Genomic DNA, 71,378 nt, shown 5'->3' on the forward strand with positions numbered 1-71,378 from the left:
TACATATATATGATCCTGAGTGGTGTGTATACACACACATTCGTGTCAGTTATTAGGATGAGGCAAGGCCCTTTCTCACCAATTTCCTCTGCACTTGGTCATCACTAAATTAAATCCTGGCTTGTCTGGAAGATCTACCGTCACTTAGTGATCTTTTTAGCTACAATGGCTCTCAGCATATGTAAGCCTACACCTCAAAGTTATGACTCAAATAAGGAGTGGCTCAGGGTGCCCAAGCTTTCTGTGTAAACACTGTGGTTTATACCAAACACCTGCTGTCCTTCTAGAACTTGCTATGTGCTAATAAGAGTGCCCCCTAAAATCCTAGGGCACCATCTCTAATGAGCTTCCCTAGTAGACATTTCAGTTGGTTGTCCTAACTCCTTAATGGAGCTTCAACTAAGCACGTCCTTCTGTGACTTCTGAGACAGGACTATTGAAAACTGTCCCTGGGTTCCTCTGGACTTCAGTCCTTGTGCCTTTTCCCTTGGCTGAGTTTGCTTTGATCCCTTTTGCAGTAATAAACACAGCCGTCTTCCTAGCAAGTCATCACACCTGGAATAGTCTTGAGGACCTCTGACAATCATCTTTGTGACTTCTAAAATCTTATAGGAATAAATAAATTTAAAAAACCTGATAGATCGGTCCATAAAAGCCCATGCAGACTCTTTTGGAGGTCAACACACACACAGTTATCTGTAAACACTCTGGGAGGGACCCAACATGAGAATAAAAATACACTGCTATGTGCGCCCATTCACTCAAAGACACAATTTGTCTACTGAGGAAAATGAAAAGGTAACATGAACAAAGCGAGACAGTGACTGGATGCAGGATGATTAAAGAAAAATGGCTGTGAGGTGTCTGGCTTGAACGACAGAAGATAGTGGGATTCACTGAGATGTTCTTCAGGGACCTCAAAACCACCACATAAAAATAGACACCTGTCTTATCCCTTCCCTAACCTCCCTACATCCAACCCAGACACTGTCTGTATTTTCTTTCACATTGTGCAGCACCCTGACCAGTGTGGCTCAGTTGGTTGGAGCATCATCCCATAAACTGTGAGGCTGAGGGTTCAACTCCCGGTCAGGGCACATACCCAGGCCGCGGTTTCATGCATATGAGAAACCACCAATGTTTCTCTTTCACATCGATGTTTCTCTCCCTCTCTTTCTACCTCCCTTCCCTTCTCCCTAAAATGTCAATGAGCATGTCCTCAAGTGAGGATTAAAAAAGGGGAGGGGGCAACTTTGGTTCACCTCACTCAACCTATAGGGATGTCCAAGATGCACTGTGAAATGAGAAAGTAATTAGCGGATAAACTAGCATGATTTAATCTATTTTAGTAAAATGAATAGTGAGTTTTGTGAAAAGCATTTGACAGTTGAGGCAAAATTATAACAATATCCACTATGGCGCTCAGTGTACGAGGGAACATTTAGAACAATTATACTACTGAAGATAAGAATAGGGAATGTAAAGGAACCTAATGGAATTAAGGTTTCTACACATCAAAGGGCTACACTGACAATAAAGTTAGACTGTAGTATTATGGTGTACAATATAGTACCTAATCATTAAAAATAAGACGCCAACTCAAAAAACATTATAGTTATGTCAAATGGAGTTCTAAAATGTGTTTAAGAAAACCACAGGAAGGCAAAAGTAAAAAACAAACAAACAAAAAGCAACATTCAGAAAACAGGAGCAATACACAAGAAACACCAAAAAAGTGAAATCATAAAATAGCACACTTAATCCCTAACATATTAATAATCACTTTAAATTTAAATGATCTAAATCTACACCAGTTAAAAGACAGAAAGCAGCCAGGTGAATACAAAGCATGCCCTAACTGTAAGTTATAAGAAACTTCAAGTTAATAATACAGATAAAAGTGAAAAGAAAATTATAAAAAAATATAAACCATGCAAGCATTAATCAAAACATACAGACCTGCCTATATCAATACCAGATAAAGCATGCTTCAAAGGCAAGGAAATGAACAGAAGTAAAATGAGGTATTACATAATGATAAGAGGGTCATTACACCAAGATGATATAGTGATCCTGAATGTGCATGCACTGAACAACAGAGCTTTGAAATACACGAAGTTAAAACTGATAGAACTTAAAGGAGGGAAGACAATTCCACAATTATACTGCAGGACTTCAACACCCCTCTTTGAGCAACTGATAGAAATACTAGACCAAAAAAAAAAAAAAAATTGGCAACGACATTGAGAATCTGAATGGTATCTCCAACAGGATCAGGCAGATATTCATGGAAACCACACCCAATGTCTGCCGAACACATATTCTTTTCTAGCACCATACAGAACCTTCAAGAAGATAAACCATTATCTGGGTCATAAAAAAAAAAAAAAACCCCAAAACCCTCAACTAATTTAAACAGTGAGGCCAAATGGGAAACAGACTAGAAATCAGAAACAAAAAAACATAGCATGAAATACTCCCAACGTTGGGAAATAAAACATTATACTTCTAAATAATCTGTGGATCACAGAGAAGTCTCTGAAGGAATCAAGAAATATTTAAAACTGAGTAAGTTGTAATAAACGTATTAAACCTTATGGAATGAAACTAGAACAGTGCTGTAAAGGAATTTATAGTACAGGTGACCCTGAATAATGCAGGTTTGAAATGCATGGGTCCACTCACAATGCAGAAATCTGCCTTGTTCAAGAGCCAACTTTCGATCTGCAGTTGGGAATTGGTACATGTGGACTGCTGACTAAGTTATATGCTGATTTTCAACTATGTGTGTGTGCGGGGGTGGAGGGGGTCGGTTCCCCTAAGCCCCAAGGAACAACCGTACTTAATGCTTACATTAGGCAAGAAAAAAGTTTCAAATCAATAATCTCAATACCCACCTCAAAAATACAAATAACTAAATACAACTATAGCAAAGTAGAATAAAGAATATAATAAAGATCATAAGGAAATTAGTGAAATTAAAAACAGAAATAGGGAAAAATCAATGCTGTAAAGTGCTGGTTCTTCAAAATGATCACTAAAATTGATAAATGTCTAAGAAGTCTAGCACATTTCCAAAACGAGGAATAAATTGAGATATAGGTACAGATCCTCCTGCCATTAAAAATATAATAAAAGATTACTTTAGTCCTGATCAGCATGGCTCAGTGGGTTGGGCACTGTCCTGCAAAGCAAAAGGTGACTGATTTGATTCCCTGTCATGGCACATGCCTGACTTGCAGGCGAGGTCCCTGGTTGGGGATGTATGAGAGGCAACTCATAGATGTTTCACACATCCATGCTTCTTTCCCTTTCTTTCTCCCTCCCTTCCCCCTCCCTGAAAATAAATAAATCTTAAAAAAAAAAAGATTACTTCAAACAGGGCTACAAACAAAATAGAAAATTTAGATAAAATATAACAATTCATTGAAAAGGACAGACAACCCATTGTATCCAATATGAAATATATATTCCCAATAAATCCATACTTACCAAAGCCGAACGACAGTTAAAAAAAACAAACCAAAAAAAGAACTACACATCATTAGTCAAGAAATTATAAGAAAACTTCCTCAACAAAAATATAATCAAATGGAATGTTTTAATATGGTATATTAATATGCTATATAAAAAGAATTATACTCCAAAAACAAGTGAGGTTTATTGCAAGAATGCAAGTCTGGTTGAATATTCAAAATCATTGCAATTCTGTAATATCAATAGGCTGCAGAGACAAAAATTGGATCATCATATCAACTGATATAGCATTTGACAGAATCTAATACTTATTCATAATAAAAAAATTCTCATTCAAATTAAGAATAGAGGGAAACTTTCTAAACTTGATAAGAAAACTATGAAAACAATTCACAACTATTATCACACTTAAGGATGAAAAACTGAACATTCCCCCCCCTAGTATCAGGAACCCGTCAACACTATTCAATTTCATACTGGAAGGTCTATCTAGTGCAATAAGACAAGAAAAGGAAATAATAGGTATACAAATTGGAAAGGAAGAAATAACTGTATTTGCAGCTGACATTTCTAGGTAGAAAATCCCAAAGTTTCTATCCAAAGAAATGGCTAATAAGAAGTGAGTTCTACAAGGCTGCAGGATACCAAAATACCCCCAAAACAATTACATTTCTGTGTACTACCAAAGAGCATGTACACCCTTTGTATAAAAATTTAAAATCTATGCCACTTACTCTCACTCAAAAATAAAAGCCTAGATATGCTAACAAAAATTTTCAGAACTTGAATGCTGAAAATTATAAAATGCTAATAAAATAAACCAAAGGTGACTTAAATAAATGTAGTTATATCATGTGCTTGTTCATGATGCTGACTCTCAAACTGACCTCCTGTGTAAATCAATTTCTATCAAAATGAGTAAGACTTTTTTTTTATAAGACTAGACAATCTCAAGATTTATATGAAAAGTTAAAGGAACTATAAAAGCTAGGTCAATTTCAAATAACAGAGTGGAATCACTTTACTCAATTTTAAGATTTACAGTCTAGCTACAGAAACAAAACAATAAATTGGGATTAAGAAAAAGTCTTAGGTTTTAAAACTACTACATAAAGGTTTGTTTTTTAAAAATCAAAGCCTTAATAGTCTTAACTGGAATAAAATATGCTCATTTGTACGTGTATCCTTATGGTCTTAAATACCCACCCTCAACTGTCTAACTCACTTAACATTGGATCGCTATGAATGTATACAAAATACATAAAGGATGAAGGCCCTTTGCCCCTAAAACATTATTCTTGCCCCAAGTAAACTAGGTAATCCATGACAAAGTGCTGTAGGCTTTAACAGAGAAGTCTCATTGCATTTTCTCTTCTAAGTCTCCTCTTTCTTTAAAACAAAAACAAAAACAAAAACAAAAACAGAAAATTCCTGAGATACACCACAATGCAAACTAAGTGAAAAATTGGAGGGGAAGGTTTTCCTTGGTGCACAGTAAGGCTGATCACTCCCTCACAGGTGAATTCTCAGATGCAGAATAAGGCTCTAGGCTGTGTCAGTTTCTAAAATGTGTCTTCCAGTGACAAGTGATGATCAGCAACAAAAGGTTTTCTCACAGCGAAGATTCTTGTGGGGTCTCTCTTTGGTATGTACTACCAGATGCCGTGGTAGCTGTTTTCTCCGGCAAAAGATTTCCCTCAGTGTTTACATTCAAAAAGTCTTTCCCCAACAGGAGTTCTCGGAGAGTGAGTGCAGTCTGCCCACTTGCGAAGGGTCTTCCCACTTCTGTTACACTGACAGGGTTTCTCCCAGAATGCATCCTTTGGTGCTGACTGAGGGATGAGCTGCGGCTGAAGGCCTTTCCACACTCGCTGCACTTGTAGGGCTTCTCTCCAGTGTGGATGATGGCGTGTCGAATGAGGTTGGTGCTCCAGCAGAAGGATTTCCCGCACTCCATGCACTCATAGGGCTTCTCTCCACTGTGAATCCGCTGGTGCCGCGTGAGGCCTGACCTGCGGTTAAAGGCCTTGCCACACTCACCGCACTCATAGGGCTTCTCTCCAGTGTGGATGCTGAAGTGCCGAATGAGGTCTTTCCTAGTGCTGAAGGCTTTCCCACATTCTTTACACTCAAAAGGTTTCTCTCCAGAGTGGGCCCTCTTATGTAAGATAAAAGTGGAGCAGTGGGTGAAGGCCCTACCACATTCCATGCACACAAAAGGCTTCTCGCCAGTGTGGATCCGCTGGTGCCTCTTGAGGTATGACCTGTGGTTGAAGGCCTTCCCACACTCGAGGCATTCAAAGGGCTTCTCCCCAGTGTGGATGACGTAGTGGTGAATGAGGGCTGCACTCTCACAGAACGCCTTCCCACACTCGCTGCACTCATAGGGCTTCTCCCCGGTGTGAGTCTGCTGGTGCCACATGAGGTAGGACCTGTGTTTGAAGACCTTGCCACACTCGAAGCACTCGTAAGGATTCTCGCCGCTGTGGATGATGTGATGCCGAAGAAACCCTGGCCTGTGTCGAAACACTTGCCCACATTCTTTGCAGACAAAGGATTTTTCTCCAGTGTGTCTCCTCTTATGCAAAACAAAATTGGAGCGGTGGGTGAAGGCCTTTCCACATTCAGTGCACTTATAGGGCTTCTCTCCACTGTGAATGCGCTGGTGTTGGGTAAGGTACGACTTCCGGTTGAAGGCCTTCCCACACTCCAGGCACTCATAGGGCCTCTCCCCTGTGTGGATCATGTGGTGTTGCAGGAGGTGTGTGCTCTTAATAAACGTTTTCCCACACTCTGTGCATTCGTAGGGCTTTACTCCAGAGTGAATCTTTTCATGTCCAGCAAGAAGGTGTTTCTTATTAAACACCTTCCCACATTCACCGCACTTAAAGAGGTTTTCCTCTTCCTGAACCATGGAATCTTTACCAAATTCATGTGAGTCATGATCAGGAAGAGCACCTCCCTGAGGAACTGGCTCCCTCACAATCCCCGAACACACACTGTCAAGTGGCCCTAAGCCCCCACGTTCAGGGTTTCCTGATCTCAGGTGTCCTTCCTGCACGGACACTTCTGATGGGCCATCCCGATCCTTGGCCTGATTCACCCGGGAGTCCTGTGCAAATTTTTGTGTTAGTTGTTCCTCGAGTGAGAATCTCTCAGGCAGGGCAGGCTCACAGGTGATAGGTTCTGTGTTCCTGAGTTTTTCTTTGTCACCTGAAAGAAATCCAATACACGAAAAGGCCTGTTAGTAATGGCAGCACAGAAGAACCCAAATCAGCACTACAGTGTGTGCTGTGTTTTGCTACCTCTGAAGCCCAGGATTGGATCTCTCTCTGTCCTGGTTCTTGGACTGCTGGCGCCCAGGGGAATGGCTGGATGACAGGGCAGAGTACCTGGAGGGAACACACTGGCACAATTCCAGACTGGACATGGCTGCCCAGAATAATGGGGTCGTGTATTCTGAGTTTCCTCTGAGCAAACCCATCCCATGTGGCTACATGAAAACTTGAGAAGGATATCTAATGCAGCCCCGTTTGAAGACAAGAAGTGTATATGCCAAGTTAACTCCCCCAAAGAGAAGCATAATCTTTGTCCCAACTCCAAGGAAGTAACCTCTAAATTCTGGGTATTTCCGGAATGACAGGAATGTCTGGGTTCTTCATGGAGCGCCCCAGGAAACATACCTGATAGTTTACAGCAACAAAATAACTCATGATGGGCCCCTACAAAGTATATGGTAAGGACACAACTCTGAGCAAGGTCTAGCCCTATCAGAAAGACCAACCATATAATTAGAAAGGTGGAGCTTTGAGCCACAGGTATCTGCAGAACTCCTGGAAAGGAGGGCTAGAGACTGAGTCCCACCAGCAAAGACTCAGGACTCAGTGAAATGAAGTCGCAAGGAACATCTGGATAGTAAGGCTCCAGGGAGCTTCCTGGGTGGATGGTGCCCCTTGCTCATGCTGCCACACATCCATGCCAGGGGGAGGCGAGTTGCTGAGGATACGGAACTTTTGTGTTTGGAACACTTCTAGCCCCAAGTTCCACATTCCTTCTAATCTGGATCTTTTGTCTGTACTATATATGATATTGGGTGTAGGGTGTTTTGGGGAGTTTTCTCAATCTTTCTAGCAAATCACTGAACCTGAGGGTAGTTTCGGGTACTCCCCGAACTTGAAGCTAGTGTCAGAAGGCCAGGGCAGTCTTGGGTGCTGTGACCTTCACCCTCAGTCTGGCTAACACTGTAGGAAAAATCAGGGCTTTCTAAGAGGAGGCGCCTATGCCGTGAGTCCCACTGGCACCGTAAGAGCTACCACAAAGAGAAAGGGGGAGGGCACAGCAGCCCTTTCTCAGTGGGAGACAGAAGGTACAAGGGCGCTGCAGAGACTGAGCGGACAGTGAGAGCAGAAGCTGGGGACAGACTGCGGGACAGCGAGGACTGGCAGGGCAGGGCCCACAACGTGAGCAGGACGGGGGTGAACACACTGAGTCTGTTATGCCTGAGGAAAGGCCTGCTGAAGACTGGCCAAATACACGATCTAGAGGGAGAAAATTATAACATTAAAGATGAGGTCAGCTCTGGCCCGGTAGCTCAGCTGGTTACAGTGTTGTCCTGAAATGCCAAGGTTGTGGGTTCAATCCCCAATCAGGGCACAGACAAGAATCAACCAATGAGTGGAACAACAAATCGATGTCTCGCTCTTTCTCCCTAAAATCAATCAGTCAAGACAAGGATTATTGGTGAAGGATTTCATAATACAAAACCAACAATTCTACCCAAGTGAATATATAAATTCCATACAATTCCCTGTAAAGTGCCAACCAGTTACCATGGAACCCGATGGTCTGACTGTGGATCTGCATGAACGACCAGAGGGGAGAATAAGGAGTGTAACGAGGACACCTACCTTACCAGATAATACCAGATATCAAGGTCTGGTCGTACTGGCACAGAGAGCGGACAAACAGGCACTGGAAGAACAGAGAGCTCGGGAAATACACTCACATATGCATGGAGCTGGCAGATGGCAAGAGGTGGGGCAGCTCGGTGGTACAGCAGAGAATACAGAGTGAACGCAGCGGGAAAAACTAGTGGCGTGGGGGAATGACGTGTCTCACGCTGAACTCAAACACTGCCTCGGAGCAAAGAGTTAAACGTCAAATGCCAAGTTCTAAGACATAAAATAAACAAGAATATCTTCTGATATTGGGGGTAAAGCAAGATTTTTATGCAAGACAAAAAAAATCACTAATCATGTAAGAAATGTTATTAAATTAGACTACACTAAAGTTCCTCTATTCAACAAAGTAACTTTAAAGGCAGTGAAAAGACCAAATTAAAAAACAGAAAATTAAACCTGTATCATCTATAATTGACAAAAGTGTCTGAGTGTACAAAGAATCTCTACAAATCAAAAAGCAAACCAGTTAATAGAAAAACAGGCATTTGTCATGAAAATGACATTTCAAAGATGAAAACACAGGTTGGCCAACAATCACATGATCAGGTGCTAAAGAAAATGAGACACGACTCTGCGCCCACTTGATGTGCAAAAATCGAGGTGCCTCAAAATAGCAAACACAGGACAGCACTGTCTCCTTGGGAGAAGTGTACACTGATCTAGACTCCTTAGAAAACAACGGTCACTATCACGGGAGCTTGAGTCTGCCCAGCCCATCGTCTGCACAACCCACAAGAAACAGCAAAAATGCCCGAACCAGGGCAAGAGGACCAGTCCACATGGTTGTTTTTGGCAGCACTATGAGTGAAAAGACGTAAAACAATGAAATGCCCCAGGGAATGGATGAACACAGCGTGAGACAGGAGCATTTTTAACTTATTTTCTTCAGCTGTGAGGACCTTGAGCAGATTTTTATGTTGAGTAGGGAAAGGACGAAGTTATCCAAAGAAAGCATGTAAGTGAAGAATACAAGCAAAGGGAGGGTTTCCCTGTAAACTGTGATACAGCCCCTGGTCCAGGCATCGGCTGTGGTTGGGGGAAGAACTCTTCCACCAGTGAAAGGCGATGCCGCAGACAGGAGGGCCCGCGTGCACGTGGCCGGGCGGGGAGCAAGCAATGGAAGGAAGTGGACGTGACCCCCCACAGGAAACCTCACAGACCCATTAGGGGCCCCAGGCTGAGACAGCTATGGCTGGGGAAGGGGTCACTGTCTGGGACAATGTGGGGACAGCTCATGCAGGACACAGAGCCGACCCACGGCACACGCTGACGTGCAGAGCAGATGGGAGACGGTTAGCACCCCCGCTCCGGGGGGCAGGGCAAAGACGCAGAGCTCGAACTGCACGTGTGGGGACGGGTCAGACGGAGGTGCCGGAGGGGTGGGAAAGGAAAAGGCCTGGGGACGGCGGGGCCCAGGGACTGACCGCGGTGGAGGGCGAGTCCTTCTCCGAGGTCGCATTCAGTCTCTAAGCTGCTTCAATGACAGGACCACTCGCTGACACTGGGGTGGAGAGAGGAGCGAGCAATGTCATGGGGTCCTTGCCAGGAATGCCGACTTTTGGGGCCTTTGAGACCTTCAAGTGGAGATGCAGAAGCAAGGAGAGGGCGGAAGGCCGGGAACAGACTCTGAGGGGCTGCCGACACGCGCAGGCGGGCCGAGCGGCCCCAGGAAACAAGGCATGGACAGCAATGACTCTGGCGTGCACCCCTCTGCCCCTGGGGATGCCCCAGCGCCCTCCGCAGCTCGCACGTGGGGCAGAGGTCAACGTCACCTTGCGGCTTCACCCCGCAGGAGGCGTAGGAACAAGGGGGTGCCTGTGTTTCCAAAAGACACTCAGGATGGGTGGCTGGAGAAGGTGTGACAGTGGCTGGCAGAGCACAGCTGGGGAGAGCAACCGCACGGGAAGAACGGCCCTTTCCCTCTGCGTTCAGTGGGAAACGTGAGACTCGCTGCTCATGATGATAAGGCACAAGTAATGCCCAGGGCTTGCTTTTCACGAGCCAGCCACAACGGCGCTAAGCAGTTCTATGCAGTAACGCAGCGATCACATCCCCAGACCACCTCATGACAAAGGCCCCATTCCTACTGGCATCTCCCCGCAACAGGCCGGGTGTAGCCGGCTACACGCACCAAACCCTCTGCTCTCGGACAGGACACACGGCTTCGCCGCACCTCCCAGCCCCACACCCAGGGGTGCCCAGGCGCCCCGGTCCCGTCGGTGAGATGTGAGGGGCGCTGGTGTGTGTGGGAGCTGGCCTGACACCCTCTCTGCCTCTCTCCACTCCCCTCTGCCGGCTGCAGGAGGTCAGGACAACCTGAGAGCCACCTGCTGATGACAGACCCGACATGGGTCTCTGGATAACTGTGTGGTGCAGAGCTCCCTGCGGACCCCCTGGACCCTGCCGTGACTGAGAAAAAGAGCTTCCATATGCTGAGCGCTGAGATTCTGGAGTCTGTCTGATGCGGAAGCTGGTCTTCACTTATGCAAAGACACAACGAGATCATGCGACTTCGTTACAGCCGCAGAGCTAGGCATCAGCGGGCCAAGCTTTGAGGCCACACATCCTAGCTCATACACCTCTGTCCCCCACGAGGCCAAAGGGACCACGGTCAAAGGCTCCACGGCTTCCAAACCACCAGACAGGCCACGACAAGTCTCCCGAGGGGTCCGCGGCCAGTGTCTCATGAAGGTCTCTGGGTTGCAGGGTCTTCCATTCGCCCCCATCATGGCTCCTACCTGGACAGGTGCTTTGGGAGAGGTCCTTCTTCACAATCCGCAGCTCCTGCCTGTACTCCAGCTGGTGGACCAGCTCAGGACTGGGAACAGGACACCCTGTTCATGGAGAAGGAGGACATAAGGATTTTTGTGAAAGGAAACAAAGCCGCTCAGTCTAGTCTGGGACTTGAGGGTGTGGACAGGACCTCAGAATGAAGCTGCCCCCATCCACACACACCGAAAAGTGACACGTGCCCTGCAGTGCCAGGACACAAACACCACCGCCGGGATGCAAATGCTGCAGGCGGCAACGCCGGCTGTGTGGACAGCACTTTCCCTTCGGTGCCAACACATGAAATTTAAAGTCTGTTCAGTTGTTGCCGTGAGACCTCGGGAAACACCCCCCGCCTTCCAGAAGGTGTTTTCTAATTAATCCCAGTAAGTGGGTCTCAACCACCACCTAGATCATAACCCCTGGGATGCCTGGTTCACATGCAACTGAAACCAGATCCCTGAAGAGGGAGGGGGGCCTAGACCTCAGGAGACGTGAAAACCTCCCCAGACAATTCTGGTATCGACAGAGGGTTGAAAATCTTTGGTCTCCACCAGCTTGCAAAGGGCTTATAGTCTGAGGTGGGCAGGGGATCTAAATCGGCCACTGTGGGGAGAGAGTTTTATCCTCGGATGACTAACGGAGGGGACCTGCCGCTCTGCTTGTCCTGCGGCATCCTGGGACTTCGGTGAGGCGACTGCCTCGGCGCTAGGGAAGAGGCGAAGACAGACACTAGGTTAGCACCCATCAAGCTGGCCCCACCTCTGAGGTTCTTGTTAAGTGAGGTAATACAATAATAAGTCCCTTGCAGGGGGAAGACCGAGCTGGTCTGTCCCATGCAGCCAAGCACAGATGCAGGGAAGAAGGCACAGGTGTCTCCCAACAAGCCCGTGACACACATCACAACACACACAAGGCTCCTCCGGCCGCTCCCACACCACAGCCCAGGGTCCAGCAGTCGTCGCGAAGCCAGCGTTCCCTTGAGTCTGCCACGTGCCCAGGCTCGGTGATGCGGCAGGGGACAGGTGAAGAGACCTTCCTTTGGCTCTGCCAGGGGTTTTCTCCCTGAGACCTCAGGGCCTTTGCACGTTTCAGCCCTTCTACCCAGAAGCCTTTTCTCGGCCTATCTCATTCCTTCCGGCTGTAACGCTTTGTGTCTTAGCTCAAGTGTCACTTCCTGAGACTTCGCTCCACTGCAGCTCCTGGGCCCAAGTGCTTCCTAAGGTCCAGGCGGCACCACCACACCCCGAGGGCCGTGCCGCGCAGGGAGTGCATCATGCTGGTCAAACCGGAAATAACCCTGGAACAGGATCGGACCAGGTGTGCGTCGTCAGGGCCCCCCATCTTTTCAACCCAAAGCAGAGTTCTGAGGGCATGTGCCTCAGGCCATGCGCAGTTTACAGCTGCAATGACCCAGGGCTGCAAGGGCTCCGAGTCCCTACCCGCCACTGCGTTGGGAAGGGACGGATCGCACCCACGGTCCACACACCAAGCCCCTGTGCTGGTGACCCACGGGCACCGGGGGTACGCGGGAGCCTGACCACCGCACCAGAGCCTGCGCTCAGGCGCCAACGGGGCTGCCAGGGGCCACCGCACCCGAGCTCAGCTGAGCCGCCCCCGCGCCCCCGCCCCCCCATGAGGTCAGACGCTGGAGGGGGAGGGGCGCGCAGGGACTCGCTGGCCCCGCGGTATGGGGCGCACCCCTCACAGGGGCCGTGGCACAGAGGCGGCTTAAACGGCTTCATGGGGAAGTCTTGTCACTGTTCCCTGTCTTACTGCTGTTGCTGTTAAGAGACCTTTCCTTAATGACTGGTGGTTCCATGTAGTATTAAAAAAAAAACAAAAAAAACATAGAGCGAGGACTCTCTTGTTTCTACTCCCCCCCAGGACACCGGAAGGGGCTTCTCACTTCCTCCGAGGTCATCCACCCTGGCCGACGTGTCCGGCACGGGAGCGGGTGCAGCTGCCTGTCAGCGCTCCCCGTCAGGCCCCGGTGCGGGGGCGCGGGGGCGCAGGACCCGGCCGCCGCCCCAGAAACGGGCCGCCACTCCCGGCCGGGCCGCCTGGGGCCGCCTGGGGCCGAGCAGGTGCGCATTCAAACAGAAGAAAGAAAAACGGGCAGGGCACAGAGAGGTGACCCCCCACCCGGCCCCCAAAATGATGTTATTCAGAGGCAGGCAGAGGGATGAAGGGACCGCTTATGCTGTCCGCTGGGGTCATCCCAGGGGGCGGCCGCTGCCTGGAGGCCTCAGGCCCTTCCCGTCCAGCCCTTTATAAAAAAAAAAAAGACGACAAACTGAAAACCCCGGCTAAAAGTCCAAGAGGGAAAAAAGGGTGGGAGGAGGCTTTAAACCTTATCTACCAAGCAAACGCCAGGTCTAGCAAACATAAAACTAGTTCTAGACTATTCACTGATGTAAAAACAGTAACAAAAACCAAACTCCTATATTCGAGGGTGGGGGAGGAATACAAAAATAAAACACGATATAGTAACTAAATCAACACTGTCCACAACTTGACCCAACTGGAAACCCAAAACTGATATATTAAGTTTATATAATTTATATAGCAAATTATCTATGATAATTATGTACAGCGTAAGTACTTACAAATTTATATGATAAAAATGTTGTATTACAAAACCAAAACAGGGCACTTATCAACTTTCGTGCTTATGACCACAGTTCTAAATTTAAAATGGAAAAACTTCATGAATTTAATATGGGGGCTCAGATCATAGTTATAGCTGGGGTACAACTTAAACACTGTATTCCCCAATCTCAAAAAGCAACGAAGCAGGAAAACAAGGCCGGCCTCACTGGAACTACAGCCTCGCCTAAATTTCCCAGTCATAGTGCCCACGGCCCCCAAACGGCCCAAACTGCGCGCAGATGCCCTGGCACGATGCATCGCTGCAGTGAAATTTTGGCGCTTACACGCTGGCTGGAAAAGTGAGACCCCACAGACCCTGCTGTAAGTAGCTACGAGGGCCCGCTGTGCGTTGAAAATGAGCATCTGGGGAGTAAAAATTACATAAAACCAAATAAATAAAGGGGAAATTATCCTCGCTGCCCTGTTTGACCGCGCAGCTTTGCCCAGGAAAATCGAAGGGCACCCCACGGAGGTTACTACAATCAGAATACTGTGCTCCCGTCCGCCAGGGTCCCCAGGATGGACTGCACTGTGTCCCCCTAAATTCATGTTAAGCCCTAACGCTCAGTGTGACTGTATTCGGAGACAGGGCCTTTGAGGAGGTAGGTAAGGTTAAAGGAGGTCACAGGGTGGGGCCCTAATCTGAAAGGACGGGTGTCCCGAGAAGAGGGGGGGCCTCTCCCAGACACAGAGGGGAGGCCATGTGAGGACACAGCAGGACAGTGGCCAGGAGGACAGGTCACCAGAGACAGCTCTGCTGGCACCGGGTCTGGGACGGCCACCCCCAGGACTGCGCGAACATAAATGCCTGTCGGTTAAGCGACAAGTGAACGGCTGCCCGAGCTGAGGGGTGCAGTCCACGGACCCGACACCCGACACTGGTAAAATTACTGACGTCATCCACTCAGCAACCAGCAAATGCTTTGCGCTTCTGGATTTGGCCGACAGACCCTGGTGAACACCTATTCTAACAGCCTCTCAGTCAGTCTCCCTCCACATCTTAAGCGAACCACCGTCCTTCCCCAGGCTACCCTGGGGCATCTCAACAGCTCTGCCTCCGCACACAGCCCTGGCAGACCAGCTCCCCGGGAAGGAGACTAGTTTTAGATGACAGTACTATTAAATGCTACTTTAGGTCTTGTGGAAATATATTCCTCATTTATAAACTCTACTGCAACTCATAGATACTGAGACTTACAAACCAGCTCCCCTTAAATGGGGGTCCCTGCAATAAAGGCTCTAAAGTCGGTTCAAAATTCCTTCACTCCCATTAGCGGCCCGGCGCCTCCTGTACTGCAGAGGCACTGACCGCCTCCTCTGCCTCCTGGAGACTGTCACCTACCACGGTCCTCGGTGGGCCAAGGGCTGATGGGAGAAACCGTCCCCCTCGGCCTCCAGCTACACACCATGGGAACAGTGACTACCAGCACCCCAGGCCTCCCGAGGAGAGAGGCTCTCAGACCCCGCCCCCGCCCCGCGGGAGGCCTCCACACCCAGGGCCCAGGATGCTTCTGGGCAGCAGCCAGGCACAGCCCCCGAGGCCTCAGCTCTGAAACAGGGCGGAACCCAGCCTGGGCCCTCAGGGAAGCTCACCTGCAGGCGGTGTGGGCCTCCCCTCTGCTTAGCGCCCAGCCACATGCCAGGGCGCTGAAGTCACCTCTCCCCCAGGGAGCCCCTGGGACTAACTTAGTGAATGGTGAGGCCAGTTCGTGGACTCATTCCAGTGCCAGAGCTCAGTGACCGCTGCTGCTTCCACCCTGGGCCTGAGCGCCCTGGACCAGAAATGAAAGGAGCATCTTTTGTTATTTGTAACAAGGCCCATTGCTACCACGGCTGAGTTCATGATCATGTTAACGAGGTGAATTTTGGGAAGCCCCTAAGGAGTGGGGGCTGGATGCCAGAGGGACCAAGCAGGAGAGCAGACCCCTGAAACTTCAGCCCCGCCCCTGACCTCGGTGGTGGGGAGGGGACCGGGGTTGAGTCCAGTCCCCCGCCGCCTGCCATTTCACCAGTCAGGCCTCTGTAAGGCGGCTTCCACAGGCAACGGTAACTGAAGTGGTTCGGGGCGGTACCGGCTGGCGAATACACTGACTTGTGGGGAAGGCTGGAAACCTGCCGCTCTGCCATGCGGCTGTGCCCGGGCTGTATCCTTTATAGTAACCAGGTAACACTAAGTAAGGCACTTTCCTGGCTTTTGAGGACTGTTCTAGAAAATCATCAAACGTGAATAGGGGGTCATGGGACCCTCATTCACAGCCAGCTGCTCAGGAAGGGTGACAACCTGGACTGTGACCGGCATCTGAAGTGGGTGGGTGGGAGTCAGAAGGGCGGTCTCAGGAGACTGAGCCCCTACCTTGTAAATCCCAGGTAGTCAATGTCAGAAGTATTTTGAGCAGAGAAAGAGAGGCTTCTTCCTTTTTACGCACACACTCCCCTCCTACTTTTAGCACATCTCACAACTCCGCTGAGGGGTTAAGACACCCCCCCGCCGCAACTTTAGACTGATTTTCCCAGCCAGTGCTGCAGAGATGGGGAAACTATATAAATGGGGGGCATAGCGATGGCCCCTGCCGGGACCTCTTACGCTCTATCTACTTGTGTTCCCCCTTTGTGCTCTCAGGATAAAATGTCTTTAGGGCACCTTCACGCCATACCTTGTAAAAATCTCCACTACCATCACCCCAAAGTTTCCTTAACATGATGTGAAAACATCGAAGGACCAATAATCACTCTTTCCAAGCAATTTCCAGTTGTACAGTGATCCGACGTCTTCGGACTCTCTTACCCCGTGCAGGGCGAACACCTAGCACAACTCACTGGGCAGCACAACTTCCAAATGCAAACAGTCCACAGTTGTAACCTTCCCACATGCAGCCAGCCTGTCCGCCGCCCTGAGGCAGCCAAGGCCCAGCCCCCAGGAGCAGCCCTTACTGCCCCAGAAGAGCAGGCTGGAAACAGCCCAATCGAGTCCCCAGCGGCTGACCCGGCCCCGCCCCTTCCCCACAGAAACCCCCGCGGATGCTCTGGGCTCCACTTCCCCACGGTCAGTTTCCTCCAAACCGACACTGTGCTTCCCCACGTCGCTCTGGGAGACGTGCGGTGTCCCTTTCTCTCAAGAGCTGGGATAAATTCTCCTTTCAATGGCACCGACTTCTCTGTGTCACCTGTCACTAAGTCACCTCCCTAAACTGAAATCCGGCAGGTACCAATGAACACAGTAGGGACGCCCTGGGGATTATATGAGTGCAGTGTGGACGGTGCTCAGGGGACCTGTGCTCTCACGGTTAATTGCTTTTTTTCCTTTTTTTAGACTATGCCCTGGCCTGGCAGCTCAGTTGGTGAGACCGTCGTCCTGGTTGCAGGTTCGATCCCTGGTCAGGGTACATATAAGAATCAACCAATGAATGAAGGAATAAGTGGGACAACAAACTGATGTTTCTCTCTTTTTCCTTTCCTCACTCCCTCTAAAAAAACAAAAGAGAGAATAAATTTTTTTAAAAAGACTTTATTTATTTTTAGAGAGGGAAAAGGAGAAAGAGGAAGAGAAACATTTATTGGCTGCCTCCCACATGCCCGTAACTGAGGACCTAGCCTGCAACTCGGGCACGTGCCCTGACTAGAGATCAAACCGGCGACCTTTCAGAACCAGCACTCAACCCACTAAGCCACACCAGCCAGGGCTTAACTGCTTTTCCTAAAAGCAATCCACTTTTTCATTTTCTAAGATTTCTTCAAGAAAGGAATCCTGTGTGGCTCTGGCAAATGGGAAACCCAGAGCCCAGTCCCTGGATGGCAGGTCACTCTGAAAATTCAGCAAGGATTAAGCCCCAGTGAGGCTACTCTGCCTGTTGAAAGTAAAGAAGGTGTGTTAAGACTCAGCACTAAATCCAGATTTGCCATCAAACAACCAGGAGGCAGGGCGGAGAAGGCACAAAGGCCCAGCCTCCTCAGGGCACTTCTCTGGGGGACGGCGGGGGCGGGGTGTCCCAGCACCCTCTGGAGCAAGGTCTGCCAACCTAGAAGGACTATTTCACTGTGGAGAACGCTTTGCCAGGAGACGGGCAGGTATCTGCCCTGCCTACCAGATGTAGATGTATCCACACCCCAGATGTAACAACCAGAAACAGCTGCAGACAGTGCTGAGTTTCTCTGGGGAGCAGACCCTAGGATGAAAAGCACTGGTAGAGAAGGGTATAAACAGAATAATGAGGCAGTGAGTGGGATGGGGGGCCCTCCACCAGGTCTGGGTCAGGACGCAGCACTGAGGAGGCTGCACTAAAGGCCGCAGTGCCAACACTCCCAGGCGGACAGACAGCAAACACACACGAAGTGAGCCTGGGGGTGAGCTGGCGCCCGGCTGGAGCGGGGAGCTTGGGGAAAGCATGTGGAGCAGGGCCAGAGAGGGGGCCCTTTATTTTAAAATATTTTGTGGGGGACGCGGGGGAGGTGTGTGGAGGTGGAAGAGAGCGTAACAGGAATAAACGGTAGTGGGGGAAAAATACAATAAAAAACCAAACTATTTTTAAAAAGGAAACAATTTTTAAAGTTTTCGTTACAAAACGTTTAATCTACGAAGCTTTTCTAATTTTACTTTATTTCTAATCCACACAAAATATTCTTCCAGTTCTGTGAAAACAGGCATGCCTTACCCCAAGCCCTGGATTTCCAGCCCTCCCTTCCCTTGAGCCGAGTGGTCTACATGATTATCTTCCAGCACGGGACCACCTAAGCCGGCGTTTCTCAACCCTGGCACTCCTGACTTTTCGGCCGGACGATTCTTCGTTAAGGGCACTTGCCTTGTCCCTTGTACGCAGCAGCACCTCTGGACGCTGCCTGCTGGATGCTAGTACCATCCAGAACCCAGCTGTGGCAATCAACACTGGCCACAGAGGTTGCCAAATGTCTCCTGGGGCACAAAGCTGGCAACTGTTTAGAGGCACTGGGGACTTAAGGAAGGGAGAGACCATCATGAAGATAGGAGAACGCACAGAAGACAAGACCAAGACCAAGCCCTGCGTTTAGAACAATACCTGGTGGCAACGAGGGCAAAGGCCTCCTGGGGGCCCGCCCGACCCACGTTGGTCTGGGAGAGCATCCTGTCACTCAGGGCCCTGACACTTGCCCTGGAGGGGACGCCGGGGCCACCAGGCTCACTCAGTCAGATCTCTCTCTGGAATGCAAGACAGGAACCCCCGACAGGGGCCAGTCTGTGCCGGGCACTGGGCGTGAGGAGTCTGGGGAAAATGGGCTCAGGGGCCTTCGCTGCCTCAAAGTCGCCCCAGAGAGCCCAGCGGCCAAGAAAGAATGAAAAACAACATAAAGCAGCAAAAAAGTAGGGACAAAGAATCTGGGGGCCACACAGAGCAGGGACTGAGGGGGCCAGTCCTGCCACAAACTCCCTCAGCAGAAAAAGCCCTTCTCAAGAGCGTGACGGGAGCACACCCAGGGAGAGGGGCCCGGACAAGAGGCCCAGGAGCCAGGGCGTAACCCGCGGGGGTCCCCGTCCCCGTGTCAGTCCCCCAAGGGCCCGACGGGGCATCGTGCCTTTGCGTTCTGCACAACACCCCCTGTCCTCCCACCTCTTCCGGGAACCAAAGGGGAAACTATGTTTCCTGCCCAAGACACACCTGGAGACCAGACAGGAGAGGTGAGTCTAGGAAATGACTGACGCTGTGGGGAGGAGGAGACAGCGCTCCCCAGACCTTCCTGACCACCGGGTCTGGAGCCGGGGGCGCAACACGGAAGCGCCAGGCGATCCCCGCGTGGCAGAGCTGGGGAGGACTCACCCAGAGACACCAGGAGCCTGCAGGTCTCCAGCATCACCTCCTGGTACAGGGTCCTCTGGGCCAGGTCCAGCTGCCCCCACTCCTCCTGCGTGAAGGTCACGGCCACATCATCGAAGGACACAGACACCTGGAAAGTCAAACACAGGACGTCGACTTGGCCTTGGAGCTGCGGGATGGGATCAGCCATCGTCTCTGCACTGCAGTAGAGGTGGTAAAGGGGCGACATCCAGGCCCAGAGCCGCAAGCAGCTCCTGAGGACCAAGCTCTGGGCTGGGCTCAGGCAGAGGTGGACAGCGCTCTGGACAGAACACAGCAGTGCAGGACCAAGGCCTCCTGCGCAGGACCGTTGTAACTGACAGAAGACAATGGACATGACACGCAGGTTGTGAGGTGCAGACAGCACGACGGGTTCCAGGACGCCCGAAGGGTGAGGAAACACTGATAGTAACCGTATCGGTGGCGGTAATAACAGATGGGCCTGAGCCCCCCCGACCCTGCCAGGTGCCCGCCCCATGCGGGGGGCGTCCCTTCTTGGTTAAAGGGACCGAAACTCCCCAGGTCTGTTTCCTGCGGTTTCTATCCCAATTTTTTTTAAACTTACTGATTTTAGACAGAGAGGTGGGGAGAGCAACGTCGAGTTGCTGTTCCACTTATTGACGCATTCACTGGCTGATTCTTGTAGGGGCCCTGACCCAGCACCAAACCGGCGTCCTTAAGAGGGTCGGTGGGAGCCCTGCTCTAACAGACCGCGCCACCTGGCCAGGACCCCTCACACCAACTTTTGCTGTGAAGTTCGTTTCCGTCCCCCCTACAAATATATCTGTGAGCATGAAGAGAGGAGCAGAGCGTCGCCACAGGCGTCACAGGAGAAACACCTGAAGGGGCAGCATCTACCTGGGTACCACCCAGGCCTGGACCAGCTCCCCACACCCCGGGCGCCTCCCGTCTCCCAGAGATTCCACAACAGATCATTAGCCTCTTTTCCTTTCTGCATCCTGACTGAGCTTATCCCTGAGGCCAGGACACTTCGGGACCACGGAGCACAGAGACCCAACGAAGAGCCTTGCCCACGCCTGCCCTGGCCGAATACAGGTCACGCCCTGCACCCAGGCTGCGACCTTGACCAGAGCAGCCTTGGACTGGTCCGGGACTGTCGCGGCTGAGGCTGGGTGACACCCCGCACTGTCCCCCTCCCAGACGTGTCTCAGCAGCTGCGGGAACCAGCGCCACCCCCCATCTAGGCCTTCCTTAAACAACCCATACACCTGGCCTTTGTCCGTGCACTTCTGCCTGGTCATCCCCGTGTCTTCTCTGGCTCCCACGCCCAAGGTCACCTGTTGGAGAACAGGCGACCCTGCGCGGACCGCCGCTGGACGCGGTGGGGGTTGGGATTGATGATGAGCGCCGCAGACAAGGCATCACCCATTCTTAAAGCAACTCAGGGACCCCCTGTCAGAGGCCCAGCACCGTTTAGGACCGGGGACAAACTAAGTGGCAACCCAGGTCCATCAGCTAAGTCAAAGCCGGCGGGTGTCCCTGCTCCCAGCCCGTCAGCTCCGAAGTCACCGTCACGCACCTGCGCCTGGCGGGTCGGCGACGCCGCCATCGTGCGACCGTGGGGCGAAGACCACCGGCGCCCTCGGCTGACCGTCGCACTCAGGGCCGCAGTGTCCTTCGTGGACAGGGCGCGGCCCTCGACGACAGCGGGGATGAAGGGCGAGCGCACAGGTCCCGGGGAGGTCGCGGCCCGATGAGCGGCCAGGGGAATCACGGCCCGGACACAGGCGCGAAGGTGAGGCCGGCCCGCCTCCCCTGCTCGGGAAAGGGAACCGACGAAAGGCCTGAGGGCAGGGGCCGGCCCCGCGTCCTGATAGTAAGGGCCACCGGGGACCGAACCGCAGAGGCAAATGGCGTCCGGGGAGGAAACCCGGAAGTCCCGCCCACGTACAAAGGGCTTCCGGAAAAGCCCTGTCCCGGGCCGTCTTGACGAACTCCCGCCCCAGGCGCACGAAACACAGCCTTCTGGGTAATGTAGTCCTCCACGCCACACTAGCCGGAGCCGCGAGGAGCGTGTTAACTAGGAAGTCATTCTTCGCGTAAAAGGAGCACGAACTAACGACATTGAGGGGAAGTCGACGGTCTGGAGGCAGAGAAGTTCGTCCGGTTCAGGGCAAGTGTAAAGACGCAGGGCAAGTGTAAAGGAGGTAACCCGCCTGGTGACTTACCCACGCGGGTTACCTCCTTCCCAGGTTTTCTTCAGGACAGATAGACAAGTAATTTAAAACCCTCTTAAGGAGGACGCCGGAAGTCCCGCCTCCATACGTTGGGTACTCACCTACCGCGCTCTACTGGGACTTGTTTGCGTTAGAACCTCCTTCATGTGATACATGAACTTAGGAACCACGCAGTGGGGCCGGCATCACCCGGAGAAGGGAGTTACCATCCCCAGAGGTGGGGAGGCCCGCGTGGAGGCGGTCTGGAGGAAAATTCAGGACTTGCGTCTCCATCATAGTCAATTTGAAATGTCCAAATCCATAAAGTGTCTGTCATGTGGGCATGTCAACCTTCGACAACGTGGGGAGAGAGTTGGAGCCTGGATGTATAAATTTGAGAGTGACCCGAAACTGTTATTTCAAGTCATGACTGTAGGTGAGACCATCAAGGGGATGAGTGTAGATTGGAGAGAATGGACAGAGCATGAGCCCTGGACCAACCCACCTGGAGTTGAGTGGCTGATGACAGGAAACCAACAAACTCACGTTAGGGGTTCTATATACCGCCCAGGGTATGGTTAGCAATCTTAAACGTCACCATTGGGGGGTTCTTCTCTTTCTGAAATAATTGTGGAGCGAAGAGAACAAAATGCATCTCTCATGATTTAAAGATGTATATGGAATGAGATGGAAATCAGGGAGTGCAGAAAGTGCCCTTAAGAGATTTTATTTTTATTTCATTATATTTTATATTTTACTTTAAATCCTCACCCGAGCGTATGTTTATTGATTTTTAGGGAGAGAGGGAGAGAGAGAGACATCCATATGAGAAACATTACCCCCCCTTACTGTGTGTCCCAACAGGGGAATGAACCCTCAACCCAGGTATGTGCCCTAACCAGGGATTGAACCCACAACCGTTTTGGTGTAGGGGATAATGCTGCAGCCCACTTAGCCACCCAGTCAGGGCAAGAGTTCATTTTTTTTAAGATGTGACAGATGGCTCTGCCTGAGCAAGATGGCTGCTGTCACATGAGGGATGAGTCAGCCCTGAGATCCCACTGGCTACTCTCTCAGTTCTCTCCCCAAAGCCTCCTTCCCTAGTCTCTCCTCAGGCGTCTCTAGCCCTCTCTGCCCACGCCTTTGCTAGAGACCAGGTTAATACACTGTTAAATGTGAAATTAAATGAAACAGAAGATGAAAAGCACGTCTCTATATTGGATCTACCTGGCAACATTCTTATTATCCCTCAAGCCACCCTTGGTGAGAAAATAAAAGGAAGAAACATGCAGTATCACTTTAACTCTGGAAAAGAAGAAGGGTTAGAAGAACTTCATTCCCAGTTTGTGACTCTATGTGAAAAAGAATTAGCTGCTAACAGCAAGTGTGCTGAAGCTGGGGTTGTGGTGGAACATGGCACTTACGGGAACATGCAAGTGTTAAAGCTGGACACCAATGGACCATTCACACACCTGATTGAATTTTGAAAAATTAAAAGTCACTTTCTACGATTGTTTTCTGGTATAAAATGATCTGGACTATAATTGGATTTCCCCCCTTCTTGAATAAACTGATCTGCAGCATTTTTAGATGAGAAATCCTGGGTCCCATTCATAACTCTGCAACCTGCTAATTGAATGACCTTGCTAGTCACCTAAATTCTGGATCTCAGTCATTGTTCATTCTGCTTTTCCCTAAACTTCAATTTGAAATTTTGAGAAATGCTTTCTCTTTACTTTATGGTCATTGTGGAAACGTTCTGAGCTATATTTAAGTATTTTGAAATGACGAGTTTTGTGCAATCAAAAATATATTTCAAAAAAAAGAAAAATATATTTCTTATGCCTTAAATTTATGTAGTATCTAATAAAGATAAAATTAGGTAAAATCTAGCAAAAACCAATTGTAATTTTGTCTGTTTTACTATTCAGTTTTCTATATTTTGAATAAAAGAGTATGCAGTTTATAAAAAGAAAAGATGTGACAGATGTGTGTTGACAGAATGTAACTAGATCAAGGCTTGAAGAGTACCAATCAGTTTTGATAGGACTAGTAGAAAATACATTTTACAAATATATATGTATGTATATATATGTATGTGTATATATGCACATATATAGGCATGTATGCATACACATATCTATGTCTAGCGCATGTGTGAGAGATTTATTTCAAGGAATCATCCTACATTTGTGGGCCTGGCAAGGCCAAATCCATAGGGTAAAGGGCAGGCTGGAAACTTCAGTCAGAGCTAATGGTGCAGTCTGGACTCTGAATTTCTTCCTCAGGGTACTCTTATTGTTTCTCTCAAGACCTTTCAACTGATTGGATAAAGCCCACCTATGTTATCAAAATAAAATCCTTTGCTTAAAGTCAACATTTCAGATGTTAAGCATGTCTGCAAAATACCTTCACAGCAACGCCTAGTTTGATCCAGTAACTGTGTCGTATATAGCCTAGGCAAGTTTATAGCTGACTCCGCCCCTTGTCACAGATACACAGATCCTTACACCGTACTGCATCTCCAAAAATAAGATAGTTAAAGATATACTTTTGTCTAACCAGATCAAAGCTGGTATTGATCCATTGTTATGATGAGTCATATTACAGATGATGAATGTAGTATGATGCACTTGGATCTGGTAACCTCATTTAAATTATTTCATATCGGAATGCAGTGATTGCACTTGTAGCTGACGAATTCGATTAGGGTTTCATATCGTTAAGAAAAGAAAAACAAATTATTATATAGCCATGCATATTAAGTAGGAAAATCAATCAGAACAACAGACCTTTCAGAGGTTAGGGGTTATTTTTCCAGTTCATAGTTTATATAACTCCTCCTTAAGCATTTGCTTCCATAAGGCTTGATGACTGACTGCATCTTGCAGACTCCTTTTTCAGAAGTTTAAAGGGCCCTATAGCTTTTAAGAACAATGTCAAAGCAGCTTTTCATGTACTTTTCATGCACCTTTCATGTACTGGTATGAAAATGTACTAGATATATGTTAAGCAAAAATACCTAAAATCCAAGGCTAAATACATTATGCTGCCTTTTGGCCAATAAAAGGGGACATTTTTAAGGTACATTGTTTTTGATTAAAGAAAAGTCACTCAGCCCTGGCTGGTGTGGCTCAATGGACTGAGTGCCGGCCTGTGGACCAAAAGGTTGCCAGTTCGATTCCCAGTCAGGGCACATGCTCGGGTTGCAGGCCAGTCCCCAGCTGGGGGCATGAGAGAGACAACCAGTCACTGTTTCTCTCACATATCGTGCTTCTCTCCCTGTTTTTCTCCCTCCTTTCCCCTCTCTCTAAAATAAATAAATTTTTTTAAAAAGTCACTCAATTTGGTTACTTGTGAGTCAGGGAATAAATAGGAACAAAGCTTCCCACTGCTTATCTCATCACAACATTTTGCTTTTGTGCCATGTACATGCATTTCCTATTCAAAAAATTTTAATTTAAAAGTCAATTGCATTGCTTAAAAAATAGACATAATTTTATAATTTTTAAACTTTTATTTATTGCTTTTAGAGAAACAAAGAATCAGTTAAGTTGTTCAACTTATTGATGTGTTCTTTGGTTGATTCTTGTATGCACCCTGACCCAGGATTGAACCTACAATCTTGGTGTATCAAGATGATACTCTAACCAAATGAACTAGTAGGCCAAGGTACCCTTAGACTATTTTCATTGCTGCTTTGACTGTTGATCCTCATGGTAACCACACCTGCCTTACCTTTGGCAGCTGAGTGCTGCCCTTGGCACCTGCCGCCTTAGGATCCAATTATTCCTGTTGCATTTAGGTTTTCCAGTTCTCATGTCAGGGTTACCTGACAGGGCAGAAGGATCAGGGAGCTCTTCAAGGATGTTGGAGCTTCCCCCACAAATTTGTGACAAAGTATTGGTGAAGGGCATGTCTTACGGAGTCACCAAGTGTGGGTAAGCAGGTCTTTTCTTAAATGGGATTTATTGGAGTGACACTGGTTAATAAAATTATATAGGTATCAAGTGTACAATTTTATAATACATCATCTGTATATTATAGTGTGTGTTCACCACCCCAAGTACCCTTCTACCAACATTTATTCTCTCTTTACCTTCTTCTACCACCTCTTACCCTCCCCCCCCCCCCCCGTTCCTTTAGGTAATCACCATACCTTTGTCTGTGTCTATGAGATTGTTTTTTCTTTGCTTAATCCCTTCACCTTTTTCACCCAGCCCTCTATGAGTGGGTCTTAAGTTACAAATCCACTCTAACCCTCAAATCTCCCTAAGTTTTTAAATCTCTTCCTCTACATTAAACCATGGAAGGTTGGGCATTTCCATTGTGCTCACCATGGGCCGTTTTTTGGTCTGTGGTTCAGCCAACCAAAGAAGCTATTAGAGTCCTTTCGAACTCCTCGAGCTGCACCATTAGATTCAGCCTAGATTCAGCCTGATCCAAATTTATATTCCTTCCACCATTATCCCATATCCTAATGTGTCTGTTCTCCAGAAAACCCAAGTAGTTCTTTTGGAGTTTAATGCACCTCCTCACAGTCACACTTAATACCTCATCTTTAGCCGTCTGCTGGACTTGAGTTTAATTACAGGTCTGAAATCAATGTAAGGTTTTGGGCGTGGGTCCTAAGGAAGATTAGCATTGTCTTGCTTGGCAACTGCTTCGGGGCACTGGAATGCCATTACTGTTTCCTCAGGCAATGCAGCATTAACTCCCTCAGGTGTGGAAAGGTAGCTTCCACTATGGGAGGAGAGACCTTGACCACTGGCAAAAAAAGACTCACCAGAGTATAGGGCATTCGCCCTGGCTGGGTAGCTCAGTTGGCTGGAGCATCATCCCAATGCTCCAAGTGTGGCAGACCCCATCCCCTGGAGCCTTCCAGTTCACTGTGGATGAAATAACCAGTCTTCCAGACACCAAGTGCTGTCAAGAAAAGGGGAAGACGATTCTCTCTAGAGGTGAATGCCCCAGCCCTTCTCTGAAGTGGGTTTTATTGAGAACTATGTACAGCATGCATGCAAAGCTTTTCAATCAGTGCCTGAAGGCTATATTTACAGAAAACAGATAGAGATCATAGATAATAATTGAAGGAACACAGAGATTTGCCTCAGGTCAGGGTCTGTTAGGCAAGTTGGCGGTGTCAGATGGTCCTTAAGGTATAGCTCTTGGATTTAGGAATTCACTCTTGTTTGGTGCTTAAACATCTAGTTTCTCCTTATCAGGGCGTGCACGGCAGAGCCAGCGTCAGTGAGTGGAAACAATGCATTCTTTAGGCCAGATCTCCCACGGAAACCCTGCCTCCCGCATTCCCAGTTGTCTGGTCAAGACTTACAGGCCCCTTTCAAGGCCTGGCTCGCGCGGGGTCCCCAACAACCAAGGCTGTGGGTTCAATCTCTGGTTAGAGCACATATGAGAATCCACCAGTAAATGCATAAATAAGCGGAACAACAAACCAGTGTTTCTGTCTGTCTGCCTGTCTCTCTCTCCCCTAAGATCCAAGGGATCTTTTACTGTATAACTTTTTTTCTGAGCTCATTTCTCGCCCCCCCCCTCCAAATTTATGGTTTTGTTAACACAAGTACCATGTGCACACAAACTGTGTATTCAGTGTCTTTGCTGCGCTGCCTGGCACTGGGATTGGTGCCTGACGGCCAGCTGGGCTGCTCTTTCCACAACGGCTTTGCCGTTCTTGGAGGCGACGTTGCGAGGAAGCTCAGCACAGTGAGATTTGTTGCACATCATTAGCACCTCAAGCTCCTTGGCGTTGTGGACGAGGAACTTCCGAAAGCCACTGGGCCACATACGCTTTGTTTTCTTGTTCCTCCCATAACTAAGGTGGGGCACCAAGACCTGGCCCTTCAATCTTCTGTGCACCCTATCGTCAATGCCTCTGGGTTTCTGCCAGTTCCGCATAACTTCGACATATCGGTCTGACTGATGCTGGATGAACTTCTCGGTCCTTTTTTTGATGATCTTGGGTTTCCCGAGGCGTCTGAGGGCAGCTGTGGTGCTGGGTAAGAGATGGCTGCCACCTCCACAGGGGGCACTGAGGAAGAGAGCCCGTTTCTTCTATGGCTTACTTCTTCCACCTCTGTGACATTCTAAATAAGCTTCATTTGTTTAAATATGTATGGTCTCAGTGCTCCCGTTTTCATCACAGCTTCCCACACATCCCTATCCCCACTTACAGGATCTCGTTCTTTCCAAGTCATTGTCCTCACTTTAATAGTTGACACTCTGTGAGGCTGGCGTTGTAATGCAGCCAATCACAGGAGGAGGTTCTGTATTTGGTTTTCAGCAATTTCAGCCCCGTGTTCCCTGGGGATGAGGGTCTCCTTTAGGGCACACGTAAGGGCTTTAGGTCATGTATTGGGTGTGTGAGCTGGGAATTGGAGTCCCTGAGCTCATCCTTCCTTCCCCGGCTTTACCAGCAACAGGAGCAACCGCCAAAGCCATTGTACGCCTTTGTTTGAAAGTATCATGTACAGAGTCACTCAGCTCCTTGCTTCTTGTAAGTGGTTGGTCAGGTTGGGTTGATTAGGTCCAATGGAGATTTTGTATCTCCATAAACAGTTCACAGCAAATGCGCTCATTGCTCTTTACTCCTGGAAGTAGAGCCGTTGGCATCTTTAATCCTCATCAGATTAAAGCTGCACTCTCAGCCCAGCAGGCAGCCTTCAGTCTCATAAATCTTATCATATTAGAGAGCCCATTGCAGAAAACCCAGAGCCAATATGGAAAACTCATCCCTAATATATATATTCAGAGTTAGCATTTAAGAAAATATGCAAAATTGAGCCCTGGCTGGTGTGGCTCAGTGGATTGAGTGCTGGCCTGTGAACCAAAGAGTCGTGGGTTTGATTCCCAGTCCGGGCACATGCTTGAGTTATGGGCCAGGTCCCCAGTTGGGGACATGTGAGAGGCAACCACACATTGATGTTTCTCTCCTTCTCTTTCTCACTCCCTTCCCCTCTCTCTAAAAATAAATAAATAAATAAAATCTTTTTTTAAAAATGAAAAATTGAGCAGTCATCATCTGATTAGACATGATAAATACAATCATCCCTCAGTGTCCTCGGGGGATTGATTCCAGGCTCCCCTGCAGATGCCAAAACCTGAGGATGCTCAATATCTTATTTAAAATAGTGGAGTATTTGCATATAACCTGTGCATGTCTCCTGTATACTCTAAATCTCTAGATTACTTGTTATACCTAATTCAATGTAAATGCAATGTAAATAGTTGTCATACTGTATTGTTTACGGAATAATGACAACGTCACATACAGGGTCTGGCAGAAGTAACGCCGGCTTGAGTGTGGTTGGTAAGGTAGGTGAATGTCTTGCACGAGATGGACAAGCAATTTGAACATTTCACCTAAAATGTCATATGTTGTGCTTGAGTGTGATATTGTTATGTTGCAGAATTACACGTTTATGATTTTGTAATAAAAGATATTGTAATATAAAAAGGGCATTATTTGTGCCAGACCCTGTATATATTTTACTCCAAAACCTGATTTTTTACGTCATCATCTGATGAAACCCAATAAATATATGTGAAATGTATGAATGAATGGCTTCCTCTATTTTGCTCATTTTTCTGTTTGGTTGTATGTCTTATTCTTAGTTTTAGGAGATTTTATATGTACATTCTCAATTCTATTTACTTTTATTTATAGCGGTGATATATAACACAGTAGAAAAATCAGAAACTTAAACAGAGTTCAAAAGTAAAGTGTGGTGGGGAGTACTTAAATCTCACTCTCAAGAAATGGTAAGTTTGAGTTGCACATGGAAAACAAACACAAGAATTCTTTGCAGTAAATAAGCTGGTCATGATGAAGCAGCTTGATTTTTTTTTTAAATACCAGTCTTTTGAAAATTATTGGCCATTATGCAAAGTAAATTCTCCAAAATCTGCATCTTGTCCTGTGACAGACGCATTTCTATTAAAATAATTTCTATTTTATCGGAAATTGGAAACTACAATGGAGGTTTTAAAAAAATCATTATTCTCATATTTATTAAAATGTATTATTCTGATATTCTAGCATTTCCCTTTACTATTTTTCTCACACGAGAAAAAGTTTCTCTGAATTTGAAAGAGTTAACTCTGAGTTTAGTGACAATTCAGCTTTAACAATATCAGTGTTAGATAGCTGATCATTTTCAGTTGCTACTCAAGCTTAGAACTGCTCCTTATCATTTTGATCCATTTCTACACTTTTTTCTTTCCCTGAACATTGCACTAGTTGGCCTTTTAGATGCCATATATATGTCCTCACCTGAGGATATGTCTATTGATTTTAAAGAGAGGAAGGGAGAGAAACATTAGTGTGAAAGAGAAACATCAATCTGTTGCCTCCTATACATGCCCCTACCGGGGATCGAACCCACAACCATTTGGTGTACGGGACAAATATTCCAACCAACTGAGCTAGTCAGCCAGGGCTTAAATTTTTTTAAATTTTATTTTTCTACATAGAATAGTGAATTTATTCATGATAAACAACAAATGAAAGTGTCACATAAAGATCTTGCAAAGACGTGTCGGCTATTCCTGCAGTCTGTGCATTATAAAATAACAGTGGTATAAGATTTTAGAACTGGAAAAACCATTACAGTTTCTCGAAGCCTCTCATTTGACATGGTGTAAATTATTAAATTTCTATTAATAGAAGAAAAGGAGACCTATCTAGTCCTTCTTGGATTCTATCATTTCCTTTTAAGAAATGATGGAATTAGTAAAGGTGGAACATGAGGATCACCACTAATGATTAATGGGAGGGGTTAGTCTTATAAAACCAGCCTCACCATCAAGCTGCTCTTTCCTGATTGAAGGTCAAGATTTCTCTCTTCCATCATGGCTCAAAACAATTCAAATCGTAAGTACACGAACCTGAGGATGTTTTCCATTCCTTTGGCTTGGGGAGGAAATTGGGTGGGCTTGTCAGAAGCTATGGGAGTTGCATTCCTCAAACTTTTAAATTACTGTATTGGGGTTAAGGAAAACCCGTTTCTCTCATGTGATAGAAATATAGGCGGTTTTCCATGCACTTGAGCGTTGGGAATTTCACAAAGATGTTACAGGAAGGAGGATGGGGAAAAGGAGTGGGCAAGAAGACACACTCCAAGAAGGAAACTGTGGGAGGCATCAAAAAGTTCAGAGACCAGAAAGTCTTTTTTAAAAATTATTGCTTTTAGAGAGAGAGAGAAAGGGAAGGAGTGCCTGTGATCTTCCTCTCCCAAATATCCATATTGCACCCTTTCTGACAGGCTTCCTGTCTTTCCGCAACTCCTTTTCTTTTTTTCTTTTTAGTGAATTCATTGGGTGAACAAAATCATGCAGGTTTCAGGTGCACATCATCTGTGCATTGTGTTGTGTGTTCATCACCCCAGTGAACTCTTTTCTCAATGAGATCTTCTCGGACTACTTCACTTAAAAACTGCGGCCTTGTGGAGTTAGTTGGAGCGTGGTCCCCTACACCAAAAGGTTTCGGGTTCATCCTCGGTGGGGTTGCATATGGGAGGCAGCCAGCCGATGCGTCTCACATCGATGTCTCTCTCTGCTCCCACCCCATAAAATCAATAAACTGTCTTCGGGTGAGGATTTAAAAAATTGTGACCTTACACTAGGAATTCTCTACTTTTTCTCTTTCTTTTTTCCTCTTTGTTAACCCTTTATTATCTCTTTCACCCTCCCCACCCCCACCGCCGGAAATAGTCACCATCTGATATACTATATATTTCACTGGTTTGCTTTTCATCTCTTGACTTTCTCTCCATGAGGTGAGGGACCGCCTGTCGATGTTCTTCACAGTGCGTGGGGTCCGGTTTATAATTTATACTCTAGGAATACTTTTGAACAATTAAAATTAGATGAATGTATTTTAGTTCATCGTAGCAGGATTTGCCTGGTAGTCCTGTGGGTGTTTGCTGGTGAAAAAGTGGAAAAATTCAAGTTTTCATAGGAAAATTAGAATTTTGGAAAACGTGGACCTGCCACTGTTAGCTTGGCGATATCCCAATACTTTAAAGATTTTTCTGATGATTAGTGGTACATTTAATGATTGTGGTTTATTCAAGATGCAGGAGAAACAAATCATTGTAATATAACAGCATGAAATGGTTTCAGATGCCACGTGGCAACTAGCTTTTACACAGGTTGAAGAGACTTGCCATTTTAGTGAATTTTCAAAGGAGAATAGCTACAATTACCTGAAAGTTTATTAAAACACAATTCCATACCTGCCTGGGGCTGAATTTGCTTCATATTTTTCACCAAAAGAACATATCACAACAGACTAAATCCAGAAGCAGGGTAAGAACCCAGGCCTCTTCTAAGCTGGATGTCAAATAGTTTTCCGTAAATGTGAAACAGTGTCTTATCTCAGCAATTGTTTTTGTTTCAGAAAGTAGTCATTTCTGATTTTAAAATATTATTATTATTAAAACATAACTAGTTTATTGACATTTTGAAGGGCATTAATAAATGTTCTCAGTTTTAATTTTTAATAAGGTAAAAACCACAGTTTTCGGGGTACTTATTAAATTTTAAAAGACTGCAAATGGATGTTGAGGCCAAACAATTGAGAATTAGTGATCTAGGAATAATTCCGGAGGGGAAAAAAAAGTGAAACCGTTTTCAGGTTTTTTCTTTAATCTGGTCCTCAGTCACACACAGTTGAGTTAATTATACTCCTCAAGTCTGAACAAAGCCAACCTGATTTCTATAGGTTTTATCTTGATCCGCTTAGTTTCCCTCAGCACTCCTGTTCGTTTCCACCGTATCCATAGGCATCCATCCGTGCCCGTGTGTGACGTGTCCTCTGGGTACATGTGCCTGTTGAGGATAAGTGCACCCTTAATGAAGACACAGCAGTTTTGTAGCGGCTCTCCCTACAGGCAGGCCTGCAACTTCCCCGACCCCACTTCCCCCGGGCATGTTTTTCCTTGACTCTCTCCCGAGCCAGAAGCTCCCTTCTTTTTGCTGTAACTTGTTGCTTAAGCTCATTTCTTCTCTATGGCTCACTTCTACCTCTATGACTCTCTAAATTTAAAAAAAAAAGGCATAGCAATTTGTGGAGGGGAGGGGGATTCCAATCATTTTCTTTTTATGTATTTTATTTTTTAAACGATTGTTTTCAATTACAGTTGCCATAATAAACAACAATATTTTTGGTGTAATGTATTTTATTTAGATTAGTTGATCTTAATTTAATAATTTTTTTCCTCTAATTTTTTAAAAAGATTTTTATTTATTTATTTATTTTTAAGAGAGAAGGGAAAGGAGGGAGAAACAGAGAGAAACATCGATGTGCAAGATACATCTTGCCTCTCGCACACCTCCAACTGGGAACCTGGCCTGCAACCCAGGCATGTGCCCTGACTGGGAATCGAATTGATGACCCTTTGGTTTGGAGGCCAGCACTCAATGCACTGAGCCACACCAGCCAGGACAGCATTTTTAAAATCCTCACCAGATATGTTTATTGATTTTAGAGAGAGGGGGAGAGAGAGAAACATTGATTTGTTGTTTATTTATGCATTTGTTGGTGTATTCTTGTATGTGCCCTGACTGGGGATTGAACCTGCAACCATGGCATATCCAGATGACACTCCAATTAACTAAGCTACCCAGCTAGAGTTTGCATGCATTTTCTTGACTCATGTTGTTCCTGATCCGTATGAACAGAACACAACAATTTCCTGTGGTTTTTGAAAACAGAAGATCTTGACTCCTCAGTGAAGGCATTCAGATCAGCTGGAGAAGTTTAAGAATCAGCCTTGTGTGTTTAAGGGCTTTATAAGCTTATAAGAGTTTTTTCCCAGTAAATTCTGGTGGATTCCACTTGAAAAGAGGAAATGACACCAGCTTGAACCTGAAGTTTGAATGTATAAACTGACTCATTAAATGATTCTTCTCACCTAATCTTTTCACAGCAATGAGAAGTAGACGAGAACGCATCAGATTCACAGATGATCAATTGAAAATCCTCATCAAAACATTCAATGAAACACCTTACCCGGATTACACTGCCAGGGAAAATCTTGCTTTAGAAATGGGCATTGAAGAGTCTAGAATCCAGGTAACCTACAAGCTTTGTTATCTGCAAGACAAGAAGTAAAAAGCGTGGTGGAGAAGACCATGAACTAAGCACATGTTACGTGCCAGTGTGCCGAGGGCATTGTGTGGAGTATCTTGATTGACATGCAAAATACACTCCTAAGGATGTTGCTTTCAGTCTCACTTTGCAAATGTAAATACTGAAGATGAAAGAGCTCACAGGAGGGGGAGGGAGTGTGTAGGTACAGCTTCAGATAAGAGGAAATGCTTGAGCTGTTTTGCTAAATTTTTATTTATTGCTTTTAGCGAGCCAGAGGAAGGAAGGGAGAGAGACATCAGTTTGTTGTTCAATTTATTTATGCATTCACTGGTTTGTTGATTCTTTTTATCCTCACCCGAGGAGGGGTGTGTGTGTGTGTCTCATATAGATGAGAGATGGAAAGAAAGAAACAACGATCAGTTGCCTCTCATACTCCACAGCCTTGGTTTATCCAGACAACGCTCTAAGCAAGTGAGCTACCTGGGCGGTCTGGTCTGGGGCTGGGATCCCTTGCTCCCAAGGTATCCCTAGTGAGTTTTATCCACCACATGTGGATGTGGGGCCACCTGTCCTGCATCTCCGTGCCTCCCCACCTCCTGTGCTTCTCCGCACATCTCCATGTCTCCACACCTCCTGCCCATCTGGATGAATGGGGCTGCTTTCAACCCTTGGTTGTTGGACTTCAATACAGCTCGATTTTTCTGAGGTTTCTGGGGGATATTTGTTTTGTAGTCTAGCTGTCATTTTTGCTGTAGTTGTGCAAGGGGACGAGGCGTGTTTACCCATGCCTCCACCTGGCCCAGAAGTCCATACTGTTGTTTGTGTCTATGAGTTTGTTCATTTGTTGCTTTCTGTTTTATACCCAATAAGTTCTTTGATTTGGTTCTTACATGAATAATCATCACAGCATCTATTTTATTAGCTTACAGGGTTATTATAGCAAATCATGACAGGACCAGGTTGTGAATGTGCTAAATACCAAGCCTTGACCTGAGACTTAGTCAAATGAGACAGACATCAGTAGTAATCCTGACCTTAAGAATGGCTCCCTTTGGAGAAAGACAGTGATGGCCCTGGCTGGGTATCTCAGTGGGTTAGAGCATCTTCCCTGTACTCCAAGGCTGTAGGTTTGATCCCCAGTCAGGGCACATACAAGAATCAACCAATGAATGCATAAATGAGTGTAACAACAAATCGATGCCTCTCTCTCTTTCTCTATTTCTCTCTCCCCTCCTCCCTCCCTTCTTCTCTCTCTCTCTCAAATCAATAAATAAAATGTTTAAAAAAGAGGAAGGTTGTGATGGGGCTGAGATGACATAACACATTTGATCCTCTTTTCCTCACTTAGGTTTGGTTTCAGAACCGAAGAGCTAGGTACCGAGTCCAGAGAAAATCAGAACCTAAGGAGGACTTACGAGCAAGCCAAGATGAAGGTCACCCTGTGGAAAACAGTCAAGGTAAATAGCCTGTTCCAGCCCTGCTCCCAACAGAGCCACTAAGGTACCCAAGTGCATAGGTCTAGTAGTGGAGCCAACTAGCACTCAGAGTGGAGAAAGAATGGTCTCTCTCTCAGGGCCTCCTGGTCCCTGTCTTCTTTCTAGCAACCCAACCATACACTGTGTCTCTTCTGGAACCTTCCTCCTGGAATGGGCCTTCTCAAGGAGAGGCAACGGGCTCCAAATTAGATGGCGATGGTGTAACAGGTTTGGGTTCCTCGTCTGCATCTGTGAACTGATCTCTGCAGTCTTACCCCAACCCTAGGCAAAGACGACAGACGGCGTCGGACCACTTACACTTCCTCCCAGTTACGCGCCCTCGTCTCGGCATTTGTGAGCAACCCTTACCCTCGGGTTGATTCCAGAGAGCAACTCGCTAAGGAAATCGGGGTTCCAGAGTCCAGAGTCCAAGTAAGTGATGAAGAATTTGATGGCTCCGTCTACCAGGGATGGGGATGGATGGGAAGGGAAGCCACAGCAGCCCTGAGCCCGGCACACTCCCCCTCCAGGGCCTTTCCTGAGCTCGCTTTCTGCCTGACGCCCGGTAGGTTTTACCTCCAGGAACTCACTGGCTCGCCCTCTCGCCCTTTTCAGTTCTTTTCTGTTAGAATGTTGTATCGTCTGTGTTCTCAACGCTGACACTCATTAAGAATTGGCTGAACACTGGCCAGGTGGCTGAGCTGGTTGGAGCGTGGTACTACACATCCAAAGGTTGTAAGGTTGTGGGTTCAGTTCCTGGTCAGGGCACATGCCTGTGTTGCAGGTTTGATTCCCGGTCAGGGCACATACAGGAGGCAACAGGTTAATGTTTCTCTCTCTCTTTCTCACTCTGAGATCAATGAACATATCCTCCGGGGATCACTGAAAAAAAGAACTGGCAAACGAATGAAGGGTGGAATGTTACTTTACACTGACTATGCGTCAGGCACTTGGCTGAGGTTTTTCTATCATATTCTTCAGCTTTTCTAATTATTCCTATGTCTACGTTAGAGAGTTAATGTTTAGTTTACATCTAAAATATGGCAAATGGCCCTGGCTGGTGTGGCTCAGTGGATTGAGCACCTGCCTGTGAACCGAAAGGTCACCGGTTTGATTTGGGATCAGGGCACATGCCTCGGTTACCGCCCAGGTCCCCAGTTGCAGACCTGAGAAAGGCAACCGATCAATGTTTTTCTTCCTCTTTCTCCCTCCCTTCCTGTCTCTCTCAAAATAAATAAATAAAATCTTTTTTAAAAACAGCCAATGAAGAGAAATTCATAGATTCAGAGAACAAACTAATGGTTGCGGGGGGTAGGGGGCGGGGTGGAAGATGGGCAGGAAAAGGGAAGACCGTGAAGTACGAGCCTTCAGGTACAACACGGTCTCAGGGAGGTAAAGCACCGCTCAGGAAGTATAGTCAATAACATAGCAACACCTATGTGCGATGACCGGTGACTTATTGAAGTGATCGCTTTGTCAGGTATAAACGTTGAACCACTCTATTGTACACCTGAAACGAATAGAATATTGTATGTTAACTATAATTAAAAACAGATTTAAAAAATTATAGTGAATTCAAAGTAATCTAAAAAAGAAAAGGAAAAGAAAAACAACAATGAAAATAACAACCGAAAAGATTTAGCTCAGAAAGGTAGCAGCCTGCCTAAGGCTTCACTGCTGCTGAATTGTAAAATGGAATATAATTCTGTCAGTGGTGGAGAGGGTGTGTATGTGCAATGTATACATGAGTGTTTATAAAATTATGTATGCGTATATATAATATACACATCTAACATGCATGCATATGTGTAATTTATGGGTGCAAGCAAAAAGCAGTAACAAATATGTCTTACGGGATGAAAAATGTCTTCTTAGAAAAACAGGCATTTTTGACAAGATGGAAAAAAAATTCCAGGCAAAGGGAAGAGCTGACATATGGACATGGTACTTTACAGACAAACCAGCACTTGTTTTTTGTTTTTTTAAAGGTTTTATTTATTTATTTTTAGAAAGAGGGTAAAGGAGGAAGAAAGGGAGGGAGAAAAACATCGATCGGTTGCCTCTTGCGTGCCCCCAACCTGGGACCTGGCCCGCAACCCAGGCCTGTGCCCTGACCAGAAATCGAGCCAGTGACCTTTCAGTTTGCAGGCTGGCACTCAATCCACTGAGCCACACAGCCAGGGCTAGACCAGCACTGGTAATGAGGGGATCAAGTGGACTTTCAGGATACAAAACTCACCGCGAGGTTGGGAAGGTACGAGGAATGAGATTCAGAATTTTTTTCGGGGCAGGGGGAGGCTTAAAACAATTTATTCTCTGAAGATTTTATTTTTTTAGAGAGAGGAAGGGAGGGAGAAAAAGAGGGAGAGAAACATTGATGTGTGAGAGAAACATCAGTTGCCTATGCACCCAGATCAGGGATTGAACCCCCAACCCAAGCATGTGCCCCCGCCAGGAATCGGAATGGTGACCCCACCTTGCGGCATGACATCCAACCAATTGAGCCACACTGGCTGGGGCCAGAATTTTGAACTTTATCTTCAGACCTACTAGACCTTCCTAGATGTCACACAGGATGTCAATGATTTGGGGATTGGGCCTAAAATGAACCACCTCTGTCTCCCCTTAGCCTCCTGGGGGCGGGGGAAGGGAAGCAATGGTGAGGCTCGCATGAAAGTGGCTTTAAAGAATTCTCCTTGTTTTACCCGCTTAGATTTGGTTTCAAAATCAAAGATCCAGGTTCCGTGCCGGGAGAAGAAAAAAACCCGATGAGCCTTCAGAACAGAAACAAGACGAGGAATCGGCCACAGTCCTTGACGACTCTTCTGCCCAAGACCTCCCGCTGCCTACTTCCATCCCCGCTTCCAGTCCCGAAGACCCATGAGAATGTGAATTTAATTTTTATTTTTAATTAATTTATTTTTAGAGAGAGGGGAAGGGCGAGAGAAAGAAAGGGAGCTAAACGGTTGCCTCTCATGCGCCCCTAACTGGGGACCTCGTCTGCAACCCAGGTGTGTGCCCTGCCTGGGAATCGAAACAGTGACCCTTTGGTTCGCAGGCTGGCGCTCAGTCCACTGAGCCGCACCAGTCAGGGCTAGCATGTGAATTTTTTGTTCAATAGTATCTTCCCAGTGACTGTTACATAGTAAACAATAAACTTTTCTTTTTTAATCCTCACCTGAGCATGTGTTTATTGGTTTTAGAGATAGAGGAAGGGGGGGGAGGGAGGGAGAGAGAGAGAGAGAGAGAGAGAGAGAGAGAGATCAATCAGTTGCCTCCAACATGCAATCAAACCCACAGCCTAGGTGTGTGCCCTGACGAATCTAACCCACAACCCTTAGTTACACAGGATGACGCTCCAACCAACTGAGCCACCCAGCCAGGGCAGTAAACTTTTGCGTAAGGTACAACTGAGTTAGTAGAGAAATGAATCCTCAGGTGTGTTCTGCTGAAGCTTCCATGGTGGATGAAAAAACGTGGGTAAGGGTTGACTTCTACGTTGTGTGTATAAACTGGCTTCTTTGATCTTTCTTTCCCCTTCTCTTTTCCTCTTTAGGTACAGAAGCGACACACAATGGCACCTATCTCAGCAGCAACCGTCCTATTTCCCTGAAGCCAGAACAGGAAGGACCGAGAGACAAATCAGCGCATGTGGTGTTACCGGCTGGGGCTCCAAATCTCTCTCACTCTTCCTGGGAACGTGCCCTTCTGAACACACCTGCAGCTTCTCTGGAGGCTGAGGCTTCTCCCAGGAGTGGGACTTCAGGAGGCAGACAGACACGAGACACCACATGGCCCTAACGACGCAGCCTGGCCGCACACTTTGGCAGATGTCAAGGAACACGATAATAAACTTACCCATATCTTTTTTTAAAAACTTAAACCAATACACGTAAACTCCCTTTTATGTAATAAAGAGTAATCTTAGGTCATGTGAACTTGAAAAGCATTTGAATTAGTATCTATATTTGTGAGAATTTTAGAATATTCAATTCTTACAAGCATTTGCCTTTAAATTAATTTTAACAATACCATCTGGAGGTAGAAAATTATCTCACATTTACAACATATATACACTTTACACATACACACAAACACACAGACTTTTTGGCCATAAAAAAGCCTGGCCAGGGACCTCAGTTGGTTAGAAAGTTGTCCCAATACAACAAGGTTGTGGGTTCAATCTCTGGTCAGGGCACATACAAAAATCAATCAATGGCCGTGGCTGGTGTGGCTCAGAGGATTGAACTCCAGCCTGCGAACCGAAAGGTCACCAGTTCCATTCCCAGTCAGGGCACAGGCCTGGGCTGCAGACCAAGTCCCCAGTAGTGCTTGAGAGGCAACCACACGCTGATGTTTCTCTCCTTCTCTCCCTCCCTTCCCTGCTCTCTAAAAATAAATAAAAATAAATGAAATCCTAAAAAAAAAAAAAAAAAAAAAAAATCAATGAGTGCATAAGTAAGTGGGATAACAAATCAATGTCTCTCTCCCTCTGTTTCTTAAAAAAAAAAAAAGTGAAGACATTTTTGCGGGTGATGGATGTGTCCACTACATTGATTTTGCCGGTGGGTTCATGACTATACACGTATCCAAATACATGAAAACAAATCAATATCAAATCAAAGTTTTAAAAACATCAATTATGATGAAAGCAACAATTAAGATATCAGAAGAGTGTCTAATTTGTGGGGACTCGATTTAACAGGAAAGAACCCAGGGGTTAGAAAGATGAGTCTAGCTGCTGGAACTGCCTTGCAAAGGCCCTTTTATTAGATGGCTTCCACCACCATCTAGCGGCAGCACGAGGAACTGCCACAAAAATTCACATGCAGATTCACACCGTAAAGCAAGTCAAAATATTCAAAAGGAGGTGTTTGTATTCAGGAATGTAGAGTCATAGTTTCCCCATAAACTGCCTAGAGATTAAAGGTAGAAAAATGAAAATGTCCCAAGGGGCTCTTAACTCCTCTTCTGTTGATGACTTCAATGCTTCTTTGCACAGTGAATGGAGTCAAAAAAATTTAAAAGCCCTGTTCAGAGAGTTGAGTTGGTTAGCGCCTCATCCCCACACCAAGGTTGTGGTTTGATCCTTGGTCAAGGCACAGAAGAGAATCACCCAATGGATTCATGAATAAGTGGAACAACAAATCGGTATCTCTTTCCTTCTCTCTATAAAAATCAATAAAAAGAAAAAATTAGCCCTGGCTGGTGTGGCTCAGTGGACTAAGTGCCAGCCTGTAAACCAAAGGGTCCCTGGTTTGATTCCCTGTCAGGGCACAGGCCTGGGCTGCCCGCCAGGTCCCCAGTAGCGGGTGCGTGAGCGGCAACCACACAGTGATGTTCCTCTCCTCCTTCTCCCTCCTTCCCCTCTCTCTACAAATAAGTAAATAAAATCTTTAAAAAAAAAATAGAAAAAAGAAAAAAATGAAAAAGAGTAAGGACAGGAAAAAGAAAAAGAAATGTGGGTTACTTGGAGCAGGAGATTCTCAGGGTTCCCAGACCACCTAAACCAGAACTCTGGAGGGGCCCAGGATTCTGTTTATACCCCTCATCTCCCCGTACCTCAAGCATGAGATCCTGATGGAGCTCAATTTAAAAAAAAAAAAAAAAAAAAGATTTTACTTATTTATTTTAGAAAGAAGTGAGGGAGAAAAACATAGATCAGCTCCCTCTTGTACATATCCAGACCAGGGACCAAACCCACAACCCAGGCACGTGCCCTGACCAGGAATCGAACTGGCAACAGTTCACCTAGCAAGACATCACCCAACGCGCGGAGCCGCCCCATTCCTGTCTGCAGCTCAACTTTTAGATTCCCTGATTGAGAGCTGTGGTTTTATCCCAGGCAAGATGCAGCCACCTAGCGGGCATTTGGCGGATGTCTTGAGACCTATTTTGTCACAAATAATATGGTGGGTCGATTAGGGTGTCTAGTGGGTAGTGTCCAGGACACAGGACATCCTCCCCTGACAAAGAATTATCCAGTTCCAGTCCTGGCCAGGTGGCTCCGTTTGTTGGAGTGTCGTCCTGTGCACTAAAAGGCTGCAGGTTCGACCCCCAGTCAGGGCTCATGCCTAGGTCATGAGTTCTATCCCTGGTCGGGGCACGTACAAAATCGACATTTCTCATTTGATGGCTCGCTCGCTCTCTCGCTCCCTCCTCTCCTTCCCCCCATTCCTTTCTCTCTAAAATCAATAAACATATCCTCCAGTGAGGATTTAAAACGAAACAAAACGAAAAACGATCCAGTTCTGAAAGCCAACAGTGCCCAGGTTGAGAAACCCCACCCTTTAGTATGGAATTTACCTCCACACTTCGCCCCATTCAGCCGTCTTACCTCTTTCACCTTTCACATCCATGGGACCCTCATCCATGTCCCTGCCCCTCAAATTATTTAACAACCCACAGGGCACTGAGCCGTCCTAATGAGGTCCTGACCCATTGCATGGACCGCCCCACACGGACCTGGGCCTCCTTGCCTGTGGGCATTTGCCTTAGTAACCCTTGCTTCATAAGCACGTCTCAGGTGTATAATTCTGTATTATTAAAACTGTTTAATGACAGTGACATTCAACATTATATTATTTTCAGGTGTTTGGCATAGTGATTAGACATTTATATAACTTGCCAAGTGATCCTCCCGTAAGCCTAGTACCCACCTGACACCATACATAGTTACTACAATTTAATTGACTATATTTTCTGTGCTGTACTTTACATCCCGATGACTATTCTGTGCCTGCACGTCTGTACTATTTAATCCCTTCACCTTTTTCACCCAGCCCCCCAAACCCAGAACCTGGGCATGTGTCCTGATCGGGAATTGAACCCATGACTTTTGAGTTTCAGGGACAATGTTCCAACCAACTGAGCCACACTGGTCAGGGCTACCTGTATGCATTTTATACGCCCATACGGCCAGGCTACGGTCCCCCCATTGTCAAATAGCAGTCTAGATGTTGCTGTGAAGGTATTTTGAGGATGTGATTAACATTTAAATTAGTAGATTAAGGAAAGCCAATTACCCTCCAGAAAGCAGGTGGGCCTCATCCAATCATTTGAAGGACTTAAGAGCAAAATAAATAAAGTTGCAAGATTGGTGAAGCCCTCCCTGCTGGCTCTCAGTGAGGAAAAAGCAGATCAATGAGAGAATCTAGGAATGACAATTTGCAAAAACAGATGTATTACTTAGGCGTTTTTAGCTGTGGAAGCGGACACTTCCACAATCTCGTTCTATTCCTTAGTTCCATGGATGCATATGCTGTTGGGGATCTGGCCTGGCACTGGTTTCCAAATCCATGGAGATTCCATGGCTTTCTGGGGACCTGAGGGTCCATCTGGTCACTAGGTCTCGTGTGAAAATTCTAAAGACTCCTTCCTCCTGCTCACTCATTCCTGATTAAAAGTTGTGGGTTTCTTTTATATTTTTAGTTTGCCAGAGACTTTATTTGATTGGAAAGTGACAGGCCTATCTCATCATAAATAAACACATAAATATTCTAAACAAAATGTTGTCATACTCTGTCCAATAATAATATAAGAGGACAACATATCATGATCAAACTGACTTATCAGGGATGCAAAAAAAAGAGTTTGATACATTCATCATCCATTAATGATGGGAAAATTTTAGAAACTTAGCGATAAATTCCAGCAAACAGCAACAGCAACAATGAAGTATTGAAAACATTTCCTGTGTGGTTGGGAATAAGATAATGTTCACCCTAATCGTTTCTGTGAAATGTCACATTTGCCCCTTTATCCTTCAATCTTGTCAACACGTCTGATTAATTTTAATAGCTTACATGGAGATCCTCTGGATTCAGAAGTGGATTTCTACTCTTTCTTCCTTTATCAGCCTCAACCCCGACTATGCTTTCTGCTTCTACTAAAAAAACCTGTCCACACGCCACCATCCTAGACTGGTACTATGATAATAGCATCTAATTAGTACTAAACAACATTTTTTTTGATGTATTTCCCTTACATCTCTTTTTTTCTTTATTTTTATTGTTGACACTATTACAGATCTTCCCATGTTTCCCCACTTCGCCCGTCGCCACTCAACCCTCGCCTCCCTTCCCTTTGGCTGTCCCCACTCTGTTGTCTGTGTCTATGCGCCATGCGAGTCTGCGCTTTGGCTGATCCCTTCCCCTTCTTCCCTCCAGTCCCCTTCCCCCGCCTCTCTGGCGGCTGTCAGCCTGTTCCCTGTGTCCATGCCTCTGTTTCTATTTTGTTCCTCAATTTATTTTATTTTCCATGTATGGTAATTATGGGTGTTTCCCATCACAATAGTGACTTAAAATTCCCTTTAAAGGCAATATTTATTTTTGAGGTAACAGAGAATAATCTTTTAAAAAAGTATGTTGTAAATAATACAACAAAGGCACCCGTGTGGCAACATTCGACATGATTGTACACGAAAAGCCGTACTTCGGGGAACACCATGCTCACAGATCCCTTCGCCACACTCATAGCTCCAGCGGCCTTTCTAAAATGCAGATGGGAACATGTCACTCCTCCAGTCAAAACCCTAGTGTCTTTGGGAGGAAAAGTGCTTTCCCAAAACCTGACTTATGAGAGAAAACTCCAAGCACTCAGGTTCTGGTTTCCTGATACTATTCTCCACTCCAGGGAGCCTGGCTTCTTGGAGAAATGGTCCAGTCCAGGGCTGGGCAGGGGAGGTCCAGGATGAGCTTTGAATATTGTGCCTGAAGAAAAGGACTCCGAAGTCTTTTTTTTTTTTTTTTTTTTTTTTTTTAATGTCAAAAAGACACAGAAGCAGCTGGAAAGGGTTCCCATGACCGAAATTAGAACAATTCCAGGGAAAAGTAAATTCTAATAGTAAGACATGATGACCCATAAACTAAAGTTAGAAATCATAAATCAACAACAAATTGATAAATATGGGAGAAAGGAAAACAGGCCTTTGCAGAAGTATGCCCACAAGTAAATATAGAATGAGGGGTAGAATTAGAAAATCATTGTTCTGAGCAAGAATCCTCAAAGACTACTATAAATAACTGGTGAGTGAAATTGTGAGAAGAAACAGGATATTTATATAGTCTCAAGGGATCTCCCACAGATTATCAATTAGAAAGGGAAAATGATAACATTGCAGTGGCAGACACCACTGTAAATAAATGAAAGTGAACATTATCATTAGGACAAATGGATACCATAAGCATCCTGATAGAATGTGCTGAGAAGAAAACAAAGTCATTCGTGCAACGAAATGCAAATCTTAAAGTCATTATGAGGGAACATCAGACAAACACAAACTGAGGGACATTCTACAGAACATGTTCCTTATTTCTAAGAAATGTCAATGACACAAATGATGAAGAACGGCTGAGGGAACGATTTAGATGAAAAGAGACTGGAGACAAGATAAATAAACAGAGTAGATAAATCCTGGATGTGATCCAGGATCTGGGGAAAAAAATGCTGTCAAGGAAATTATTGGAATAACAACTGTGTGTGTATGCGGGCTGCATGTTAGGTAATTGTCATGTGTTAATATTGTTTCCTAAATGGAACAATTGCACTGTGACTATGAAAAAACTGTCCTTATTCTTAGAAAATATACACTGCAATATTTAGGGGCAAAGAGGAATGATATCTGCAATTTACACTAAAGAGAGACAAAGAACGAGAGCAGGAGAGAGAGCTCAAATGTTGCACCATGTTAACTGGTGAACCTGGGTGATGGTTCAATGGGAGTTTTTTGCACCATTCTTAAAACTCTTCTTTCAGTTTGAAATTATTAAAAAATAAAAGGTTATATCACCTGCCAAAAAAAAACAACACAAAAACCTGGCCTTGAATATCTTCTCAGTCTCCCTGCTTATTGCTGACTCTAACCCACCCTATTTCCCAAATCTATCAAAAGAATATTTATTAAAGTAACAAAGTGTATTAAAAAGCATCTGTGATGGTATTTCTGGGTGAGAGTAACATTTGAAAGGGTAGACTGAGTAAAGCAGATTGCTCTCCCTGATACGGGTGGGCCTTACCCTATCGGTTAAAGGCCTGAATAGAGTAAAAGACCAAGAAAGAATTCTTCCTGCCTGGCTGTCTTTGAGCTGGGATGTCAGTCTTCTCCTGCCTTGGAACTTGGACTCAGAGCTTACACCACTGACTCTCCTGTGCCTGGACCTGGCCTCCATCATGTGAGCCAATTCCTTATATTAAATTAATTTCCTATTCTTTTCCCCCCCAGAAGAACCCCGACTAATGCAGCATCTTCCTCTTTGTCCTATTTTGCCCACAGGTAAGCCATAAGCTGTACCTCAGCGTGAAGGTTCCAGAGATGGTGTCTTGGTTTCTTAATAGAGTTGCCCAGAACTTTTCTCTGCCAGAGCTTATTGGCTTCCTCTTTAACAAGGGTATGGAATGAGTGAGAAGATAAGTCAACAGTGAAACGCAGTGACCATCTTGGTATCAAGGATTTCATGACATCATCCAGAAAGTAGTCTTGTTGGCAACTTGTCCACAACAGAGTTTATCTAAACAACCAACATCCACAACTGGGTAGATTTTGTGTGTTGGGAGAGGGTCTGCCATCATTCACTTAGTAAAGAGCCCATTGTGGGCTTAATTCAGAAGAGTGCATTGGGCCTTGCATTTGTTTAGGAACATATAATGTATGCTTTCAATTTCATTTTATTTTATGGTTTAAAATTTTAAAAAGTTATTGCTTTGAGAGAAAGAGAGAAAGAAACATTGACTTGTTCCACTCACTTATGCATTCATTGGTTGATTCTTGCATGTGCCCTGAGTGGGGATCGAACCCGCAACCTTAGCACATTGGCACAAGGCTCTAACCAAGTGAGCTACCTGGCCAGGGCTTTGTTTTCAATTTTAAGATGTGCTCATTTTAAAACTCATTTTACTCATTTTTTCCTATCTAATTCATTTTTTTCACTCATCATAACATCTCAAAAACTGGGTTGCCTCTTACAATCAATGACATGTCATAGTTTAATTGACCCTACTTTATTGTTTTTAACAGTATATAAAGTAATGATGCATCCACAGTGAACAGCAGCTTCCATTCGAAGAAGTATGGTGCTCTATTTACAGGGAAGAAAAATTGAAATTCTAGAATCATGTACTTATGAAAAGCTGCTCACGATCACTACTCGTCAGGGAAACGCAAATTAAAACTTCAGTGAGAGAGCACCTCGCACCTGTCAGAATGGCCACCATCAATAAATCAACAAACAGTAAATGTTGGTGCGGACGTGGGGGAAGGGGAATCCGTGGGCACTGCTGGCGGTATTGCAAACTGGTGCAGCCATTGTGGAAAACAATATGGAGTTTCCTCAAAAAAGTAAAAATGAAACTGCCTTTTGACCTCATGATCCCACTTCTGGGAATGTACCTGGAGAAACCCACAACACTAACTGAAAAGAATAGATCCACCCCATTGTTCATTGTAGCATTATTTACAATAGCCAAAATTTGGAAGCAGCCCAAGTGCCCATCAATAGATGAATGGATAAAGAAGCTGTGATACATATATACAAGGGAATATTACCGAGCTATAAAAAAATGAAATCTTACCATTTGCAACATGTATGGACTTAGAGGGTGTTATGTTCAGTGACGTAAGTCAGACGGACGAAGACAAATATTGTATGATTTCACGTATATGTGGAATCTAAAAAAAACCAAGACAAAATAACAAACAAAACACAAACACACACCCAGAGAACAAACTGATGGTTGCCAGATGAGAGGCAGATAGGGGGATGGGAAAAATTTTTTTAATGCACACAAAAAAATAAAAGCACATGCAGTGGAATGTTTCCATCCCACTTGAGTGGACAGGGTCGGCGTGCGTGCAACTAGTAAGTTCTTCTGGTGAATTGACCCTGGCTGACAGGAGGTGCCTCAGTCCAGGCAGACCCTCGAGGTGAGGTGACACCATCCCTCCCTCCAGCTGGAGGCAGCTAGTGATTGACTGTTGGGAGGTACAAAATCCTGACTCCCTTGCCTCACAGCGAGGTAACTCTGAGCTACAATTTTTGTTCCTTGTCTTCCAAGCCTAGACTTGACCTGAGACCAAAGCCGTGCTTAGGAACTTCCCCTCACTATCCTGCCTCAGAGATTTCTGTTGGAAAGCCCTCCTTCGGAGCCACAAGAAATAAATCCCTGCTTCAGGCTCTGCTTCCAGGCAACCAAATCCCTGCCTCAGGCCAGGCGTCTCAGGCCATTCCAGTTACCATAACAATGTACCTTAAACAACAGAAACACTTCTCTCAGTTCTGGAGGCTAGAGGTTCAATGTGGTGTCTAGCGAGGACATGTTTCCTGGTGGGCAGATGTCCATCTTCTCCCCATAACCTCCCACAGTGGAAGGACCAAGGGGGCTCCCTGGGATCTCGTGCAAGGACACCCCGTTCACTAGGGTCCACCCTCATGACTTAATCACCTCCTCAAGGCCCCACCTCCAATACTATCACATTGCTAATCAGACTTCAACATAGGCATTTGGAAGGATCACAAATATTCAGTCTACAGCCACCCAGTGCTCCTCTTACGCTCCAACAATGATCTTCTCTGCATATATATATATATAATGTATGTATTTTATATATTATTATATTATATATTTTAGCATATTTTGTAATTACATAATATGCTATGCCCTGGCCAGTGTGACTCAGTTGGTTGGAACATCATCCTGTGCACCAGAATGTCCTGGGTTCAGTTCCTGGTCAGGACACATACCTAGGTTTTGGGTTCAGTCCCCAGTCAGGGCATGTTACACGAGGAAACCAATCAATGTTCCTCTCTCACATCGATGTTTCTGTCCCTCTTTCTATCCTTCCCTTCCCCCTCTCTAAAATCTATAAACATGTCCTCAGGTGAGGACAAAAAAAAAAGAATAATAATATGCTGTTATACATTACAAATATTTACATATATTATATGTTCCTTTCCCCCTTTTTTACACAATGGTGGCAACCATTCACAGTACTATACACTTCACTGTACATTTTGCTCTTTTGGTTCCTAAAGAAATTTACACCTTAGAATTTTACACCAAGGCATGAAATCCCATTGAATGCATTCTTCAGAATTTATCTAGCCAGTCCCTTTTTTAAGAATATTGAGTTTATTCCCAATAGTTTATTATTACAAGCTATGGTATGATGGAAATCGGTTGGTAAAAATTTAAGTCAGTATACGACCCAGCAGGATCGAATATGGTGCAGGGTTCCTGGCTGATTTTGACAGCCCCATACTCTGTGTGTTTCAAAGTATCTGCCTGCATGGATATGTGTTATGATCTCTGACTTCTTCACTCTCTGTTCATTCTGCTTAGGACCAGTATATAAAATCAGTCTGAGCATAAATTCTTTTTGTTTATTCTCTGTACACCCCTGCACAAACTCTTCTCTCTTAACTGCTCCATCTACTTAGACGTACGATATTTTAGAGACGAGATGGATATGCTTTTGAAAAAAAAAAAAATCTGTGAAAAGGCCCATCGTCGTTGGAAGAAAACATGGGTGGCTTTTCATGGGAAAAAGCAAGCAACCGTTTGCTCAAGCAGATGGTCAAGGCTTTGTCCCCGTGCCATCTGTTTATTGAGAATGTCCCTGGCCGTCAAAAGTTCCACCGGGAAGCACCTGTCCCGAGAATTTGAACTGTGATGAATGACAACAGCCTCTCTAAACCAACAGCAACCCCTTTCTGACAGCAGCGCCAAAACCAGTCTCCGTTGGCAAATAAATGCTCCTGCCCCGGTCCCAGAAGTAATGTAATTTCAGTCAAGAGTCCGGGCTGATTCTTCAGCGTCATTCAAGTTATTGTTCATTTCTTGGGGTGCTTGGGTGCTAATTGCTACCAGAAAACACATGCCCAATGTCTTTTGAAACAAGAATAATGGGGACCCCTGCTATTGGGTTTCCTGGGGAGAAAGATACTTGAAGCTTTGCGCCGGGTCTTTATTCCTTTGTAAGGGGTTTCTCGCAATTACACTCAAGGGTCTGCGAAGTCCCAGGCTCTCCGTGAACGCGGGTGGAAGGCAGAGAGCAACGCGGGTGAATGGCGAGAAGAGCGCATGGGAGCATCACTGCACCTGCAGCGGCTGCTGACCGGGACCTGTGATTTCCTTGTGTCAACAGGAGCTTGCATTGAAAATTTCCTTTTCTTTCTTTCTTTCTTTCTTTCTTTTTTTCCCTCTCTGCAAAAACCCCATCCAAGGAGACTTTTCAACAAGGACTAAATAGGCTTGCCTGGCCAACAATGTGTGTCGGGGGAGGGGGAATGTAGGACACAACCAATTCCTGTCCCGGCTATTCGAGGTGACTCTTCCTCCTTCTCCTCAAAGGTACACAACAGACAGCGACAAAGACTGTTGCCATGGAAACTAAAGGAGTCGGGGACAGGAAGGGGTAAGGAAGGTGCAGGTGAGACTCCAGACTGGAATTTTCTAGGCCCTCAAGCCACACGAGGTGTGGATTCGAAGATCTGGTCTAGGCTCAGAGCAGGAGGTCAGGAAATACCTGCATTTGTTATTTGTGAGGAGATGAAAGTACAGGGTCTTTGGGAATTGATTGTGCCTCTGTGAAGCCTCCATTTACGCTGAAAGGGCTGTTGAGACCATCCATTGCCCCCTGACTAACCAGGCCTTCCTGCCCAGGTGTGCCCTGGGGATCCCCTGGGTCGGAACCACCTGGGCAGGTGGAGGCTTGTTGAAACGCAAATCCCTGGGCTACTACAGACCTCCTGAAGCAAAATATCTTGTCCAGAGTATCCATCCACCTTTACAATCCCTGCCCAGGCCAGTCCTGGCCTCACGGCCTGGTCTGGGAAATGCGCGCACACGCTGCGGGCTCATGGACACTGTGCTCAGCCTCCTGTCGTTCCTCCCGGACCACGCTCGCCTGTCCCTCTCCTACTGTGCGCCCAGTCCTGGCCTGGCGGGGGACACCTGCCCGTGGGGTCTGGCAGGCGCTGCCTGCTCAGGGTCCAGCGCAAAGACTTACAGACACAGTTTCCCCACCAGTCAAACACATCAAGGCTTTCATAGTCCACACGGCTGCCTAACCTTAGTCCACAAACCATCAACGACAGCTTGACGGTGACCCCACTTCCGCTGGGTTTCCCCTGGAAGGACCCTGTCTCTCAGGGCCAGTGGGGCATGGCAGGAAGGGTTCCGACCCCCTCCCCGGCAAAGATTCCCGTTTTGCGGTCACCTTGACACGTCCCCTACCCCCACAGATAGCCTGGGGCTCAGGGCAGACTCGGTCTCCTGGTGGGAGGCGCGTCCCAGCAGACAAGAGTCCTGGTCCGGCTGGTCATGGAGGTGGGAGCCTCCGACGGCGGCGCTTGATCACTGGCTAAATCCCTGTCCCACCGGGGAAACTGAGGTTGGAGCGGGGGCCGCCTCACCCAGGGCCCAGCGGCCTCTGACCACCGGCCCGAGCCTCCAGAATGCCCAAGTCCACTTCCCCGCGGGCACCTGGCCAGCCCCCACTGCTCCCGGGGGTCCAGGACACCCTGGGACCGCAGTGCAGACTTGGAAGATATTCTGGGGACCCCCAGGCAGGGGTGGGGGCGGGCATGCCTTTTGGACACTCACCTCTGAGCTCGGGGCCGCGGAGCGTGGACGCGAGGAGAGGCTGCCCTGGGACTCGCCAGACGCGGCGCCTTGGCGGAGGTGCGGCCGGGGGCCTGGGAGGGGCCGTTCTGGCCACAGGTGCGCCAGGTGCGGGGCCTGGGCCTCGAAAGGCGGCGCTGGCCCAGGAGGAGCGCCTGCCCTTCCTGGTGGCCACCGGCAGGGGGCACATTATGCCGTCACTGCGCCCCTCGCTCTGCTCAGGGACGCGGGGCGACTGCCCTGTGGCCTGGGCCCCTCCCCGGAGACCGTCCCGCGGAGACGCAGCGCAGCCAGGGCCAGGCTGCGGCCTCATCTGGATGTGATTTTATTTTAAATTTGTTGTTCGATTACCGTTGACGTTCAAATTTATATTAGTTGGAGGTGTCCGGCCCAGTCGTTGGACACTGATATAATTTATGAAGCGCTCACGCCGGTAGGTCTAGTACCCACCTGGCGCCACGCATGGTGATTACAGTACCGTTGTCTCTCTTCTCTCTACTGTACCTCCCCGTGGCTATTTTGGAACGGCCTGTTTGTACTTCGGAATCTCTTCCCAGGCAGGGATCAAACCCACAGCCTAGGGAGGCTCCCTGAGCGGGGATCAAACCCTCGACCTTTCGGCGTATGGGAGGGGTGCTCCGACCAGCTGGGACTCTGGGCGCCGCCCCAGGGCTCTGCAGCCGTTGTAAGGCTGCGCTTTCCACTTGTGGCGTTTGACTGCCCGGAACGTGGCGAGTCCCCACTGAGATGTGCTGTCCCTGGGAAACCCCCTCCAGGCTTCGAAAACCTAGATGTGAAAACAAAGTAAAATATCTCATTGATTTTTTTTTTTTTTTTTTACATTGGTGTCAATGGTTCAAATGGTAGTATTTTGTATATGTTGGGTTCAGTAAAACCTGTTAAAATGAATTCCCTCAGTGTAGCCTTTTACCTTTTTAAAGTCTTCCCCAGGATACATACTTTAAAAGAAAAATTGTATTTATTGATTTGAGAGAGAGAGAGGAAGGGAGACAGAGAGAGAGAGAACATTGATTCTTAATGAATGTTTCTCTCTCTCATGGATGACTGTCCCACTGATTCAAGCATCACTGGTTGCTTCCTGTCTGCGCCCTGACCAGGGATTGAACCTGCAACCTTGGCATGTCTGGATGATGCTCCAACCAACTGAGCTACCTGGCCAGGATTCTGTATATATATAATATTCTGTGTGTGTATATTATATATATATACAAAATATATGTACACACATATTAACTCATGCAATCTACAAAGTAATAACTATTTATGTTTTTATTTTATTTGCTAATCCCATTTTAGAGCTGAGGAAACTGCGGCACCAAGAGAGGAAACCGCTGGCCCGGAGTCCCAGCGTTAATCAGTGGAGAAACTGGGAGTCAAATTTAGACAATTGAGTTTAACGCACGCTTCACACTCAGTGGAACACAGAAAGATGCAGAAAAATGGGTGCAAAAATCACCAGTGTTTTAAAAAAAGAGGGAACCCTGGCTGAGTGGCTAAGTTGTTTGGAGCGGTTTCCCCTGCACCAAAAGGTTACTGGTTCGATCCCAGTCAGGGCAGGAATGGGAGGCAACTGATGATCAATGCTTCTCTCACATCAATGCCTCTGTCTCTGTCTCTGTCTCTCTCCGCCCCCCTCTTTCTCTTCTCCCTAAAATCAATAAACATATCCTCAAGTGAGGATTAAAGAGTTTTTTAAAGGCAGGAGGTGTGCGCACTGGCAATGTGATATACTTAGAATTGAAGTAATTAGTGTAACAGATATAACTTCCAGGAAGGGGTCAGGGTGGCTTGGGACAAGGAAGGTCACATTTTCAGCGCACAGTATTTTCCCGAGGTTGATTATGTTCACGGAATTAAAATGCAACCACCATTGAAAGTGTGCTATCATGTAAAAAGGAAAAATAATCAAAACGGAAAACAATATTGGTGGCTTTGTTTTCCCAGAACTCGTCTGCCTGCCATCACGTTCGATGTTTACTTCTGTGGGTGTGAGCCACTGCATCCGAGATGGATGCAACCTCAGGAAAGGGAGCCCTGCGGGCGTTCCCTTCAGGCCCCCCCCCCGCCCCGGACTCCTTGGGACAAAGCCCGGACTTTAAAATAGGCAGATAAGCCATATATTAGTACAATCGACGTTCACTGTGGATTTAATGAAATGAATACTCGTGGAATAAATAAATGGTTAGGGAATGAGTGGATACGCTGGCGAACAGCCTGGGTTGACATCGCTGGCTCTTTTAGGTTTCCGGCAGAGACAGCAGAGACCCCACAAGCCCTTCTCTGCCCCCCGCCCCCCCCCCCCCCCCCGCTTTCTGCAAAGACTCCTTTGCGAGGATGCATTTTAATGGCCGTACAAAAGCCATGAGCGTGAGCAGACTGCTCGTGGGGACTCTGGCCCCCGTCCGCCCCATGCGCCTCCCCCCAGGCTACCGGGTGGGTTCCCACCTCAAGAGTTGTCATCTGGCCACATCCGTTGCTATGGTAACCACGGCCAGCCCCGGAACTGGAGGGGGCTGAAACGGGAGCAGGGAGGGATGCAAGAGCCTGGAATTTTCCAGGACTGTGTGGACCTGTGGGATCGAATTCCCCGCCTGGCGTCCAATAGGGCCTCCTTAGCTGTTTGTGCAGGGCGTTACTGGGGACAGGGGCTGTGGCAGAAGGCTTCCCACCTCCCCCCGACCCTGAACTCCTTACCACATGCAGAAAAGCGTCAGAGCTTCTGGGGCCCTGGGGACCGCGAACTCAGCTGGGTGTCCAGCAGTTACCCCATGCCTGGCTGGTCCCGGCCAGGGTGACCCAGGGGGGACCCTACGTCCTTTCCTGCACGGTCACGAGCCAAGGTGGCATTTGCTACCCATGCAGATGCGTGCGCTTTTCCTTAGAAAAAAATTATTTTGAGAATCTTCCATTGTCCTGCTCCGAATTATGTTCCTGTCTTATTTTCTCCAGATGACCTGCTCGCACGTTGTCCTTCTCTCTCGTTCAGTGTAAGTGACTCCTCTTGAGCAGAGCCGTGTCTTCGTTACCTCTGGACTTGCTGTGCCTTCAATAGTGCTTGACACACAGTAGGGTTACATTGCAGATAACCTGGCTTGAATGACTGAATACATGGGTAGATGACGGATTAATGGATGGATGGACTACCTGATAGATGAATGCGTCAGTGGGCAGATGGATAAATGAGTGGATGGGTGGATGGACTGACTGATGGATAAGTAAATGGATGGATGGATTAATGAAGAGATGGATGAATGGATGGATGGATCGATGGATGGATATATGGGTGGATGGACAGATGAATTTTTGCTGTCCCGTTATACCATAATTTCATCGGGGTTGATCGCCATGGAGCATATTCTGAATTCTTCTGGCCTCCAACGAAGGTGAATGGCATAATCTCAGTTCCTACCTGTTTTACACTCCTTTCCAAGAGGAGGAGTCGGATTCCAGGACAAGGATGGGGCACAGTTACCACCTGATGAGGAGCTTGGATTCTTTTTCTGTTCCAGCTTCACGGAGATATAATTGCAAGTTAAAACTGTACGAACTTAAGGAGTACAACCTGATGATCAGATAAACAAACACATTGTGAAATAATCATTACTATCAAGTTAATTAACATATTCATCATCTCACAGTTACCATTCCTCTCTTTCTTTCCTTCTTTCTCTCTCTCTCCTCCTTCCTTCCTTCCTTCCTTCCTTCCCTTCTTTCTTTCCTTTCTTTTTAAACGTTGATTGATTTTAGAGAGATTTTATTCATGCATGCATTAATTGATTCCTGTACGCGCGCTGCCTGGGGATCAAACCTACAACCTTTGCTTATCGGGCTGGTGTTCCAAACAGCAGAGCTACCCGGTCGAGGCCTTTCTTTAATTCTTTCATGTGTGGTGAGTACACTAAAGAGCTACCCTCCTGGCAAATTTCAAGTATACAATACAGTGTTATTAACTATCACCCCATTGCTGTGCATTAGTGGGAGATCCTGGGTTCTCACAGGTCAGCCCGTGTGTGCGGGACACACTTTCACCTGCCTTCGGCCAATGGTGTGCCTGGATTTGAGTCTAGGTTAATTAGCTGTGCATCCCTGGACCAGTCACTCAACCTCTCTGTGCCTCAGTTTCCTCATCTGCCAAATGAGGATAATAATAAGAATGCTCATCCCATGCGACATTGTGGAGATCGAAAGGGAAAATATGAGTCATCTCTTAACACAGAGCTTGCATGTATTGGAGGCTCAGGGTGTCCTATGGAGTTATATTTCATATGTGTTTTTTATTGCATAAGTATATGTATATATTTCAATATATAATCTCTCTCTCTATATATATAAAATGTATCTATATAGTCCTGGCCACGTGGCTCAGTTGGTTTGGAGTGTCATCCCATGTATCAAAAGGTTGTGGGTTTGATTCCTGGTCAGGCACATACCTAGGTAGCAGATTTGATCCCTGGTCGGGATGCTGGTTGGAGCATGTAGGGAAGGTTAAGGCAAATGACGGATATTTTTCTCTCACATCGGTGTATCTCTCTCTCTCCCCCTTCCTCTCTCTCTCTCTAATCAATAAACATCCTCAGTGAGGGTTTTAAAAATCTATCTATATGAAATACATATATAAAAGTCAGTAGTTTTCAACTCCAGGTGATTTTGCCCCTCAGAGGGCAATTTGTCAGTGTCTGGAGACGTTTTGGGTGATCACAGTTGGCATCCAGTGGAAGGAGGCCAGGGGTGCTGCTCAACACCCTACAATGCACAGGACAGCCCCTCACAGCGAAGAGTGATCTACACAGACCAGTGAGAAATAAAGACATGAGTAACACGAGCCACAAATGTAATTTAAAGAAAATTATTAATTGATTTGAGAGAGAAATCAATTTGTTGTTCCACTTACGCATTCATTGCTGCATGCGCCCTGAGCAGGAATCGAACCCACAACATTGGCGTATCAGGATGATGTTCTAACTAACTGAGCTATCTGGCCAGGGCCACAAACACAATTTAAAACTTCCTAGAATCCTCATTAAAAAAGTGAAAAAACGAGTGGGGAAATTAATTTGAAGACTCCAGCTTCTTGAACCCCATACATGCAAAATATTTTCCTGTAACCAACATGTCGTCAATATAAAACACCGTGAACGAGACATTTCCCATTCTTTTCTTCATACAAGGTCTCCGAAATTCAGTGCGCATTTTATACTTTGAACGCAAGGTCAGGTCGCACACTTCCGGGGCTCAACAGCCAGGTGTGGCTGGGCCTGCCATGTTGGAGTCACATGCTGGAAAAAAAGGCCAGCAGAGGGCGTCGTGAGAACAGCAGGCAGTTCCTTTAAACCCCATCCCACTGGAAAGAAATGTATCCCATTGTCAGAGCCTGCGAAAGAAGGCGGCTCCTGGCCATAGACCCCCATTCCTTCTCCATTTTCCGTTTGTGTGTTGTGTCCCATCTTGCTAGGGAGATGGAAGCCGTTGACAGCAAAGACTCCCAAGCCTGATGGCTTGGACCCAAGGCCCGCTCCCCTCTGCCCAGGCCCGTCCACCCGGCTGACCCCAGCACCGTCCAGTCCCTCCTCCAGCCCCCAGCCCAGCCCCAGGGCCCTGCTGGCAGCCAGGGCCATCTTGCTGGGACACCGGTCTGACCATTAACCTCCTCTGACTAAGGTCCATCAAGAGCCCCAGAAACACTATTCCCCATATACGCCTAGGTTGTGTCCAACCTTTGACACAAGTTAAAATGATGATGACAAAAAATGATGTCATAAATAACTGCAAAGACAGCTGGGTGCAATGAGGTTCCTGGCAGAGAGACGCTCACCAGCTCAACGCCGACGTGTTCACACTCTGGGTATTTCATATGCATATTTTTTATTTTTTTATTTTTTTCAATGACTGTTGACATTCAATAGTATATTAATTTCAGGTGTACAGCAGAGTGACCGGGCATTTATATAACTTAAGAAGTGATCACCCAGATATTTCCAGCACCCGCCTGGCACCGTCCACAGTTACTACAATATTACTGACCATATTTTCTTCTGCTGTACTCGATATCCCCAGGGGTATCTCATATATTTAAAAGCATTCTGTTACTTGGGCAACCGGAGTAGGGTAACGCCACACGCTCCCCCAAACGAGCAGGCTTTCCTTGCTGACCCTTGGTGCACCTTGCAATGTCCCCCCGCTGACGCCGCCAGCCCAGGGCTGTGCAGTAAAGAGTTAACCCTTCCCACAGAAAGGTTTGTCCCTCTGTCCCTGGTTGTAACCGCTAAGCCCTTGGAATGTTCTTGTGAGTTAGAGTTGTTTTGCTTGTCCTCAGGAAGGAGAAAGGCTGGCATCTGAATTTCAACTGCCATCCATTGAAGACACAGGCCGATCTCCAAGGGGCAGAAGGTGGGGGGCAGGCGGGGGGCGGGGAGAGATCCGCCTCGGGAAAGACCAAGGAATTCTCTTCTGATGTCACTGCTCTGGGTTCTGGGTGTTGGGTGTCGTGAGTGCTCAGGGCACCCCAGTTCTCCGTGCCTACGGTGACCTCTCTGGCCGCTCCATGGGGAGCACATGCGCCTCCCCTGCCCCCCGCCCTCCCCCCGCCCCATCGTCCTTGAGATGTAAAGCTCTTTGGAAATGAGAGAGAGGCAGAACATGTCTGAAGTCGCTCAGCGAAGGGACTCTTGGCACAGAAGTCCCCAGGCCGCCTCTGCTGCCCAAATGCCATCTGCATGTCCTGTTCTGCTTCTCCGGGTGCCTTCGGCATCGTCCGTACCACGAGGCTCTGAGAGCTCGCAAAACAAGGGTGTTCTCCATCTTCCCTGACAAGTTCTCGAAGGTGCTCAGGCTTCCCAGGGGCGGACAGACCCGAGCCACCTGTCACAGGATCGGCTTTCCTACGACTAATCCCCCCCCCGGCAGCTGCGCGGCCCGCGGGCACCTCGAGCCCACTGTCCTGTGCGGGGGCCGGGCTGACCAAACGCCTGCCTTGATCCCGGCAGCTGCAGCCACACTGGGGCTGGGGGCCTGCCGGGCACCCTGTCGTCTAACCTGAAAGGCACTCCATGCACGGGCAGGGACATCGCGGGCTCGGTCACAGACCCCCGTCCAGAACGTGCCGTGCCGCGAATGGCTGCACCCACCATGGTGGATTTTGCAACACACCCAGGCTCCCCCGAAATCAGGGACATGACTCAGCTGTCTTTTTCTGAACAGAGAACGTGGGACATCGGTGCAGGCTCTCGCTGTCCTTCCTGTGGGACAGAGAAAACCGTGTCGTAACAAAATCCAAAGTCCACAGACTCCAGCCGGGCCGGGGGGCCGGTGGGGCCCGGGAGGCCCCTGGGGACAGGCCGTGGCCTTCTGTGTGTCCTTGCAGAGCCTCACTGTTCACACGAACGCCCCGTCCATGCCCAGAGGATTCTGAGCCACACTAGGGACACGTGTGAGGCACTCACAGCACAGACTCGTGCTCCCCGACCTTTGCTGGCCTCTGGCAGGGGTGACGGTCCCACCTCCCACGGTCACATGAAGGCAGGAGGCGCGGTGCTCGGCCCAGAGCTGAGAGCCGTGGGTCCAGGTGTGAGAGCGACGGCTGCGTGACTGTGTGTCTCTGTGGGAACGTCTGTGAGCGACTGTGTGTGTGAGTGTGATGTGTGTCTTCGTGTGACTGGGTGAGTGCTTGTGTGTGAGTGTGTGTCCGTCCGTGTGTGTGGTTCCCCGCAGTGGGAGGCAGGAACGGGTGAAGAGACCACAGAGAGGACCTTGAGGGCGGCGGGTCTGCTCTGTGTGGTATGAGGAGGGACACCTGTCATTACACGTCTCTGCAGACCCATGGATTGCGTGCCGAGGGCAAGCCCTCAGGGGAACTGTGGGCTCTGGGTGGCGATGAGGTGTCAGTGTAGGTCCGCCCGTTTGAACAAAATTCTCACCTGGCTGCGGGTGTTGATAACATGGGAGGCTGTGCACGGGGCTGGTGGCCGGGGGGCAGCAGGTTTGTGGAACATCTCTGTCCTGCTCTCAGTGTCACTGTGAACCTACAAGGGGCTCTGAAAAATTGAGGTCTTTATTTTTTAAAGAGGAAACAGCACAAAACAATGTGCGCAAGGGCGGCTAAAGCCGTGTCTCTCAGTGACGGGACGCCCGGCAGTGCCCGGTGATGCTCCCGGTTGTCACGACGTGGCGGGGAAGGGACACGCTGTCGGCACGCGGTGGGCGAGGTCCACGGATGCTGCTGAAGTTCCTACAGCGGTGCAGCCCCCCGTGACCCCAGGGCTGAGGCTGAGACCTTGGAGCAGGAGCCCCGCCCAACGGGGCACCTGGAGGGGCACCCTCCTTTGTTGAGACATCAGGCCCTCCGGCGAGAAACGGAAAGAATGGACCCGGGAATAACATCGGAATTGATTTATTATCTTCCTAACCGTTCAAACAACGGGATTTTATTTTGAAGCCCACCTCGAGTTTATAATCATTTTAACCAATGAAGACGAACCCTTCAGTTTTCCCTGTAACTTTTGAAGTCCTCGTGGCATCGCCAAAGGGTCATTGGTCCCATCTTCTGGGAAACTCCGGGCAGAGGACAGAAAAGGGGTGAAAAATTAGTAAGCGCCCACAACCCACACCAGGGACGTGGGGGAGCGTTCAGAGGTCTCTAGACCGTGGGAGAGGGAGGGGGAGCCCCCACGGGCCACACAGATGGGTGGGATGTGGGCTTTGGGGAAAGGGAGGGAAGGCGAGTGGCTCCTCATCCTGAGCTGGAGCAGCTGGGCCAGTGGCGGTGACATTTGCAGAGCAGGGCAGCCCTGCAGAGCGGGTGGTGAGAGGGGGCTGTGGTTGTTCGATCCAGATGTGTTTACAGGGAGCTCGGAGGTGGCGAAGGGGGGAGGGGCGGGGGGGGGAGGCAAGAGAAGCGCTCATCCCAGGTGCAAAATGTACGGGAGCCGGGAAAACGCCAACGGTAACATCTCAAGGCACTACTGAAACGAAGGCAAAAAGACATTGAATGTAAACTGTAGTTGGAAAATTAAAAATGCAGAAAAGCTGGCCCTGACCGGGTGGCTCAGTTGATCAGAAGATACCCAAGGTTGCGGGTTCGATCCCCGGTCAGGACACATACAAGAAGCAAACAATAAAAGCATAAATAAGTGAAACCGCAAATCAGCTTTTCTCTCTTTCTCTCTCTCTCTCTCAAATATAAATTTAAAGAATTAAAAACAAAAACAACGGTCGACCTACCCAGCCACAAAAAGATATGTTGAGATCTTAAATACATGTTACATTTGTCCCAACCCACAGAACACAGGACCCCAAGAGGGAACCCACAGCCACACCGACCACGGCTGCTTCAAACACAAACGGGGTTTAGAAATGGGCCCCCCAACATTTCTCAACGGGCCTGGTGGTTTCAAAGAGAACCACGTGCTCACTAGGTCGGAGGCTGGGCCTCCAGCTGGGGCTCACTCCAGAGGCCTGCTGCCTGGGCGGCTTAGGGGGTCCCAGAGCCAAGGTCTGACCCCACATCTCCCCAGGCGGCAGGTGATTGCAAAGGGAAGCGCCTCTGGTTTTTCCTGGCTGACCATTTCCACCCTCCCCTCGCCCGGCTCCCTGGTTCCAGCCTCCACCACCTGATGGGTCTACCAGCCTCTGTTGCCTTCCTTCCCCGTCTCCAGTCTCTCCTGGTTTCTATAGCAACAGCCGGAGCCCGGGCCTCACTACAGCGGCGGGGGCTCCTGAGCGAGGGTTCCGGGGACGCAGCAGAGGGCCAGGCGTCCCTGCGCCACTGCGTATTTTGCGCACGTTGAAATGCGTCATTGGGACCATCTTGGCAGAAAGACGAGGTGGATGGAGGTGGGGGGGGGGCGGTGGGGAGCAGCTGCCGCTGCCTCCACCAACTCAGACAGAAATTAGGAATCCGTTCTAAGCAGCAGCGACATGGCACTTTATAGTCTCACATTCGTCTACTTAGTGGCGTTGATGTTGTACGTGAATGCGCAAAATTGGATGGACACGTATATCTGTGCGTACCCGTTGAGACACTTTGTCTTGGGTGTTCTATGCCTACCCTGGGAAGTTAAACCACCCAGTTTCTGACCTCTAGTAGGCCATTTGCTCATTCCTTTACCCCCAAATTATGGGTATAGTCTGCAAATATTTATTGAGGTTCCACTGTGAGTTAGTACTGACAAATTCTCCACCCCCGCCCCCCTGGTCCACGGATCTTCTCTCTTTGTGAGGGTATCAGACTGAAATAGCAGATGATGACAAGTCTATAAAGTGGAAGAAGGGTGACGAGGTAGAGAATGAATGAAGGGGAGGGTTCTTTGATATCAGCTGGTCAAGGAGGTCTTCCTGGAGGTGGTATTTGAGCAGACCTGAAGGAAGAAAAGGCACAAGTCTTCATATTATTAGTGAAATCGCCATTCTGGACAGAAAGAATAGCAACGGGGCACATCTGGAAGTGGAGCCTGCTGGTCCTGCTTGGTATCTTACGGGGCCTGAGCAAGGCAGAAAGTGGGGGGAGGTGAATTCAGAGAGGGCTCTCAGGAGACACCACGCAGTGCCTTTTAGCTGCCATTCAGTGAATAAGCACGTAACTACATTTTTCATTACGAGGGTCTTTTTTTTTTTTTTTTTTTCCCTGAGCGATGTATTTCCTTTCTTGGTTAGGTGGTTGGGAGGGTGGATGGAAGGTTGGAAAGCTGGAAGGTTGGAACATGGGTGATAGGCGGATGGATGAATAGATGCTCCAGGTAAAATAGACACTTGTTTTTGTTCTCCAAGGGTCAATTCTGAATTCTAGAAGTCTCCCATGTTTTTCGTCTAGTGAAGATCGTGTTACCTATCTATCTATACCCATCTGTTTATCTATCTACCTATTTCTATCTGTCTACCTATCTATCTATCTATCGAGAGAATAAGAATAATTGAAAAATGGTCTCCTGTCTGCGTGCCAACACCTGTGCGGTTGAGTCATATTTTCATATCTCCATCCCCAGCCCAGATGTCCCTCTGAGCTCCAGAAACACATTCCCCCTTATCGATGGAATGTTCCCTTGGATGACAGTACAAACAGTGAAAGTCCGGAACTGACCGAATTGTCCATAAATCCAGCACATCAGCAAAAGGTCAAGGTTCCCCAAGATGTGTCTCCACCAGGCCGCTGCCCTCCAGTTTAGCCTTCAAGTCCTCCCAGGTTTTTCAGTCTCCGTAGCCACCACCCTCTTCTAAGTCACCACCGTCTCTTGACTAGACTGATGGTGCCCAAAATGGGGCAGTGTGGGAAAAGACCTAGAATGCTTTATTTCTATTTTTAAATGTCACCTTTTTTTAAAAAAAGGTTTTATTTATTTATTTTTGGAGAGAGGAGAAAGGAGGGAGAAAGAGAGAGAAACATCCATGCGTGGTTGCCTCTTGTGCGCCCCCTACGGGGGACCTGACCAGCAACGCAGGCCTGCGCCCTGACTGGGAATCGAACCAGCGGCCCTTTCGCTCGCAGGTCAGCGCTCATTCCACTGAGCTGCACCAGCCAAGGTTAAATGTCACCTTTTAAAATGATCTATTTTTTTTGGTGAATCTTTATTGGAGCGTGGAATTTATACACAACTGACGAAACCTCTTTGGGGGCTCCCTGTTGAAAATCTTGACGCTAACATAGGTGGCTCAGAGGGTGGTTAGCTCATGTCTAACGTTACAGGCTGGGGCCTCTCCTCTAACATGGGCATCAACACTTAGACATCTACCAACAGGAAGCACAGCCCCGGCAGAAGAGCCCCGACTACGTGGAGTGGCTGCTTGGGCCCGAGGGCTGGCTTTGCCACTTACTAGCTGTGTGACTCTCCACAATGAAGTGACTTCCCTGTTTCTGTTTCCTTATAGGCGAACTGTGGATAATTTTGTAACTCATCTCCCGTGACCATTAATGAAGTACAAATTAGAGGACTGAGTGGCCCAGGGTACGCGCTACAGTATTGTTTATTCAAATAACCATAATAGCCCTGACTGGCGTGGCTCAGTTGGCTGGAACATCGTCCCGTAACTGAAAGATTGCAGGTTTGATTCCTAGTCAAGGCACATGCCCAGGTTGCGGGTTCGATCCCTGGTCAGGGTGTGTACCCCAGTCACGGAGTGTATGAAAGGTAACCAATAGATGTTTCTCTCTCACATTGATGTTTGTCTCTCTCTCTCCCACTTGCCCTCTATCTAAAAGCAACGCAAAAAATGTTCTCAGGTGAGGATAAAAATTAAAATAAAAAAACGAACAAACAGTAAACACAATACATAGGCCCTCACTTAACATTGTCATAAGTTCTGTGATTTTAAGCGGTATGACCTATAAGGGAACCCGTTTTACCGTGGACTAATTGATACAAACAAGAGTTAAATTCCTATGGCATCTCATCCATGTTAGAAGAAAACACTGTTGAACAAAGTAACATTATTTGAGGACCCGATGCACATAATTTCTATGATTATTGAGCAGGTTCAAAACTGGCAACTGCGGAAACAGAGCCCTCCCACAGTACAGGTCCCCTGAAACGGTGCCACACGTTGTCTTCTGACACGAGCAACTGGCAGAGCTGGAAATCCATCCCAGTCAAGTTGTTCACTGTGGTTACATTTGGGGTGGGGGGTGGGGAGTGGGGGGAAGCTTGGGGAAAACAGTATGGTGATTCCTCAAAAACTGAAAAATAGAAACACCACATGATCCTATAATTCTACTTCTGGGTTTAAACCCAAAAGAATAGAAAGCAGGGCCTTGAAATGATATTTGCACACCCACGTTGAAAGCAGCATTATTCACATTAGCTAAGACATAGACACAACCCACGTGTCTACTGATGAATAAATGGATAAACTGTGGTCCATCCACACAACAGAATATTATTTAGCCTTGAAAAGCCAAAATTCTAATGCATGGTACAACATGGATAAACCTTAAGGACATTGTGCTAAGAGGCGTAAGCCAGTCACAGAGAGGGAAATCCTATATGATCACACTCACAGGAGGTCTGTAACGTAGCCGGATTCATAGACAGAAAGGAGGCCGGTGGGCGCCCAGGCTGGGGGAGATGGGGAGTCACTGTTTAATGGGGACGGAGGTTCGGTTTTACAAGATGAAAAATTCTGGAGACGTCGTTGGTGATGGTAGCACAACAATGTGACTGCATTTACTGCCTCCCAACTACACACTTAAAAATGGCTGAGGGTAAATTTTCTCTTTTGTCTATTTTACCCCAATGAAAATATTGGGAAAAAATGGAGGGACTTGGGCGGTGGGAGCTGGAATTATCCAGGGTTGGTGTTTTGCCTAAGGAGTGTGAGGGGGTGGGAGACAGACAGGCAAGTAGACAACAGATGACAGGAACTTAGGCAGGCAGGTGAGGGATCGGGTAAACAGATGATAGAGAGAGATGATACATAGACCGATGATACTTAAATAGATGATACATAGATACTGATAGAAAAATACAGATAAATAAATGATAGATGAGAGACCACGATAGTGAGGTTTAATAGATAAATGTAGATAAATGATATATAGATAGATAGATAGACAGATGAGAAATATACATGACAGAAAACTAGACAGATGATGAGAGAGAGAGAGAGAGACCTGGGGTCAGCAGAGAGGTAAATGAGGTCCCAGGATTGAACCCACGGTCTTACTGCAGAGCCTGGAAAATTCCTCTCTCTGCAGCTCTCCGCACCATTTTTAGCCCCTCGCCTTCAGGTTTCCATGGCAACAGCCAGAGTTCCTGCCATCCTTCAGGAGAAGGTGGGAGGCCCTGTGGAAGGGGGACCACGCGGGGAGAGGGATGGAGAGACTCTGCATCAGAGGTCCCTGAGCGTGTATTGCGCACTTTGAGATGCGTCATCGGCAGCCCCCGCAGAGGGGATGACGGGCGTCTGGAGCCTCTGTGGATGTGGGTAGAAATCCTGAGTATCTTGTAAGCGCCAGTGTGTTATGCTCCTAAAATCCTGATGGATAACAAACATTGATTGAGCTTCCTCTGTGTCCCAGACTACGCTGTAGACATGGCGAAGAAAATTATAAGCAAAGAAAGGCCCATGCCCACCCTCGTGGGGGCAAGAGACAGCTTTCCAGACTCTCGCTTATGTGTTCGCCCATCCTTTCCTCCACGCAGTGTTCACTGAGAGTGTGCTTTGTGGCAGACCCTGAACTTCGTGTGGTGAGCCATCAGAGAGCCAGCAGACAAAGCTCCGGTCCCCTAGAGCGCATATCCTGGGGGGAGAGCATCGCATGTTGAACATAAAGTAAGATTTCGCTGGTAGGAGCTAAGTAGTAAGTCAGGATTGAAAGGTTTAGAGAGCACATTTAGAGTGTGTGGTCAAGGAGGGCTTCTTGGAAGTGGTGATATGTGAACCCAAATGGAAGGAAGGATCAGTCACGGGCTATCAGGGAGAAGAACAATCCAGACAGAAGAACTGACACTTTGAAAAGCCCTGAGGCTGGATGGTTGCCTGGCCTTGGGACGGCGGTGGCGGGGGGGGGGGGACCCTGTGACCGAAGTGGAGACAGTGAGGGAGAAATTGGGCGGCGATTTGATCAGAAAGGGAGCGAGGAACCTGATTGTTCAAGATGGTTGACGATGTAGTGCAGGGATCGGCCCATTCCTTTTTTGTAAAATAGTGTGTGTGCGGAACACCGCCTTTGTGTTTTAAAAGCAGAGCTGAGATGTGACCCGGACAATTCTGGGAGTCGGAGTCCAATGCCTCGTGGCGCCCCGCGGTGGGGCCTCGCCCAGTGCAGACGCAATAGGTGTTCACAACCTCAAGGGCACGGAGACCAGGGATGCTTAGGAAAGGCTACGTCGGAGTATTAACCTTGTTCTTACACTTTCTTGATTTTAAGTGCATGTCCCTTGATGTTCACCAAAGGACGTGCTTCATTCGCAAAATTCCGGAACATGACCAGTCAGCTCTTGTGCTCCAGCGGGCCCGTGCCGACAGCACTCTGTGGTTATGTCTGAATTCTGCCAAGGAGCCCAGAGTGGGGAGAATATAGACCGAATCCTTGGTCACACTGATCTCAGGTCTCAGAGAATGATGTTTGGTCACAGGCACCTCGGACCGCACAGAGCACTGACCTGAGTCACTGCCCCCAGTTCTGGGCCAGGCAGCAGCTGGGAGGGCTGCCTGGAGGAAGAGGCGGCCTTAGAAAATCAATACAGCCCTTTTATCTTTTAGAATCTTATGGGAAAGATCTTTATTTACTTATTTTTAAATTTAAATTAAACTTATAAAACCATTTTATTTACTTATTTTTAGAGAGAGTGAAAAGGAAAGCGAAAGAGGAGAGAAACGTCAATGTGCGAGAGTTACATTGACCGGGGCCTGACCTGGCCCACAACCCAGGCACATGCCCTGACTGGGAAACGAACTGGGGACCTTTCGGTTCGCAGGTGAGCCCCCAATCCACTGAGCCGCACCAGCCAGGGCATAACTATTTACATTTTTTCAGTGACAGTTTAGAATGTCAGGCCTGAGTCTCCCCCGCTGCAGAGGGAGCTGGGCGCTGGGGGCGGGGGCGGGTGGGAGGACTGTCCGCAGGCTGGGGCCCCTCTTTGGAAAACAGGCGTGTACCTTCGTGTAAACTTGAAGCACTGAGAACGTTCCGACACGACATCCTAATGAGTGTGTCTGCCAGGATTCGAACCATTATCGCACACGGGAATGCGTGTCCTCGTGTGGACGGCCTGTGTGACCGGACCCCTGGCATTGCTGCGCCCTGGGGAGGTGGAAACAGGCTCTGAGAGGAGGGGACAGATGAGGAGGTGGCAGATGAGGGACAGCTCCAGGAGGTTTGACTGCCTGCCACCTGCGTTCCTGCTTGCTTTCCTTTGATGTGTAAAGAGTTGCCCCCACTTGACGAGGACGACTTGGTGAGTCTGGGGGGAAGCGAAACAAAAAACCATCACCCCACAGTCTCACACATCACACCTCCCAGCGTTTCCTCCCACACTTTATTATTATGATTAAGAAGTTTTTTTTACGTGCACTTAAGGACATTTTTTTCTTCCATTGCTTTTATAAAGAGAGGATGGGAGAGAAAGAAACATGGATCGGCTGCCCCCTGGACACGCCCAGGCCAGGGACCGAGCCCGCAGCCAGGGCACGTGCCCTGATGGTGAACAGAGCACACAGCCCTTCGGCAACAGGATGATGCTCCAACCCGCCGAGCCGCACGGGCCGAGGCCGATCTCCTGTTCTTAATCCACGGATTCCTGCTTACAATTTCCAGAACCTTCCCGTCCAGCGTCCCAGGACACACCCCTGGCTGGGGCGAGAGAGAAACACACCCGTCCCCCTGGGTCTCAAACAGCTGCCTGGCCCCGAGTCAATGCTGAGGCTGCCGAGGCCTGAGACGTCCAAGTCCTCGTTTTGCCAGTAAATTCCAGCGAGCCGGAAGCCGTGGGGACACTCTCGTCCCATATCTGAGTTCACTGTCTCGGCCCAGATGCGCTCGGACTGGAAACACAGAGACACCCATTGATTTTTTCAACAAGCATTTACTAAGCACCTCTTGTGTGCTGGGGATAGGGCTTGAACCCCCGATTTTGGAAAGTTCCACCTTCAGCGACTCCCTGTGTCCCTGAGTTCCCTCCATTCTCTTCCTCATGTTGCTGTGGTTTCCATAGTGACAGACTCTGTGGTCCAGGCCAGATGGGGCTCCTGTGAGAGGATGGGGTGCGGGAATGGAAGGGGAGAATGGGAAGGGGGTGTGGATGGACCCACAACCAGAGCCCACCACGCCTCTATCGCTGGCCACGCACCTCTCCCAAGCTCGCCCTGGAGCTCAGGTCCGCAGAAGGACGTGCTGGTCTCTGCAAATGGTAGAACCCACACTCTGCCCTTGTTAGGGGCTCAACTGGCCGTCCTCAAAAATTCATAGGCTAGCCTGGCTGGGCAGCTCAGTTGGTTAGAGTGTCGTGTGGCTAGGCCAAGCTTGCGGGTTTGATCCCTGGTCAGAGCACATATAAAAATCAACCAAAAAAATGCATAAATAAGTGGACCGATGAATTGATGTCTCTCTCTCCTCCCTTCCCCTATCTCTGCCTCTCCCTTCTTCCTTCTAAAATCTATTAAAAAAAAAAAATTTATAGGTCAAAGACCTAACTTCCAAGACATCAGAACAGAACTGAATTTGGAGACGGGGCCTCTGACGAGTGAATAAATTAAAATGCGATCCCTCGGGTGGGCCCTGATCCAATGCGACGGGTGTCCTTATAAGGAGAGGGGGTCAGGACACAGACGCACACGGAGGCACGGCCACGCGGGGCCCCAGGGAGGGCGGCCGCAGGAGAAACAGCCCTGTGGGCACCTTCGTCTCCAACTGCCAGCGCCCAGGATTGCGTTGCAGTTTGCTCCGGTGGCCCTAGAAAATGACGCAGCCCTTCCATCTATTAGAGTCTTACGGGAAAGAGCTTTATTTTGAAATTTAACTTCACATGTTTTTCAATTACCGTTGCTCCGCAATAATGTTTTGTGTTAGGTGCAGGTGTGCGGCACGGGGGTTAGACAGTCACATACTGTACAAAGCGATCCCGCTGATGTTTCCGGCAGCCCTGCCCCCGACACCATACGCAGTCATGACGATATTATTGACTCTATTTTCCATGCTGTAAAGATCTTTATTTTTAAAAATGTATTGTTCACTGGCGCAGCTAATCAATATTTAGCAAGTCCGCTGTGCCTCAGGCCACCTCTCCAGCCCCGCCTGCAACGCTTCTCAGTCAGACTGCTCTGCACACGCCTCGGCCTGGCCCTCCCTTCGTCGCTCAGACACGCGGAGCCCGTCCCGCCTCGCAGCCTCTGCACTGGCTGGTCCCTCTCCGCCCCTGCGCTGCCTCGACTTTCCCACGGCCGGATTCTTCTGAACGCTGGAGCCCCACCCAGGTCACATCAGCTCGCTCCACGTTTCCCGTGGCGTGGACCACCCACAGAAATCAGTCGTCTAGCCAAACTCATGCTTTACAAAGCGTTTCCCCAATAAATCTAGTACCTACCGGGTTCCCTGCATAGTTATCGCAATGTTATTGACTATATTTCCTAGGCAGTACGTTCCCTCCCCAGGGCTATTCTGCAACTGCCAAGCTGTTCCTCTCGACCCCGTCGCCTTTTTCACTCATGCCGCAAGCCCCCCCCTCAGTCTGCTCTGTGTCTGTGGGCCTGTTTCAAGTCTGTGCATTTGTTTGTTGTTGTTGTTGTTGTTGTTGTTGTTGTTGTGTTCGTTTATATTGTTCTGTACATTCCATGCCGTACACCTGAAACTAATACAAATAATTGAAAAATGGTTTTAGTTTTAAAAATGAAATTACTTGTTTATTTATTGGCTGCTCTCCTGATTGACGTCTCGTTGGTGGGAGCGTGAACCCCATTAAAGTGAGGGATTTTTCCTGCCTTGTTCACGGCTGTGCTCCCCGGCCAGCCCAGCGCAGTCAATACCAGTTGAATGAATGAAGGAGTGAATGAATCAAGTGAGTGCTTCCCAGAGCTCGGAGTGTAGCTGTGAGGGGTGCGGTCTCTCTGAACTCTGAGGCTCTGCCAGTCCGGAAAGTTCAGGGAGGACTCAGAGCTGCCCCCTCAGCCCTCCCCACAGCACATGCTCACCTGGGAAGGACGGTGCGGGCAGAGGGCCCACCCTCCTGTTCAGGGTGCACCCCGCCAACTCGGGGTGTCCCAGGGTTCCCCACCACCTTCCTCAGGCCACAGAGCAGCAGGAAACATTTCTCCCCTCTGCTGGGGAGGGTGCAAAGTGGTTTCTGGGTGAGCGGGCCCTGTCTATCCCGAATCTCTCCAGATACAGGACGGCCTGGGGGCCTCAGAGTGGGCCGAAAAAGGACTGGGGGTGGGGGGAGTGACAGAGAGAGAGAGAGAGAGAGAGAGAGATGAGCTGGGCTTGGGTAGGTGCTCTGCCCTGAGCAAGAAGCAAATACCGATGTCCGTAAATTGAGGGTGTAGCATTTTTAGTCAGTAAAAAAAAAAAACAACAACAAAAGACCTAACGACCCTGTTTTTTTCAAAGATTTTTTTGTTGTTGAATCTTGAATTGCTTATAAAGACACATCTCGGGGACATACCGACCTCCGGACTCGTTCAATGTATCTGTGCCCGTCAATCCTAACACTTGCAACTAAAAACAAGCAAACAACTTTTCCTAAGTGTTTCCAGCTGGGAGACGTTGATTTTTACAGTTTCGTTTCCAGATGTACTGTTAGAGTTAATAAACCTTAAACTAGAAAACGTAAACGTTGAAGTACTGTGTTGCATTTATGTAGAAACAAAACTGAAGCCGTCTTTGCCTCCTGCTCAGGTTTATGAAACAAACACACGCCTTTTGTTAGTCTGGGGCTAACCGCCCTCGCTCAGGTAGCGTGGGACTTGAAAAACGTCTGCTGGCTTTGCTTAGGGTATCTCCTATTTTTGGTAAAACATAACGTTAGTCTCTGTGTTTTGGAAATGCCATGCTTCGTATTTTGTGTTTATCCAAATGTAACAACAGTTTCTTGGGTGAATGTGCTAAATGCCTGCTGTATGTAATACAATAAGGTTTGCACCATAATTAAACATTATAAACGCAAAAATACAACACAAGTTTTCCAATTTTTTCCCCTGAATTACTTAGAGTTGGTTCATAGAGGATATTCTTCGGTTTATTTTGTTTTAATGAGCTCATTACAAGATGTATGAATTATCATTGGTGGGAAATGTAAAGAAATTTCTTTATACTTAAAGAAGTTACTGCAATGAAAAGAAAAAGTCTTCTCTTTTCAGATAGTATTTAGGAATTAATTTACTGCAGAATTTCCTAATTATCATAATTGGGTTACCATTTAGGGCAAACCTTTTAAAATGTCCTATATATTAAAATTTTATTATTTTATTTTTTCCATCACCATTTATCTCCCTAAAAATGTTATATATTTTCAAATGTCATTACCCTATAAAAGCTATTGCTTGATTTACTTCCACATTCTCTTTCATTCTGAAACTGTTGCATTCCAATCCTCTGAAGACATTTAAAACAAGTTTTTGTGCCTGCAGCAGAAACTGCAGAAGCTAATTCATTTGTTTTTGTTTTGTTTTGTTTGTGGCCGTAGATTTTCAGATGCAAATTATTTTAGGATCCGTGATAAGAGAAACTCGTTGTCTACTAAATTATGGCAGAGACGTTAAAATCTAAGAGTTTTAGAATAAATAAAAGCACACCCTCAGTGATTTGGGGCACTGGTCTGTGGACAAAATACTTGTGTCAATGTTGATAGTGTGAAATTCTGCATTAGGTGTGTGTT

General features: G+C 47.4%; 2 protein-coding genes and 1 pseudogene across 3 annotated transcripts; 1 reads left to right on the forward strand and 2 right to left on the reverse strand.

Moving 5' to 3' along the window:
- Window positions 1–3,664: 3,664 nt before the first annotated feature.
- LOC129082561 (zinc finger protein 264-like) lies at window positions 3,665–21,577 on the reverse strand. 2 transcript variants are annotated; one of them, XM_054588267.1, is made up of 4 exons: window positions 21,222–21,577; window positions 19,646–19,772; window positions 11,177–11,272; window positions 3,665–6,690 (listed from the first exon to the last, which is right to left on the reverse strand). In XM_054588267.1, the coding sequence occupies exons 1-4, from the start codon at window positions 21,249–21,251 to the stop codon at window positions 5,090–5,092; spliced, it is 1,854 nt and encodes a 617-aa protein (XP_054444242.1). In that variant the 5' UTR covers window positions 21,252–21,577; the 3' UTR covers window positions 3,665–5,089. The 2 variants fall into 2 exon arrangements, with proteins under 2 accessions (XP_054444242.1, XP_054444243.1); XM_054588268.1 differs by lacking the exon at window positions 11,177–11,272.
- A 5,391-nt stretch (window positions 21,578–26,968) lies between these two features.
- LOC129082428 (60S ribosomal protein L32-like) lies at window positions 26,969–28,073 on the reverse strand (annotated as a pseudogene).
- Window positions 28,074–33,808: 5,735 nt separating this feature from the next.
- DUXA (double homeobox A) lies at window positions 33,809–38,329 on the forward strand. The gene is made up of 4 exons (XM_054588133.1): window positions 33,809–33,952; window positions 35,319–35,427; window positions 35,732–35,877; window positions 38,159–38,329. Exons 1-4 carry the CDS (start codon window positions 33,809–33,811, stop codon window positions 38,327–38,329), a joined length of 570 nt encoding a protein of 189 aa, XP_054444108.1.
- Window positions 38,330–71,378: the final 33,049 nt, after the last annotated feature.

Source organism: Pteronotus mesoamericanus, unplaced genomic scaffold (genome assembly GCF_021234165.1).
Source record: "Pteronotus mesoamericanus isolate MK-2021 breed Mesoamerican mustached bat unplaced genomic scaffold, CSHL_Meso_final scaffold_128, whole genome shotgun sequence".
In the NCBI taxonomy this organism is placed as follows: Eukaryota; Metazoa; Chordata; class Mammalia; order Chiroptera; family Mormoopidae; genus Pteronotus; species Pteronotus mesoamericanus.

Coding starts and splice junctions, on each gene's coding strand:
- LOC129082561 (XM_054588267.1), bottom strand. CDS start 21,251: ATGGCGGCGTCGCCGACCCGCCAGGCGCAG. Junction 11,273..19,645: donor CAGGCTCCTGGTGTCTCTGG/GTGAGTCCTCCC, acceptor CTCCATGAACAG/GGTGTCCTGTTCCCAGTCCT. Junction 6,691..11,176: donor CTCCCAAAGCACCTGTCCAG/GTAGGAGCCATG, acceptor GATTTCTTTCAG/GTGACAAAGAAAAACTCAGG.
- DUXA (XM_054588133.1), top strand. CDS start 33,809: ATGAGAAGTAGACGAGAACGCATCAGATTCACAGATGATCAATTGAAA. Junction 33,953..35,318: donor TTGAAGAGTCTAGAATCCAG/GTAACCTACAAG, acceptor TTCCTCACTTAG/GTTTGGTTTCAGAACCGAAG. Junction 35,428..35,731: donor CCCTGTGGAAAACAGTCAAG/GTAAATAGCCTG, acceptor CCCCAACCCTAG/GCAAAGACGACAGACGGCGT.